The following is a 72,089-nucleotide window of genomic DNA, read 5'->3' on the forward strand; positions in this document are numbered from 1 at the left end:
ATAGGAATCCACTCAGTCAGGTGTTTCACATGAGGGTGATAATTTTTCTCATCCAGATTTCACCTATTTTCAAACTGGTCACTTGAATGGGCTGGAATAGGCAACCGAAAACTGCTCGGTTTGAAAGTGACTGTGTGAGTTGTGCTTTATACATCACTCTGCTATTTGACAACAGACAATTTGGGCATGGTGCAATCTGTTTGTTTGATCATTTTAATAGTTCACATCTACTAATTTTCACAGTCTTAAATGTAAAATAACCAATTCAAATCGCCTTTGAGGTTTGTTACTGAACTTACTTATCTCTTTGAACTCTTTCTAACTTCATTTTTACCCCAAGGGCCAACCAATGTAGTTTAATCTCAGACAGAATTGGCCGCCCAAATCAAATTAAGGAGCTTTTTTAACAAGAAGCTTTGGTCACGGGACCTTTAAAGTCTGCTATAGCACCAATATTTTTCTCTGTCATTTCACACAGGATATAAAGCAACAGTGCATGCTAATTAGTGCCCTTCCTGTATGTCTGTCTCTCTATTTATGCAGTTGTCATTAGCAGCATGCAGGTTAATTTTAGCAGTGTCATCTCTACATAGTAGTCCAGCTCCTGTAGGCTTAATCTCTCACAGTAAGACAGCCTGGCCGACTGACTACACAATGACCCTGAATGACGCAATGCCAACGTGTTCGCTCAGATAAACCTTGGCAAAACAGAGAAATGAGATGAAGATCTTGGCATATATGCTAGTAAAGGCAGCTGATTCTCATGGGTTTTAATACATGGTGAGAGTGAATTCCCATTATTTACACCTGGTTAAGGGAAATAGCAATACAACTAACTTTGCTCTGCTTATTTGTCTTAAATAGATGAAAAACTGCAGATTTCCACTACGAATGGAACAATAGTCCCACACCTAAGAAGTTAATGCACGTTCTTCATCATAACCTATAAAAAATGTAAAAAAAATCTCAGGGATGATTGCTTATATGTATACTCATACCTTTCAATATTGTTGTCATTCGTCATCCCCGAATCATCTGAAAAACAAAAATAAAATATTTTTATTTAAGAGAAACTGGTATAAATTGCATTATAGAGATTTCATAGATATCCACAAGTACAGTATGGCACATTTTAAAACAACGGCGAGTTCACCCATTCCTGAGACAAGTTTGAGTTTGTCTGATGAATAAATACAATTCATCACCAAATTTCAAATAATTTTGGCATTGAATCATTCCCTGGACCACTTAGCACCAGATGCATTCTCAAACTGAGTTTTAACAACACTGATTTCTCCTACTATCTCTAATCATTATACTGATTTGTCATATACGTCACATATATTTGTTCCCTATAAAGTAATCTGAGGTTAAGTGCCTTTATTCAGTGGCATGGTAGTGATAATTAATGAAATCATGTCATGGGATTTGAACATAAAAACATTAAATAAATTAATAATTGTTAAAATAAACAACCGATTTTTTTCTTCGAACATATACAACAATGAATTATTGGCATAGGAAGACACTTGTCAGCTTTGTTTACATCAGAAATAAAAGGTGCGCACTTGACTAAAAATACCATTAGCTGATAAATAAGAGGCTGATAGTGGGGTGTAAACTTAATGTTTGCCTCACGGAACATTCAGAAATGAAAATAAGGTCCACAGAGTCAATAGGTTACATAAACCCAGTCATATAATATAATGAATAGACATTATCAGTGAACGAGCCTTTCATGCAAATCAAAGTTTATTTGTGCGCTCAGGACAGCAACTCTGGTTGATGATGTCTGTGAGGAAACTTTTTATATGCTTTAAATAGCTCACCTGTTAGGTGGCATTCTGACTGTCTGCTCGAGATGAAAACACTTTACACGGGTCAGCGCAAAGCACAATGGGTTGTAAATAAGAACTGCGTAACATCCTTTCTCTGCCACGCCAAGTAGTCTATGCCAACCACACGCGCGCGCGCGCGCACACCTGTGTCGCAGCAGAAAACATTCCTCCTCCCTGCAACCCTCACCTTGCTTTTTCTTTCTTTCTCAGAATCACCTTTATATTTAACAATGGACAATATTTCTAAGGAAACAAGTCTAGGCATTTCCAGAGCATCTCAGTGAACATGACTGACAGCATGACTGGGGCATTAGGACAGACTGACTTAATGGTCTCAATACCAATACAAATGGCATGAAATACTTATAAATACACCAGTCTCGTATTTGACCACAAAAACAGTGAGATAAAAAAAGTTCATCAATCTGTCACACATAAAACAGCCTGTTTTTCCAGACGGTGGATTGTTTAGAATAATGTAACGCCCAATGTTAAGAACTGCACAACTTTACTAGATAGAAAACACTCCTACTAACCTGAACAAACGTGTCGTTAAGGTTATTCTGTGTGGTGGCCATGTCAAACGATGGATGGTACCGGCTTCAACTTCATTTTTAAATTATAACGCGTCTTGTTGCCGAGCACATCGAATTTTCCACAGCGCCACAGCGAGGCCCCGCCCCTCTCACACACCCCCGTTTTCTGATTGGCTGTCTGTCTAGAGCGCAGTGTGTCGTCAGCAGAATCACATGCTTTTGACGCATGTTTACAAACACTCGAGCGAATCACATGTCCTAGAGCCGTATTGACATGTTTCGAGACTGCAGGGCAATTAGGATGTTAAGCAGAGGCATTTTCCTTTGCTCTTCATTGTGGTGTGAGACGTGCCTTACGACAAATTTAAGTGTCCTGTCATCGAATGTGACCACACTATGCTGCAAGAAAAAGGCGTTTCCAATCTGTTGGTGAAAGTCTGATTGGGTGTAAACGTGGTGAACATGTTTTAATTTCAGATTTAAAGGTCATTTTGATATTGTTTTTCCTCATCTGATAGAAATAATACAAAACAAAGAGAGCCCCATTAGACCCTCATGACTATTTGACAAAACTGTCTGTGTATTTATTTTCAACGTTTAATTCAAAGGCATGTGGTGATCATCTTAACATTCACATTTCTATAATGTTCTATTGATATTAAGAGAGAAAGAGCCGTGATAGTATGTAAGTGAATGTATGAGTACAGTGCGCTGAACATAACTACATTGACATTTATAGATTTTCGGTTAATATTAAGATAGAAAGAGATGGGTCATAGTGGGACAACGACAATAGAATTTATCATAAAATACAGAGCGTGTGTACTTTTAATGTGAAATAAAATAAAATCAAACAATAAAATAAAAGACGAAGTTTTTCCAGCTGCATTTTGTTAGTATACAGTAGTAAAATAACATGACAAAATATAGGAACAGCGTATAGTCATTGTTATTACAGCAGAGGGCGAGATTTCTCCAAGAAAAACATCCAAGAAGCATACATGGATGAGTTAATGTTCTTAATCCATGACTCAAGTGTTATGATTGTTTACACTATGCTGGCTTGCACTTTATTCTGGGCCTAGTACACAATTTGAGAAGAGCTTTAGACTATACCCATTTTGTATAGGTTGCTCTAACTGTATTTCAGTTCTATGATATTTTTTTGCCTAATATGAATCCAGAGTTGTTGTTAAGATCTAGCTAGTTTATCAAAAATTACTTTATTAAAATACACAAACAAACCATACACATTTAATACTAAATCCAGTTTCATTATAGAGAAACAAACAGTTGTATGATTACAATAGAATGGAATGTTCAGAGTTGAGCTGAGATGACGCTTGATTTGGGAGTATTTAGGAGAACAGGAAATGAAATCACCTAAATGTGCATTGCATCATGTTGGAAAGAAAGAGACATGTTTTCCAGATTCTGCATAGTCTTTGTCAGACACTGTTGTCTTGAAGAGAGTTAACACAACCCACAGAGAACAATAGTCATATTGATTGTATTTTCATCTGCTGTCCTAATCCCTTTTATGAAACCAGTTTTTTTATGCAATGATGACATTTTCCTTTTATGTTTTTGATTATTTTTTGTATTCAGTACAATATTACCTTAGGGCCATATTCATTTAACCAGCAACCTAACATAAAATTCATTTATTTGATGTTAATAAGAGAAAGTATGTTAACATTAAAAAAAAAATGTTTAGAGTAAAAATGAAGGTGATGTGCAATTGAAAAAAAAATAAACAAAAACAAAAGATAAATAAATCTGAAACATGCAAAAAAGTAAAAATTAAAAATGAAATAAAATGTAATATATATGTGACCCTGGACCACAAAACCAGTCTTAAGTCGCTGGGGTATATTTTTAGCAATAGCCAAAAAAAAAAAAAACACTGTATGGGTCACAATTATCGACATATTTATTTATTTATAAGATATTTTGTAAATTCATACCGTAAATATATAAAAACGTATTTTTTATTATTTATATACATTGCTAAAAATTCATTTGGACAACCTCAAAGGTGATTTTTCTCAGTATTTAGAATTTTTTGCAACCATTAGATTCCAGATATTCAAATATTTGTCCGATCTTAATAAACCATATCAGTGGAAAGCTTGTTTTTTCAGCTTTCAGACAATGCATAAATCTCTATTTTAAAAAGCTGACACTTAAAACTGGTTTTAAGGTCCAGGGTCCCATAAATATAATATGAAATATATGTATGAAAACTTTTATTTTATTTTATTTGACAAACATCCACTTTAATAAGTACATCATACTGAGCTGTTCTATCAATACAGAAGCATTCTCCTTTAGTTCTTCTGACGAACTCTTATGCGTGTTCCCAACAACAGTTGCTGACCTTGCACATGTGGGAAAAGGTGATAGCATGCTTGACCTTCATAGCTGCAGTAAAATGTTATGATCCAGTAATATTCTTAAACCAGATGACTATCACACTGTCATATGGCTGGGTTATACAGGCCTGTTCACACCCAGGCTCACAAAAACCCCTTGTCACAGCCTCCTTGTATTGATCTCAATCAGGGATGGTGGGGGGAACTTCACGAGGCACTTATAGCTGCTGATTGTATACTAGAAATACATTAATGCTTGTGTAAGTGTGGCTTCCAGCATTGGTAGCTTGACACTATGGCTGTCCACATTGTGTATTGTGTTGTTTTTGTATATGCATAAATGTGTTAGAATCGTTAATAAAACGTCATACTTTTCACATGATGAAATAAAAACCCCTAGGCGTCAGAGAGGGTATATCTGTTGAGAGATCACTCTGGCTTGGACAGCTTGGTATGTGCTTATGTGTCTAGTTTAAAATGTATTATGGACACTCCCTTTAGGTCAGACTAAGGAGCAGCATGGCTGTGTCAAACTCTCACGCAAAGATGGATGGATATGTGCACACGCCTTACATGTGTAAGAGACGATATGCTTTGCACCACTTTGTCTTTGTGTATGTTTATGTCATGTCTGTTTTTACATAAATAAGCATTTTATTGCTCAGAGTTTGCTCTTTCATAGTTTAAAATAATATTTTGAGTTTAGTCCAAGTTAATGTCAACTGACAGCATTTGTGATGAATGAATTTATACTTGGCTCCCAACAAACAAACAAACAAATAAATAAATAAATACATACATACATACATACATTAAAAAAAACATAAATACAGTAAGTTTTAATTCATATTCATGCTGCCAATATATACATATTATGCCAATATATTTTTACAAATATAAATATATTTTTAAATATATATATAGTTTTTTCCCGTCAAGTTTCATAGAAATAAGCCTATCTTTGTTTCAGATTCAATTCAATTCAAGTCTATTTGTTTAGCGCTTTTTACAATACAAATCATTACAAAGCAACTTTACAGAAAATGATGTTTCTACAATATTTAGTAGTAGCTTATGGTGGTGACTGTCAGTTTGTGCACGTTTGACAGGATTTTTAGAAAAATGAATACAAGATGTAGTCAGCCAGACGATGAACATTATTAATATTATTAATTAATAATTATTATATGATGCAGTCACACTTGTAGCAATATTTGTTAGTTCTGTTTATTGATTCAGGGTCAGCATCATCTCTTCTCAGATATTCTGGATCCAGACTGGAGCTTGTGTAAATCCTAGTTACCACGGATGTAAATAAGAAACGAAAATAGAGACATCATTAGCTGCATCCAGATGTTCCCAAAGATACATGTAAGACTTCTACTGGGGAAGTACTCTATTGAATCTCAGTGTTGTCTTGCTCAGAAACAATTTCATACTGAAGAGTTTATTTCATAATTTTTTTTTTATATAGGCAAATCTGATTTTTGGATTGCTGCAATAATATTTTGTATTTTTCTCCTCCATCCAATGTTTTACAGTGAAATCTGGAGCTCATCCAGCACCTCCCTGTGACCCTCCCAGTAAGGACACTCTCTGACTACTGTCAGTCACGTATAGCTGTGGATTATGTGTCCTCTATACTATCTGTATGCATAGGACACTGATGACAGTCTGTGTGTATTAATAACTGTCTAGTTTGAGACTGGAGTTGCATGGACAATGGAATGAGGCAAGAACTAAGATGAAGAGATGGATTACTCTTAAAGGCTACACAGTCATGGATTTCCAGGCAAAATGAAGCCCTCTGGAGGGCCCTGCATCAATAAAAGGCACAACAGTCTATTTTGTTGCTTAACTGGCCTTGAATGACATGATGCTGATTTCCAGTCCTTTGCCAGTCAGGGATCAAAATTCAGTTGCTCGTCTTGCAACAGACATCTTTCCATCTTTAGGAAGTAAATGTGTCATTAAAAGTTTATATTAAATATATGTTATATGTTATATTGTGCTTTTGAAAGCAAAACACTCATTGTGGGGTTGCAGAGTTGGATGAAAACATGCATGAATCATATTCAGCATGGCTAATTCTTATATGGAATTTTTGTTTTGTTATGTACTTATTATATTGATTTTCCATATTATCAATAACATTATATTTTTTTCTTAAATCATATGTAAGTCACAATAAAACTATCTTGGAAAATGTTTTACCTATCTTTATTTACCTTTGTTACAAATTTTTATCCTTGCACCATACCAAGACTTTCAATCTTAGTCCTAAACAAAAAGCAATAATTGTTGCATTGTTATTATAATTTTGTGTGTGTGTGAAAGGATTTATACAGTACATGTTTGTAATCAAAATTACAACTGCCCCTCAGTTGTGCTGTCATTCCCATCATGACCAACAATATTGCTACTAATAAATTTTTTTCCTCCAAAGGTTACTGTGGTTACATGTTGATATAAGACATGTGATTTGGAAAGAAAAAAAAACACAGAATAATCAAAATAAATCTAAATAAATAAATTTAAATATTTCTTAAATACATATAGTGTGTAGATTTCTATTTAAATATGCACTGTACACATATCTTGTAAACGTTTATTTAGAATGCAGTTAAATAATACTAAAAATAATGCACTTTTCACCCTTCATCCGTCCTCTATCTTTCTCACCCTTCGTTCACCTTTCTCTTTCTGTGACAACAACAGACTCTCTTGGGATTCTCTAACCTCTCCTCTCTTGGCTGGTGTTACATTACATTCTTGTACTTCTCTGACTCGATCCCTCAGCAAGGCTATCTAACCATCGGAGTGAGGCTAGGGAAAACTCAACGAACTTCACAGCTGCGACAACACACGCCTTCACAGAGCTGACAAGAGAAAACACCCTGCAGACTTGGGTGGGAGTGTGGATATGTGTGTGTGTGTTTAATCTCTGACTCCTTGTGTCACATACTCTCACACACAGAACAAAACTACATTTTCTACTAGAAAAACAGACCTCCGGAGGGGCATTGATGAATATCAGTGAAAAGAGGTCTGGTCAAAAAAAGAACAATTGTATTACCATTTGTCTGTTTAGCTATTTTATTCTTGGAAGAAATGCCATCAAATATGAATATGGATAGATCAACAAACTGTACAGTCTGTAAACCCTTTATTTTACATCACACTTGCATTTTTATGTGTTGAACAAATGGTTCCTCGTTCGGTAATGCTGTAATAATACCCAAACCAGTAGGCCTAGTCTGTCTCGTATCTTTTGATGACCCCAACAGCCACCCACTCCCCACCATTTACCATTTAATGTGATTTTATTGGAATTTGCAGTTAACGCTTAGTGGAATGGAGGAAGTTGTTAATTGGTTGTTATTTTTAGGAAAGTGGAAACATTGACAGGATGGAGAAAATGTGATCTTAAGTCATTGGTTCTCAATTCCAATCCTGGCGACCCATAGCTCTGCATATTTTGCATGTTTCTCTTATTTAACACACCTGATTCTGATAACCAGCTGGTTAGAAGAGAGCCCTATGCATGAACTGTATTCCGACTGACAGGGTCCCTACAAGTCTTCATTGCTTCCTGCTCCTTTAACTTCAGAACATTCATTCACAGATCTGTGCTACACGGCCTGTGGCGTCTTCACACACGGACAAAACTTATACTAGAGAAGTGTCAAATGTGACATAATATACCTCTGTAAATAAATAAAATTTATATTCACATCTTGCACACTTTATTGCCCTTTGAATGGACCATATACGCTCCCTTCGATCTGGAACATACGTCTGAAGTAATATACAAAATGTGCGAAACAAGGGGTTGTTAGGACTGGAATTGAGGATCACAAGTCATGGTTTCAGTGAATGTCTTGAAGCATTTTTTTTTACCCTGCAGTTTTTTCCCTGTTGCTTTAAAGGGTTACTTCACCCAAAATTTTGTCACAAATCAGTTACCCCACATGTCGTTCCAAACCTGTAAAAGCTTAGTTTGTCTTCGGAACACAATTTAAGATATTTTGATGAAAACCGGTAGGTTTGTGACTGTCCCATAGACTGCCAAGTAAATGACACTGTCAAGGTCCAGAAAAGTATGAAAGACGTCATCAGAAAAGTCCATCTGCCATCAGTGGGTCAACCGTAAGGGCCGTTACATAGTCAACGTGAGAAACGCGAGCAAGCAACGTGAGCGACGCGCTACCTTTCAAAGTCTAAACAGTGGACGCAAGTGTCACGGGCGATGCATGTATGCAATTCACCGCTCACGCAACAGGGGGTAGTAGAGTCGGGTGATATTAGTAGAGTCAGGCCGCGTGATATTCAGATCACAATGGCAATTAAAGAGGAGTGTATTATTTGAATGTAATTGCGATGAACTATCGTATAAATGTGGATGAATACGTATAAGTTAGCATAATTTTTCCTCTTCGCCCGCCATTGTATTCAAACCTTCTTCTTCTGTAAACACAATATACTTGAATTAATGTACAATACTTGCAATGTCGCCCCCACTGACAACGCATAGTATTGCGTGCATTGGCGCGTCGCGTATCAAAAACTAGGACGACACATTTAGCTACGCACCGACGCATAATGGCAGGTGAAGCGTAATGATGCGTAGCCTCGGGGACGCTTATGCGTACAGATGCGTTGACTATGAAATGGCCCTAACTTTATGAAGCGACGAGAATACTTTTTGTACGCGAAGAAAAACTAAAACAATGACTTTATTCAACAATTAATTTTTTTTGTAATGTTAGTGTCTGTTTTTAGTCTGGATCCAGGTTTTTGAGAGCCTGGTATTGAACTCATCTCTAGAGTATTTTATAGATTTTTATGCTCGTTTAGAAAGTTTAGCATGAGCTTCATTTCCAGGAGATTATATTTGTAATATCATGATTATCCAATTTCCATTTCCTATTAGTAGCAGAACTCAGAAAGCATGGGACAGCAGTCAGTAAGACAAACACTGACTTGCTTTCTCTTAACACAAGTGCTATGATTGAACACCAGAATGTTAAAAAGTTGAATAGTTGTTCATATAGTTGTCATAGTTGAAATAAAGGACATGATATATACATTTAAAACATATAATTTTTCTGTTAGTTTATTTCAAGAGATACAGTAACCCTAGCACCAAAATCTGACCCGAATTTTCTCATTCTATTGGAATGAATTTATTATAACCAAAAGCGATGATCCAGGGTTTTATGGCTGCATCCAGTTACATAATGTCTTTGTCTTATGGCTTTTTTACTGTGTAGTAGCAAACGTAGATACAAAATAAAATGCACCCACCCAATAAATGTCTAATAATTAAGGCAGGTCATTCAGTCTATAAACACTACATCTAAATGTCAAGAATAAAAATATTACAAAAAGAGTATAATACTTGTTTACAATGTACGGTAAAGCTGTAACTTACTTCAGAAATGTCAGATAACATTTAAATGTCACCCTGAGCAACAGTGGACTTGTGCAACATATCTAATTGGTATGATTTTATGTTAAGTGTTGTTTGCAGCAATGAAATGGAGTTGATGCATTTATGCTTGAACAGAGTTTTCATATTCAGCAACTCCAGAAACAATTACTTTGTCATGTAGTGATATTAACAAAATTATACAAGACTATTAACTAGTCAAATCCTACTTTACACAAAGACGAACATATAAAACATTTCATACAGTCTAGAAACACACAAACAACCTGTCGCAAACAAAAACACAGCTCACGTCAATTGGATTCTAAAATGTTTCTTCATGGTGTGATGTGATTTACTCTCAGCTGAAAGCTGTGGACTTCTGGGACAGGAGCAAGGATCCTCCTGGCATTCCGTTCCAGCCCTGGCTGCTCTTATGGACGCCAGCAATGACTCATGGGAAAGTTCCCCACCCCACACTAGTGCTGTATTATACTGAAAGGGACTAAAATGATCTTTTTTTGCATCATATTTTGATTGAATTTATAACAATATGTTCTTGTTATAAATCACCACTGTCATAACTGGCACTTACAACTGCTTTCATAACATACAACAATCTTTCATCAAAGGTCTTTAGCATTGACACGTTTACATTTATTTTTTTAGATAGGAAGGAGGTTTACTTGACCAGTTATTTTATCCCATTTTTATATTTATTATTATTATTATTATCATATATTTAACTGCACCTCAAAAGTTGTTCCTTGTGAACATGCTGTGTCATATTTACATATAAATGTGGGAATTTCAGTCTTTTTCTCCCTTCCTACGGTCAAGGTCAATATGCAGTAGATTGAGCTGAGTTTAAGCACCCAGACCCTTTGTGGCAGGTCGGCTTGTTCACAGCTCAGTGTCTGCTGTTTTGGTAGTAGAGTGGCCGTTGGTGGCAGCAGGAGAAGTCTGGGCCTTCACTGCCTCTTGTGACTCTCCGTTAAGACTTGGCTTCTCCTGGGGCTCGGGTTGATTTAGCGGGGCCACAGACACAAGAGTGTTGCCTTGGCTCTCCTCGCCAGCCATGTAAGACTCCTCAGCCTGTGGAAAACAAAATACAAGCAAATATTTTCTTTTTCTTTTTCTTTTATTATTTAAATAGTTGTACTACATATTATTTTTTAAGTTTGCAAAGACAGTCAACCTCAGGGGTATCCCCAGAGCATAAAATGTATAACTCAGGAGACTTAATGGACTTTTTGTTAAATGTCAGCTTTAACTGAGATTGTTTCTTCTAAAATTGGGATGAATTACAATAGACACAAATGAGACAATTGTTGACTCGTAAGAGTGCACTAAACTACAAAAGTTGAGAATTTCATTTTTAGTCAGTGTTTTTGTATCAGCACTGATGAACAAGACCCTTGAACTAAGGTCATGGTGTTCTTTGAGCAGAATATGATAACTTCGGTAAAATCATTTTTGTTTGATGGAATATTTTTTTCTGATGCATCTTCAAAGCTAAAGCATTTATTGAGCAGCATATGGCTTATGAAATCCTGCTCTATGAATATAAGTATTGTTTTCATTGTAAGAGGTCTGCCGAGAGTGCACTTGGTTTCACTTTCATCATTTCACATCATTTAACAGAGAAGGAAAACCGCTTAGAATTATTGGCAGAGGAGATGAAACAGTGTTTCACCAGCATGTGTTGTGTGGTTCTGAGCTTTCGATGAGGCAAGTGCTGGAGGAACTGCGCTGCTCTGATATGCTGCCAATTGTTTCCTTCTTAATTATGAACGTGGCAATGTACTGTACAATGAACTTGCAATTAAAATGCGTGCATAAAATGGTAATTTGATTTGGAACACTTCATGGTGGAGAACAGAAGTGAATGAATGTGTAAATTTGCTTCAAAGGTTTGCAAAGTGTTGAGTTAGAACATGCAATCACATCCTCAAAAAATGATATATTAATGAATGGGATGTTTTTTTCTGGGGTTCAGTAAGTCTGAGACTCACCAGTTTCATGCCTTTGCTGTTGGTTTGGCAATGGTACTTGTAGTAGTATATGGCAATTATTAGGGCAGCAAGCAGCAACCCGGTCACCAGCAGAGGCACAAAAACAGCAGGAGAAGATCCAGAGGTGGGATCTTCTTCTTTGTATTCATTTGTCTGTAGAAAAACACGTAAACACCACGATGTTAACAAAAAGAGGGATTCAATATTGGGGGGTTTCAACAGCATTTTTCAACAGCATCAACAGAGTCATATTTTGTATGTTATCTGATTAAGTGATGTTGATTCAGTTTGGGTGTCTCCTAACAGCAAGCAGGAATTTTTGTCCTAGGTCTGTTTTGATCAAATAAAGCTGATTACAAATTAAGCCACTGGTATTGGTAGATATTGTATATTTAATTGTGTATGCTCATTTTACCTTTGCTTTCATCTAAAGCTCAATGAAAAGTAGTCTTTAGAAACACTGATGATTTAATAACGCTGTGAAATTGGAACTTGAGCAAATCTTAAAATGAATATCCATGTTTCATATTCTACATTATACTGGTATGAGACTATATCAGGGTTCGCCAAACTCGGTCTTGGAGGGCCAGTGTCCTGCAGAATTTAGCTCCAACCCTTACCAACACATCTGAAAAAGCTAATTAAGGTCTTAATTGGTATACTTGGGTGTGCGATAACATGATTTCTGATCGTGGATGATTAAAATGTCTCCACAATCTGCTTTTTTTTTAAAGAAATATCGTAGTATGCTAGAGTGCACAACCTATCAGTAGTAATTCTGGTGCCTCCATCTCTCTATACTCTACAACATGACTTACATCAAATGTTAACTCAACGGTAGAGTTACACTCACAGGACACTGCACTTATTCACAATCACAAAAGTTAGCTTTTCGTACACTTAAAGCGTGCACACAGTAAAAAGCCTGTCAAACAGCACCTGGCTACTGAACTAAGTTATCTTTAGCATCTACAGATAACCAGCTGGTTCGAAAAAAAGATGCTCCATGCATAAACTGTGTTCTGATTGACAGGGTCCTTACACAGCATTCAATGCTTCCTGCTCCCTGAGAATGGAAAATTCTTGAATTTTGAAATTTACTGCTCTGAACATTCATTCAATGATTTGTGCTATGCCATGGCCTGCAGCGTCTTCACACACAAACAAAATTTACTATAGAAGTGTGAAATGTGACATAATACACCTCTGTAATTAAATACAATTTAAATGAATGTATTGCACACTTTAATGCCTTTTTTTAAACAATGTTCTTGCAATTAGAGCTGGGCAATATGGCAAAAAAATAAGAAATAATCACAATTTTTTTCAGAACATTTGACTGATTCTTGATTTTTAACTAGTCAACTACAACATGATTCAAGTAATTTTTTTCTTTATTAACCCTAGTTAAAGAAATGTATTTTTCAAGTGCACCACGCTTGAACTTGTCAACATGATGGATTTGGAGAATGCCTATGGCTCTGGCCCACATCAGTTGATTGATTTTGCCCTCGACTTATTCTATGAGCTTACTGGTGTTATAGACATAATTCTAAGCTATTTTGCAAATTTGAAGATCTGAGCACGGAATAGTACAGGACTTCGGTTGCCTCCCCTCCGATGCTTCATGGACGACACCACAATCCTACTCCAGACAGCAGCTTGCACAGAGTGGCTCATCAGAGGCTGGAGGATCTGATGAGCTGGGCCAGATTGAGAATTAAAGGGTTACATCACCTGAAAATGAAAATTCGTCCACCCTCTTCTACTCACCCTCGAAGCATCCTAGGTGTATGTGACTTTGCTCTTTCAGAATAAACCAATAAAAGTTAGATTAAAAATTGTCCTTGCTCTTCCAAGCCTTTAAGTGGGGTAAGCGAGTGTTTGTTGTTGTCAACTGTTCAGAAGAAGTGAAATAAAGTGCATGCATCTGTAATAAAACATCCCTCACATGGCTCTGGGGGTGAATAAAGGCCCCCTGTAGTGAACCCCTGCGTTTTTGTAAGATAAATATCCAGATTTCAAATGTAATAAACACTTTTTTTCTCACTTTTTTTAGATGGCCAAGTTTCTAAGTCTCTCAATCTGGAAGGGTAGGCGAGTGGATACAATTTCTTTCCAAGTATCAGGGGAGAGAATTCCAGTGCACTCTGAGCAACCAATAAGAAGTTTTGGCAGAGAGTACTCAGCTGAGCTCACAGACAAGCATATGGCAACTACAGTAATAACTCACCTGAAGGATGGCCTTAAGAGAACTGACCAGAGCTACCTTTCTGGCAAGTACAAACTTTGGTGCTACCAGTTTACTCTTTACTAACATGTGATGTGGCCGCTGAAGATGCAGCAACAACAGTGGCAAAGCTGCCATTTATATCCGCAAGTGGCTTGGTCTGCCGCAATGTTTTTCCAATTCAGCACTGTTTGGAAGAAATGATCTTCAGCTTCCAATAACTAGGTACAGGCAGGCTCCAAGCGGGAGCAACCTTTGGAGAATTCCCCAAGCCAGGTTAAGTTTTATTAGTAGATCAACTTATGACACACTTCCTAGTCCTGTTAACCTGGCACAGAGGTTTAGGACTGAAGAAGTCTTATGGAATGCAGCTCAGGGAACCCTCCACCATATTTTGTGCGGGTGTAAAATTGCTTTGGCTCAGGGTCGCTACAGGTGGCGTCATGATCAGGTGCTACGAAAGATGGCAGAATACACAGAAAGAGCAAGGGTGTTGGTACCCACGAGGGATTAGAGCCTTAAGAGTCAGCCAGTCCAATTTCTAACAGCAGGTCAGGAAGAGCAGAAATGCTTTTCTAAGCACAGGACTTCAGTCCTGGCTAGTGGAAGTGACTGGTCATTACGAGTAGACAGGTGGCTGCAATTCCCCACTTCTATAGCGCAAACCAAATTGAGACCAGACCTTGTCCAAGATGAGCAAACAGGTGATGCTAGTGGAGCTGATAGTGCCTTGGGAGGATGCAGTTCAGGAGGGTTACGAGGGAAAAAAGTCACGATATGCAGAATGCTAGGGAGAGCAATGACTTACACAGTGGCGATAGGCTGCCATGGCCTTGTGACCCAGTCGACCAGCTTCCTGAGAGGGTTAAGAAGACTGTAAAAGACCTTGCTGAAAATGCAGAGAAATGAAAGAGGCAACAAATATTTTTTTGCCATATCACTGACCCTTACTTGAAACTTCAGGGCAGGTGTGTTGAAGCAAGTTGGAGCTTAATTCTGCATGACATCAGCCCTCCAGTATTGTGTTTGTTGACCCCTGCTCTATATTATACTTTATTTTATAATTAATTATTTTATTTAAAATTTATATGTCATTTATTGTTTTGTTAATATATGTAGCACACCCTATGCTTTCCTAATTTAAAAAGTTTGCACTCTTCCTGACATGCACACCTTACACCAAACTTACCTGTTGTACAAAGTTGTTACCCCTTCATATAGCAAACAAAAAGAAGAAGTGAACATGAAGGAGTCTTTGTGGGTTACCACCTCTCCCTGCCTTTCACAACACATGTGTGGGATATATTTCATCCTATGGAGCCATGATAGAATAACCAATGCCTATCATGATGAAAAATATATATACTGATCCTGTGCCTATTGCAGCTATCATCTCACCCAAGTACTTTCACCGGTTTCAGATCTCCCACCAGTGCTTCTGTCTAACCTCTTTCCTGGGTTCATAATCACATGCCAGCAGTAAGAGGAAGCCCTTATTCACTCCCACTCATTCATCTTTTGTGTAGAGGGATTATTTATAGCAAATTACAAAACAGGATCTCCCTAATCTGTGCTCACAGGCATCAACAGCTCAAACTGGCCAACTAAACAATATCCTCTCAGAAACAAAGCTTCCTTCCTTTTTAATATGAACGGCTGCAGATGACAGCAACTGAAAACATCTGAAGTCACTCTTGTCTATCGGTTTGGGGCGGCAAAGTAGAGGGTCTTGTAAAGTCTAGTAGAGATACTGAATAATGGAGTTTAGATTGTTTCTGATGATTTTTTTGGGGGTAAATACGAGATGGGTACATTTGTATGTTGCTGAAATAGCCTTACTATAACATGTAAATTTAAATATAAATTCAGTAACACAATATTACTTTGCAAAGAAATGTATTTTGTAAGTACAGCAATGGAATCAAATGTAAATATTTTAAACTTTTTTTGCATATATGCATATATAAAATTATATTTATAGTAGTCTCCTAGATTTTAGTACAAATAATGTATTAAAATCCATGTACTTTTCTTTCAATAATACCATTGAACTGCTATGGTACAATAGTATTTTTTAAAGTAAATAACAAACAGTAACAAATAACAAGACAATGGGTACTAAACCAAGAACTATGTTACCACTATGTAACCATCTGTTTTGGAGAAGTGCAATGGTAGTGCTATTGTATACTTGGAAGTAGATTGGAGTAGTAGTATGGAGGAATGGTATTACCTTCTGTCCCACCTTGAAACTTTCCAATTGTCCTGTTTGAGGTGTAGTCAGGTTGACTTGAGTATCAGTGAATAATTGAGGTGCTACAAACCAAAGAATCAAGAATTAGTGGTATCATCAACTAAAAACAAAAGAAATTTGTGGACAGTATTGAGGGCTCATACCAATTTTAGTAAAGTTATCAGAACTTGGCTGGCTTGTTGTTTCTTGAACAGCAGTTCCAGAAGTTGGTTGTGCTCCTGGATCTGCTATTGAACCATTTGATGGAGATTGTGTTGATGGAACTGCTGTTGTATTAGTTTCCGAAACGGTCGGAATTGTCAGGTCCTGTCCCCAACAACCTATATGGAAACACAGAAAATGTTCAACATGTCAAATAAGACAAGCTTTAGGTTGCACTTCCAACTCACCTTGGTGAATTATGTAGCTTCATATTACATAAATAATGAAGAACATGATAAATTTGCACAAAATTGCCTTCTTGTTTATTTTGTTTGAAAAATAGCTCAAAGCAGTAGTTTTTTTAATTCCAGTGTTAATTTCAGTTATATGTCCATTTTGCTGACATGAAATTCTCACTCTGATTCAAACTGGTAACTTGTCTTTTTGAACCATTCATTAAAAGAACTGACTCAAAAGAGTGTTTGTTTCAGGAATTAGGCTACACTAGTTGTGTTGTGTGTTACTAAAGCCCCTTTCACACTGCCATTCCGGCAAATACATGGGTAAAGTGTTCCGGCAATTGTTCCCGGGTCGCTAGATTTTGCACTTTCACACTGCCAGTGATGACCCGGTATATGTGTTTGCTTTCACACACAACCCGTAAAGATCCTGTAACGACACGTGACATCAGGGCATGACGTGTAATGTACGAGTCGAAAACATTAGGCACGTTATGCTTTCACTGAAACAAGCGAACGATCTCGGCGTCAGCGCGGAAAGTGAGTAACTAACTGATCTCTGCTTCATAGTTTGCACATATTTTTTCGTCGCGAACGTTGATCTTCCTTCAAAACAGTCGGTAAAAGAGTCGTGCGATAACGTGCGTCATCACTTTGACACGGAATTAGATCTGGCTTTTGTTCACACAGCGCTCGTCCCGGGTTGAATCTGGCAATGTTACTAGGTCCCCGACCCGGGTTCAATGCGGGAATCAATCACAGGACGTGGTTGCTTTCAAACAGAAGGCGACCCAGCAATGTTCCGGCAATATGACGGGTCCGACGTGCAGTGTGAAAGGGGCTTAATTGACTAAAAAGGATCAGTTCATTGGAGTCATTTATTCATAATGGGACTATACTGGTTGCGCAGTATGTTTTAAATTCACTAAAATAATTAGTTAATTAGAGTCTTTTTTATGTGGATCAGACTACACTGGTTTTGCTGTATGGTTTTTTATTTACTAAAGAGAATTTGTTCATGAAAGTAAATTGTTTGTGAATTGGATTGTACTGGTTGCATTGTGTGTTTGTTTTTCTGTGTAGAATGTGATGTTATGTTTTAGTATCATATTAAATTCAAAATTCACTTTCTCTGTTAAGATAAAATATATTTTAATTTGCCATAGACAGGTGCTATAACTTCTGCATACATAGCACTGATGCAGGCAAACTTCTTAATGATAATATAATATAAGATATAAGATAAATATAAGATAATTAACAAAATTATAATAAATATATTACTTAAAGTTTTGCAAAATGGTACAGTTTGGATTTAGCAAAGATTTTCATGACACCCATTCATTTTATATATCATGCAGTCAATAAGGGTTTGCAGTATTTGTGGAGAGTGTCAGATCCTCCTTACCCTGAGACTGCTGCTCAGTGTTTGCCAGCAACCCTCTATAAAAATGTGCTTTGTTTCACACAGCCACTCTGCATTATTAATAACTTAAGCAGGGGGGTAAATGCTCCTGAAACCGACTTAGCAAATAAACGTCACCCTCGAAAAGTCAAGACCTTTCTTTGTCTTTGTTGTACATTACCACACTCTTTAGTGAAGAATTATGTCTCAAGTTGTGGAATGCAGGAAGTGAGTGGCCGGGTGTAAAGTACGAATGCATTCATTTGCGCATTTGTTTTAGGTGTTGCATCCTCAACTAACTACGCCATAAACGACAGTCATTGAGTGCTTGCTAAAAATAATATTATAAGAAAAACTAATGAACTTTTCACTTTTGACAGACACATTCAAAATTAATAATAACACACAATAGATAGTGATTATTTTCCACACTAAAATCTTTTTTTTAAGGAAACGGGACAACTAAAAATTAATTCTTGTGATAACGCGCCATAAATACTGTACACAAATGCTCAATTAAGCTTAAGTAGTATTGAATCTGGAACAGTCATTTTAGTGGTTTTCAGCAAAGAGTAGAAAAGAGCAACTGAGCTCTAAATCTTGAACAGTATCTGGTGTCATTTAGGACACCGCACATTTTGCCATCAAACTTGTCATGCAGGCTTTAGAATGCCATCTGGAGCTCATGCTGGGTGGTCTTGTGTTTTCCTAGCTAGCAATACTAGAGTCTGATACTCTGATACTAATCATAAACTGATTCTGCATTTGTCTCAACAGGTATGACTATATCATGGCCGTTATATTTTATGGCAGCGGTGCTGGAACAACAAACCTCATTTTTTTTTTAGTTAACAACAAGAAATGACCATCTGTGTTTGGTCAAGCTGAAATCTCCTAATGATAGCTCATTTTCTGTTTGTGAATCTTAGCATTTTGTGATTTTATGGGTGCATGGCCACCATGATAGGCCTCACTCAAACTCACAGCTTGAAGCACCCCTCCCTCATTACAGAAACACCATGAATATCTTGTAAGCACTTCTATCGGGCTTGATACTGTGCATGGCGAGCCATATATTTTAATTGGCTGAACTGGGCATGCATTCTACAGCTCTTAAAAATTTTAATAAAACTAAGCGCTCATTTACACAAGCCAAAACCTGACATGTTTATTGATATAATAATTGTTAGGAAGAATGTTCTCTCTTCTCCTAATACCACATAAACAAAGCCAGTGTACATGAATGCCTTTGTATACTTCTGTATTTGTATGTTTCTACAAATGAGAAGCTGCACACTCTTTTTTTAATGTGTACGATGACGAATGTCTTTAATTGTGTACTAAACAAAATTCCTCTCCCAGCAACAGATGATCAAGCACACTAGCAATGTCCTGTTTGCACACTTTCTGCCCTAATTATTATAAGAAATTAGTGCATCGTAGTTTTGAAACTTGGGATTTGAAAGTAAATTAGCCAGATGTTATTTGCTAAAATACAAATGCAAAATAACCACAAGGTGTGTTTTATTGATATCTTACACTACAGTGAATCCATCATCCATCCATATAGCATTGAACACTGATAATTTGTGACAATTTGTGAGTAAGTCTTATAGACTAACCAATGAATTTCCATGTAAATGTTGTCCCTTAGTGACAGGGGACCTCTGATTAAACCTTGTGAACACAATTTTGTTTCCAAGCGGACTGATAAAAACCTTGTGTTGTGTGAAGTCGGCCAGTCAAATCTGCAAACACAAACAAATTTCTGGAAGAGTGATAGTACTCCACCTAACCGCTTTGGTGCATGTTTTTCATTCACCAATAGAACGGAAATATGACCAGAATCATTGTTTTCCTAAGGAAAGTGAAACAAATGTGCTCTCCAGATTGGTGAATCACTCTAATCCATTCCTTGGTGTTCTGGCACATCTGGGATGATGTAATGAGACAATCTCAGGCAAAGACTCTCAAAATCCCCCATGGTCTCAGCTGTACCTGAATGGATAGTAAGTAAGCTTAGCCAGACACGTTCTGACAGCTCTGATATAAACCTGAGTGTTAATTCCTCCTCCTTCTTCCAGAATCACTGGAAACATGAGAAATGCAAATACAATGCTTAAGGTTATTTTAAAGTAAGAACCTCATTAAATGGATAGTTCACCCATGAAATAAAAACTCTGTCATTTACTTTTTCAATTATGCAGATGATAGAATTTTCATTTTCGGGTCAACTGTTAACACTTGGTTTAAGGTTTTTAGGTTTAAGATTTTTATCTTTACGTAATTGTGCAGAGCTAGAGAACTCCAGATAACCCTTTTTAATTAGACTTTAAAGCATTTTAGGTCATTTTTTGATCCTTGTCTCTATAAATGTCCCATGGGTCTACTCATAAGACTAAAAACGATGTCACTGTAATTTTCCCAGACACATTTATTTCTGGGACTCTAACGGCATGTCTGCTTGTACTCTGATTTCTGGGTGGTATCCTCGACTCAATCCCCAGTACGAATGCAGCGACAAGCGATCTGCCTTTAACAGCTCTACCCCCATTAATGCTTAAATCACAAGCTTGTTGAACTCCTGGACAATCTCTCTGTCTTCCTAACAGAGCCCTCCTCTTGTTCTTCTGTCCTCACACAGATCTGTGATGTGATTATCAAGCGGGACAGAAGGCCATCTCAAGATCTCTTATCTCTGACCTACCTTTGGGTCGGCTTGAAAAAGGAGAAACCTAAATAAACAGCTTAGTGCAAGAAGAAAGAGTGTGATGATGGATGTAGGCAACTCAAAAGGGTCAGTAATCACTCTAATAATCACTAATGTATTGTCCAGCAGGGTGGAGTCCATCTCTCTCCATCTCCAGATGCACAGATGTCAAAGGAAGCATTCTCCTTCCAGTGTACTTTGTGTTAATCATCGGGCTTTGACGTCTGCAGCCGGTTTGGCTGAACAGCATCCTGGGACTCATCGCTTCTCCACCCAGGCCATAGAGACCATGTCTTGGTGATGAGAGTCAGCTGCAGCCCAGTCCCCTCTCTTAAGCAGGTCTCAGCTCTATATACTCACTTACATCATTCTGTCATCTATCATTCTATCTATCATTCTGTCATTTTTGTCATCAATTCATCCATCCATCCTTCCATCCATCGCTCTTTTGGGAGGGTAGTTTTAAGTTTTAAAACTTTCAAAGATGACTTGGCTTTTCTCATTTCACATTCCACTTTTTAGTAGTATTTGTTATCTTTTTCATTGGTTTATTTTAAAAAATCTTCCAGCGGAAGCCCCTGTGATTCACTGTTGGTGCAATCACAAAATGTTATTTTTCAAAAGGTCAAAGAAATTTAAGGGCACTTTTAACTGACACACTGCAAATCCAGTGGTCACTTTATCCACCCCAACTATGGGAGAACTATTTCCAATTGTGAGCATACTGATCCTGAGAGTTTACTTAGCAATGAGGCCACAGCCCGGTTGTTTTCTGACAAAACAAAAACGGGGTGAAGGAATTATTCAAATTAGTGTCAGGCGTGGAATGTTCCCCAAGCCAGACAGGATGTAGGTATATCAGATAGAAACTATAGACAGTGTGCTAATTATTCACACAGTACTCCCATTCCCGAGCCCTTTGGACTCATTTTGAAACGTATATGTAATTAACCTATTGGTAAGCCCCGCCCCCTTAGTTACTGTTGCTTCCTTGGACAAACGAACTGAGCTGCTCATGTCTCACAATGATAGCTGTCAGTGTGGAAACCTTGTCCCACAATGTGATTGCATAATTTGGACACAGCAGGGCCACCATTCAAGTGGGAATTAAATATTCTATGGAGGGTTATATAAAAGATTTTAAGAATAAATATGTTGGGTCACTCGAAGCAAGGGTTTACAGATCACAATGCAAGCGGGAGAAGTCTCGAGCATGCAGCGTGTGAAATAAAAGTAATGTACCAATAAATCACATCACTGGTACTTTGTGTGTTAGCTGGGGATGATTTGCATGAAGGTATGATATTCATTCTTTTCAGGAGCAGTTTCCATGTTTGATTTAAGGAACACTCCACTTTTTTGAAAGTAGGCTCATTTTCTAACTCCCTTAGAGGTAAACAGTTGAGTTTTACCATTTTTGAATCCATTCAGCTGATCTCTGGGTCTGGAGGTAGAACTTTTAGCATAGCTTAGCATAGATCATTGAATCTGATTAGACGGTAAGCATCTCCCTCAAAAATGACCAAAGAGTTTTTATATTTTTCCTATTAAAAACTTGAACATTCTGTAGTTACATAGTGTGATAAGACCGACAGAAAATGAAAAGTTGCGGTTTTCTAGGCCAATATGGCTAGGAACTTATACTCTCATTCCGGCATAATAATCAAGCAACTTTGCTGCCCTACCATGGGTGCAGCAGATGCAGTGATATTACGCAGAGCCTGAAAATCTTAGCAACTCTGCTATTGCTACAACTACACAAACTAGCTGGGACTATTATGAGGCACTGCGTAATATCACCGCCAGACCCGTAGATCGGCTGAATGGATTCAAAAACTGTAAAACTCAACTGTTTATCCCTGGAGGAGTTGGTGTTGTGTTCCTTTAACAGTCTATGTTAGTATTTTATATTCACCATGGTACCTGTTGTTACCATAACCCAAAAAATGGCATGTAATTATTACTTTGTGTTATTTTGTATATGTATAAATGACTGTGGTGGCTCATACTAAATTGTACGAACAAAAACTAGTTTGGGACTACTATTTAATAGCCTGTTCTTATAGGCTGTTTATTCATCATTATTAGTCATGTTCTTACAATCTATTTGTATTTTAAGTAAAGGGGGACAGTACTTGTGTGTGTGTGTGTGTGTGTGTGTGTGTGTGTCAACAATTTTTGAGAAATAACTTTGCTTTATTTTTTTTAAACAAACTAATTTATTTCACAAATCTCCTAAAAAAGTTGGTCATGAAAATAAGGGTCTCATGGCCAAACCAAATATTATTGGTTAACGAATGTTGCAGAATCTTGTGTTTTTAATACTTTAAACCTTGTTTTTTTTTTATAGAACACCTCCTACTGTCTGAAATAGGCATCTTCTTGTCACCCCCCTCTAACTGCCAGTTGCCTCCTCCTTTTGCAGCTTACTGTCAGCACCACAAGCATTGCGTGGCTGCAGATGTCCATGGACTATTTCCAAGCTCTTGTTCTGTGACATCATCATGCAGATCGATTCAGACAATGTAACTGGATCTCTCAATGTTTGATCCGCTGTCATGCTCAGCTTATACAATGCTTGGAGAAAAGGACACAACTGAAAGACGTGTAGGGGTGTTGGTCCGACTATATTTTTTCTTTCTGCCTTTTTTTTTTTTTTTTTTTTACTTCTCATCACACATAAGAATAACTGGGGTTGGGATTTGCCCCCTCTATCAGTTTCTGGCTAACCGTAACAAATTCCCTGTGCTCTGTAATGTGGTGGTTAAGGAGGAAAGACACAAGAAAGTCCTTGTGCTTTTGATGGCAAGCAAAGGCTACAATCTTATGTTTTCAATTAGGGAACATTAGGTAGAATTGCCCCAGTGTTGTGCTGCTTGCTGAACATTAATTACCCCGGCAATTACCCCACCGGTTCAAGAAGCTTAGCCAAGCCACATTAGCTCTGTTTATTCCTCAGGTAAAATGGCAAAAACTGCCATAGAAGTGCAAACTTATCCATTAAATTACATGCATATAACGAGTATTACAAAAACACAGAAATAATATAACTCAGTGTTTGAATGTAATAAGCAATTCATGAAAAAGCTCTGTAAAAAAAAAGGGTACAGTTATCTAATAATATGTATTTCATTTGATATAAGATAATATACATTTTAATAAAATATTTTATATATGTGTAATAACATTGACATTACTTACTGACTTATATTTGATTCATTTAGATTTTTGTTGGACCATTTATAAAGTTTTTTTTTTTTTACCTTAATCATGGAAAATACACAAATATATGACTACATAAAGCATGTTACATAAGTTTCTTATCAAAATGAACACATTTAAACTTGAAGGTTACAATGAAATTTTCTGAGGATATGAAACTTTGCCATCACTTTTCAAGTTGCTATTTGACGATGATGATGATGATCCAATTGGCAGACTGGGCCCAACTGGTGTCTTAGAGTTTCTACTCGTCACAGATTTTGTTCAACCACAGTCTAATTACACACTAATGTTTAGACTCAGGATTTTGGATAGTCGTATTACCAGAGCACAGTGTCAGAGTGAGAGCGGTTGGAAGCTGCATGCCAGCTGTGAGAGACACAATAACAGCAAAACTGCATTAGAGTGCCAGGGGAACTACAGAATAACAGACTAATAGAATAACAACAAACCCTGATACAGTATATATTGAGATTGTCTTGTTGTTCTCATTTAAGATGATGTACTAATTAAACATGACTGTTAGTTGTTATTTTACATTTGTTCATAATATGCTACATAATAGTTGCTCTGCGCAATATACTTAATTATAAGTGACTTGTAACATGTAGATTGCCATGATTACTGTTTGCTTAGATGAGCAATGTCACCTTTATTTATATAGCACTTTATACAATGCAGATTGTGTAAAAGCAACTTTACATTGAAAAATGTCTGCTGATAATGCAAGAAGACAATAGAAACAGTCAGGTTATCAGTTTAAGTCGGTTCATTGCTGATTCATTGATGTCATCGTCCAGCTCATTTCAGTTCTCTTACAGTAGTGTCTGTGCAGTCAAGTCAACAATGTTGCCAGAAATTGTGTCCCTAACTAATCAAGCCATAATGAGAAAATGAACTGCTTAGTTTTCCACCCTTTCAGTTTCAGTCAATATGCATCACTGAAAAGCCAGAGACCGAGCACACCCAAATCAGAGTGATGTAAGAAATCCTACAGCATTTGTGTACAGGCTCCACACCCCTGGGTTTTACCTCATTGGAGGATTTTACCTCACCGGATTGGTCTGGGACTAGACGAATGCCAGGCAATAGCTAATGGCCATGAGAAAATGGCAGCTTCTTGTTTTTATTGGCCAAAGTGTGCATCGCCACATTCATGAGCCAAGGAGAAGGTTCCAATACAAAGGTACACAGATATGAGGTCTATAAGCTTATCATTTATCTCCTTGCACCATAGTGACCCTTGCCATTTATCTTGTTTTTATCTTGCATGATGCACTTGCATGCTTGAATTTCCTCTTCCTGTGTGCATTATCTGTGTCTTTGTGTAGCTAAACTAATGAAAGTACGCATCTGCTGTCCACTAAATAGCTTTGCTTGTACTGTCCAATGCAATAAAAATACTTTACATATGAAATAATATTGCCTTTAAACATCATCTGTGTTGGGCAGTTCAGGAATTACCATGTGTTGGTTCAGATCAGAGTGGATGAATTGGCTTCTGTTGGTACAGTTGTTCTAGGGCTTGGATTTTATCCAGATATATAACTGTAATACACCACCATAGCAGTTTTAGGACCGAGAAAATATCTGCTGGGAGCTAAAGACATGTGGAGGTGTTTTCTCAGCCAGATTCAATAATATTCCTTGATGCTTGGGCAGCACCAACCGTTATCCTGGCACCTGTCCACTGAAATGCCACATTGCTTCCAGGGTGTATAATGGGTGAACTCACAACTTGGGAAAACGTGGTAACTGAAATTCAGGGTGGCTAATGTAACTATGGGGAGAATGTGAGATCAGCTAAACACATTTGCCAACAGACATAGTGAATCATCGTTCCTTGCCCTTTCCATCTATAGGTTGAGGAAGGTTGCACCTCTAAAAGAGCAGTACTTGTGTTGGGAGGTCACGGTCTCATTTAAACCATGGGTGGCCAGTTGGAATGCAGTACTTCTATGTTCTGAGTCTTTCCTTGGAGCCCTCATTCAAATACCATGTAATTTGACCCCTTTTAGCCACTTAGCTTTGGCTAATTTAATTCTGCAGTAACTGTAGAGTGTGGTTGCCTTTCCACATGGCTGAAACCACTGATCTGGTTATCATAATTTGAAAGTTTTTCATGTCATGTTTCATGTTATTTAAAACATATAGCAACAATATTGCTGACCGTCCATTGGCGAAGTCTCACAGGAGTGCCAATTGCACTATATTGTCAAGCATTTAACAGACTAGTGGGAATGGAAACGTATAGTGCTTTGCGGTCTCTTAGTAGGGATGGGAAGTGGCTTCATTTTAACAATGTCTTCTTGCAACCTCTGAAGTCTTAACAGCAGCATGGCTTTTACAGCCTAATGAATTCAGCTGGTTTACAGTTTCACATTACTCTTATTAAAATCTCGGAGCAGAACACTTGAGGATAACTATAGGAATGTATGGCAGATTCACTTAAGACTTCTCATTACACTAAAGCTTTGACTAACTATGCAAGTTTCTGTTCACTAACGAGAGATGGTGGGGGCTGCCTAATTCAATTTTTTGTTTATCTTAAAAACTGAATTATGTTACTGTTTGGGGATAGGTATGGAAGTCTCTTTTTTGTAGTTAAGATGACTTTTTCTTATAGAAAATTATTATTATTTTTTTTATAATGTTTTGGTTTTTCAATTTTAATAGCACTAGTTTCCTGGTAAATATTTGTTCGCTTCAGCTTGAGAAGCTGCTCCGTGTTCAAACCTTCCCACAATTAAACCTGCTCAACAGTGTTACTCTCACTTCTTGGGAAAAGGGAATAGGGTGTACAGCTCAGCCCTGAACGTGCCCACAAGGGCGTCACTAACAAACCAGCTTTTTTTTTACTCCTTTTTGAAATAACGGACATGCAGTAAACTCCCTGGAAGGAGAGTGCCTTTTACTGTTCATGTAAACATCCATCTATCTACCTCCAAGAGAACACAAACCAAGCGATGTGATCCACATCTTACCCTACAACAACTCCACACATACACTTGCTTTTCAAAAGGACAATTTCACCACAAGTAGTCACAGAAAACAGGATGAAGATGCTTAACAGACTCCTCAGACAGTTTCCAGGCTTTTCCAACCTCTTCAGTCCCTAAACACACATATACGCCCATGTTTCAGCCAGCTCCACCAAGACGGAGAACAGGATATAGACCGCAATTACGATCAACGGCATGTTTCCACTCCACTCCAAGCCAGAGCCCTTTGTTTGAGTTTTCCCGCTAACTTTTTAACTCCGTCTTCTCTGAGTAAACACTACAAACTTGCTGGCTGTCACATCAATCAAGGTGAGACTGTTTTAGAGTAAAATTGAATAAAGGCCACTTAAACCCGAAATACTAGCATTCAAAAACAGTGATGCTTTTATACAACTTCCAAATAAAATGTATCCACTTACTGAATGATTTCCTAAAAAAGTATGAGGAAAAACACATGCAATAAAAAAGCTTGACAATAGATGATACAGAATATCAACTAAGAACATAATAAGAGTGTGCAATCATAAAACGCTGCATGTAAGGCACAAAACTTAAAGTACAGTTTACAAAAGGCTTTGTATAAACTTACTGTGAAGCAAAAGAAAGCTGAACATTAAAGCCGGAGCCATCGTTTTGCAGAGCTCATTCATTCTTCGTACAGCCATTCTCATCTCTTTGAGCACGCTGAGGTGTGTGAGAGAGTGTGTGCAGGCGCTGGGGCAAGGCTGAGAGAGTTTAGGGGTTTCCTGTGCTTGAGACAGAAATGAGCTGGACACAGGATAAAGCATGGCTTGTGCTCCAGGGGGTTTATATATCTCCACTCCCCCCACATCTCTCTCTCTCTCTCTCTCTCTCTCTCTCTCTCCATCTTCTTGCAGGGAAGGACACTTCTATTTTCTTGTTTTCTAATATAAAAATGTTAAATATAAAATGTATTTTTTTGACATTTTATATAGTTTTATTTATTTATAAATCTTCAGAAATGTTGTGGTTGTATTGGTAGTTTTCTAAATATATTTGTATATGTCACATGATCCTACAGAAATCATTCTATTATGGGGATTTGGGGCTCAATTATTATTATTATTATCACTACATTAATAATGGTTCATATCATTGATGTGTTCTTAACAGTTTTTGCTGCTTAATGTTTTTTTTTTTATTTGAAAACTGCGATAAATTTTATTATAACAACTTTTATTTGTTATTCCATAATAATATTATGATGCTTCATTGTAGATATATAAATAATTTAAATGTAAAGAATTTCCTTAATTTGTACTCTATGACATTCATTCTGATTTTATATGTCATATTTGTGGCTTTATATGTCATGATTTCACTTTTTCCTCAGTATAACCCCATAACAATATGACCACAATAAGTATTTATTTTTTATGTGGTCTTTATGTGTTTTTTGGTGTTGCAGTACAAATCTAATTTTTCTGTATATTTGAGGGCTGGCTGAGTGTCTGTACCTGGGTCTAAACATTGTAAAACCCAGACAGATTAAATTAAGTTTGCATGTCTGATTTGCAATTAACAGTTCCCTTTTGTTATTTAAACTATACCAAATGTTTTATGTATTAAGAAAACTGTTCCTTCTTCTCACTTCTCTACAGACTTTATGCTGTGTTTAGCTGATCAGCTTGTGAATGCACATCACGTCACACATGCTGGATTTGTGTGTTCCTGGACCAAGTAATACAGTGAGTCATCTTTAACCCTCAATCATCCAAAAATACCAACACATTCACAGAGAAGGGAAGCGCAGAACAGAAGACAAACTGAAACAAGCCAACACGCACATGCACCAATACATTTAAACATGCGAACACCCTCATGCAAACACATATCCCCTGGACAAACAAACATTTTTCCTCAGTGCGACTGGGTGGGAATCATTCTCATGTATCTGTGTGTAGGTGCCGCACAGAGAACATCTGGAAACAGTGCTGTGTGAGCAGCTTTGTGTGTTCTTGGGGACTGCTCGCAAAATTACTTGTCAAACATTTCGACCAGATGGGGTAGGGAGTGGAGAACATGTGTCCTCCTCCCACGAGCATGATTTTTTTTTTGGTTTCCCTCTCATTTTGAAGTGAGGGGAGTTTGGGTGAACCTCACGCTGTAGCCCATTCCTGACCTCTCAGAGAAGAAACACACTCTCACACACACACCGCAACACTGATTTAGTTTTTCATGTTCTGTCTTTTTGGAAGTGAAACGATCGATAGGCTCAAGCATACAACATCCACCTGGTTTGTCCGGTTTCTGGCCAGCAGCAGTGGGTGGAGTGGGACCTCCTAACACCCCGGTGCGAGGAGAGTCTGAACGCATGGCCAAGACTCCACATATGGAGCCACACGTAACCTGAGCTGTTCGCGTTATGCAAAGAAGCCACTCCAGTTACAAATGGCCAACATGTCTCTTGAATGTATTACTGATGCACTAAATAAAAAGAACAAAGCTGTAAATGAATTCCTGTGGCTGTGGTTTTGTAACGCAAGATGCTCCAGGCTCTTAGCATGACCATAACTCACAGGAAAACTCATCTAGTTTCTGCTTTAGAGTGGATGATTTCTTTTTTTATTCTTAAGCTGACAAATGAAAAATGAACAAGCTTGCACTTTTAACAGCAGTGTAGTACGTAAGCAACTATTTAGTGTGTGCATTTATCAAAAATGAAGTTGTACTCATTACAATCCCGAGGAAACTTAAAAATGCAAATATCTCAATTGTTATTTAAAGACAGCTATGAGATTAAATCAAGGGCAAGATAAACTCTTAATATTGTTTTTTTTTTTCATCTGTCATCCAAGACATAATTTAAATATTACCACCTTATGTTATGGCCCTATACTTAACAGTTGCTTTATTTGTTTCTATTTTTTCAATACCAGTCAAAGGTTTGGAACAAATATATATATATATATATATATATATATATATATATATATATATATATATATATATATATATATATATATATATATATATATATATATATATATATATATATATTTTATGTGTTTGAAAGGTTTAATTAAGGCTGCATTTAATCAGAATTACTGAAGACTGGAGAATTGATGTTGAAAATTCAGCTTTGCCACCACATAAATATATTTTAAATTGTAAAAATGTTTCACAGTATTTACTGTATTTTTGATCAAATAAATGCAGCTTTGTTGATCTTAAGAGTCCCTTATTAAAAAGTGTATTATTCCAGTCTTTTGACCAGTAGTGTATTTTTCATCTGAGAAGAAAAATCAGAGAAAAAGTTGATGTATTAAAATATAACTGAGCTATGAAAGAACAACTTCTGAGCAATAAGATTGTCCTCACCTTTATCCCGGAGTACCTGACAAATTATGTTGTGGGATTATTAAATTTATTCTAAATAAACTACAAACATAAAATTCTATAGATTTATCTTGTCCTCACATTCTTTCTTGTAACTCCTCCCTCTCAATGACACACAGCTGACTGAGAGGCTCATTATGCAGCTCATTGTGCAGGCCTTTGTCTTCTCAGGTGTAAATCACAATGATATTCATGATAGTTGACGCCTACTTGCATATGACTTTTACCAACAAAAAGTGTCTTAGAAAATTTTTATCAATATATTGTTTTCTGTGAGTGAGTAAAGATATTTTGTATGTGTTTTATTGCCTTATTCAAGTGTTTAAAAAAAAATAGTTTTTCACTTTCCACGCATACATTTTTTTTTCTCAAAAACTAAATCAAGAACATACATACTGCTCACATATTATAGCCCAGTTTGTGCTGATTACAATGAGACTAGAATTGAGCCATTTAGATGTGTATGAGAAACTGAAAAAAAAGCACAAATGGCAGGGGATGACAAAACTTCTCCAGGCCCCAAAAATAGCATTAGATTCCCTTAGTATTTCCTCATGGGACTCGAACCAGCATCCTTCTATTCACCACTATATGGTGCACCACCCTTACATAAAAAACTGGATGGGGAGATAAATCTTAGTAGTATGCTCATTTCATGTTCGTGATATTTTTCTACTTTCTGTCCTTTCTTGCTTGTGGAATGTGTCATTTTGGTTTACATAACATGAAACATTTAAACATGCAGCATTCGTGCACATTCGCACCACTAAAAAGCACATTCAGGCACCTGATTTGAATTACCATTGGGAAGGCTAATCATCTTTTTCTTCCTTCTTTTTTGTCTCGGGGGTTTTGAGAAGAGATTGCCTCATAGCGTTTATGTTCTGCCTCCTTCCACGGCCATGCCTGTGAAAACACAGAAGGGAATGTTCCTTCACTCAGTGGCTCCTAAAGAGGACAAACAGACCCTTCCTGTGGCCGAGGGCCATGTCTTGAGCACCATTCAGGCATCATGAGGCACAGCGGGTGGTGGGTTAATGGTCAGACACTTGACCTTCCGTGACCTTGTTTATATGTCAGTCCATGCAGTGGCAAGCTGGGGGATGGTTTACACAAACTGCCACAATGTTACTAACATTTCACTGGATAACTTCCACATAGAGTGCTTAAGAAATGTGCTCATGCATATTAGTATTAGGGCTGGGTGTTAATAGGGCAGCTAAAATAATTGTAACTAAATATGATGACATTTGATAATACTCTGTTCCAAAGTTTGGGGTTCATAAAATGTTTTTGAAAGGAGTCTACAATGCTCACCAAAAACCTTTTAAAAATATATTTTATAGTAATTTTTTAGTAGACATTATTCCAGGCTTCAGTGTCACATAATCATTAGAATATGCTTATTCTATGCTCAATTATTATCTAGAATTATTTTTGCTATTATTATTATTATTATTTGCAATTATTTGATGAATATCAAATTCAAAAGAACAGAATATGTTGTTAATTTATGAATGTTATGTTATTCATATATTTGACCAACAACCAGCAAATTAAAAACTTTTAATGCAGGAAGTAAAATATAGTGATTAAATATGATTAAAATAATAAAAACTGTAAACTGTATATTTCTACTAATAGAATTTCACTAAATTAATACAAGAAAGAAGTTTCTCAATAACTTATTATTTAATAACAATTATTTACAGGTACCAAAATAACAAGACATAATAAAAATAGCAATATTTATCTACATATTTTTTTTGTATACACAGACACATTTTTGCCAAATTTTAAGAAATGCTGCAGTCAGATCTTAGATATATGAAAATTGACAGTCAGAAAATTTGAACTGATTCATGTTAAAATCCACAGTGTATCATATTATTATAATGATGTTATATCATTATGATTATTTTATTTAAATTAAATCATCATAAGTACTCGGTTTATGTTTCTAGGCGGAGATAACTGGGGCTGCGAGACTGTGGTTTGCATGCAGTGATGCTCCTGTTAAGCTGCTGTGCATTTCTCCAGTGTTCATAATTCACAATTGATTTGTCAGGGGAAGAGCGATCCAGTGTAGTGTACATATCAGAGGTGTCTAAACATTACTCCTAGATGGCCACTGTCTTGAAAAGTTGAGTTCTGATCCTAATAAAACACACCTGAACTTCAAACTTCCAGGCAAGTCTGTTGTAGCTGGTTGGAGGTATATTCTGCAGGACGTTGGCCCTCCAGGACTAGGATTGGACACTCTGCCCAATTTGAGCTTTATTTCATGTTCACAGCACAAATATTGTAGGATGAGTTACATACTGAAGTTTAATACTTATGATTAGAGGTTTGTACAAATTGAAGCATCAGTAACAAATAGTGCATGTGAAAGATCTTTAATCTTTAAAAGGCTGGGAAATAATTTGTGAAGCAAAATTGCAGATAAATGAGCACAGCTGAGCCCAAAGCTCCCAAATTGTTTTTAAATGGCAACATAACTTCCACCGGCCAACTTCCAACTGTCATGACAAAAGCTTCTGAAATCTATAAATACACTAAAACGACACATGCATAATGGCCTCTAAATTCCTCCTTTGTCTGTCCAAACAAAACGAAGGGCCTGTTCAAACAAGCAGTGATCAGACTGACCAGGACCAGGCCTGTGCTCACATCTGATGCCAAATGTGACATTGATATCTTCAATGGATACTTAAAAAAAATAAGGAAACAAACAAATGGCGAGCCAAAAAGAAACTCAGCGACAAGCAGCTGTTGAGTAAAATGTGGAACGATGGTAGATTACCGGAGCCACTGAATGTGTCTATCAAACACATTCAGGAGGTGAGAATTGAGCTCCCGTCTGAAAATAGGCAGATGCCGAGGAGCTCACAGGAATCTGGATTGCATTCCTGTAGAACGAATGTGACTGGAGTCACTTTCTCCAGGAAAAGCAGGAAACAATACAGGAAAACCTGTTCTCTACAGCGTGACAGCCAACGCTCCCTGCTTCCTTTCCAACTATTGCCTGCTTTCCTGTCTTTCTTTGGTATGTGTATATTTGTGAGTGTGAGTGTGTGTGGATATCTGACCCCCTGTCATCAAACTAAATGTGGACATCACTGTGGGAAATGACCCTCAAGATACTGGCCCAGGTCAGAGAAACTGTCTCACACTTATTCTATTGCACTGATGGCATCATTCTATTGTTCGGGGGATGGATGGATGGATTGACTTTTGGACATTTTTCAAAATATCTTCTTTTGTGTAACATGGAAGAAAGGAATTTATTGCATGTTTGAAATAACTCATGAGGATGAGTAAATTATGACAGAATTTTATTATTTTATAGATGAACTTTCCATTTAAGAGAGAATTCTGCATTCCTTTTTGAATTTCCAAGTGGTATTTTCCTCTGGTTAACTTAAAGACACATAGGAAAAGAGACAGACCCTGAAACAACATTCTGCAAACCAGAAATGGACAGAGAAAAAAAATCAGACTGGGATTCACGGAGGAAACCGATTTTAGTGGAAAGTGCCGTGGCGGACTGAGATATGGTTATTTTCTTTGAACTGCGTTTGTGACACATCTGTACCGGTTTTATTTCTGGACTCTTTTAAGATCAATCCAATGAGGGCATACAGATGGAATCCATTATAACTTCCTGCCAGATCCATCCCTGAATTGACTGAATTGTCTATCTTGGGGGCTTTTCATTTGTAGATGATTTACAACAAGGCAGCCTGATTTAAACAAATTTTAAAGGTGAAATATGTTTTGTTTTGTTATTTTAGGATTTTTTGATCCCTGTCCCAGTTTAAAGTGCAGTGTTGGCTTAAGAGACTTTATTCATGTGCTGAAATTAACCTGCATTGACCACTGTATTTCTGCATGGCTGCTTTATAAATATTTGTTGATTATACTTTATGAGGAGTCTTAGTATTTGTGCAAAATGCCAAATATAAAGGCTTCAGAGGTTCAGTTGGGTTTTCAAACATTTAGTCAAAAGCAGAGAGACACGTGCCTTAACGTAACTTTTTAATCTCTCTTGACAACAAAAACTTTTTATAATGATTGTAGTTGAAACTGATAACATGCCAGTTGTCACCAGCAACCAATAAATGATGCAATACAACTCAATAGACCACTTACAGCTGGTTGGTTTGACTCTAATCACTTTAAAGTTATGAGGGCTAAATTGTTCATGAAATGCAGTGAAAACTTCAGAACACCAAGCTCTGTGTTTCTTGCTCTCTTTCCAAATTCCCCTTCATTTGTTCTAAACTCCTCCATCATTTCTTCTCTCTTTTCTTTCTTTATAGCCTGTTGTCCAAGCTGAGCATGGGCAGATGTTTGACTTTAGCAGTTGTCTCAGGAGGGAGGGCTCTCCATGTGCTAATAAAACATCCTCACCACACCCAACAGAAAGCGTAACCCCAACAGTATGGGAAACAAAACACAACTCCCATTTAACGGAGTAAAAAAACAAGAATGTGAAAAAACACACAATTCACATCCTACACATGTGTCTGCTTTTGCACTCACATAGAGGTCTACAGTGGCTGTCAAAATCATGGACACTTAGGATACACTTAAAAATGCATAAAATGCACTTAAAGTCATTGCAGTAAAACCAAATAGTTTTTATTTGAAATAAACATCTCAGGTTAAGAATGTAACCATGGTTCCGAGTAGGGAACGAGACACTGCGTCCTCTAGGGGTCGCTATGGGGAACACCTCATCGTGACCCGTGTCTAAAGCATCATTGAAAAAACACCCACGAGTTGGCCGGTGACAGCCCTTGACGTCACTACTGGCTCGACTATGGATAAATAGATAAAAAAACACATCATTCACTTCTTCGTCTGAAGCTTGCGACCGAAGCATGGCAGGGAACTAGAGGACGCAGTGTCTCGTTCCCTACTCAGGGAACCATTGTTAAATTTGTAACCTGAGACGAATGATTTTTTTTTTTTGGGACAATTTGTTAAAATAAAGAATCCATTTAAAACTATTCTAACTATTCGAGCCGTTCATGCCAGACTGAGGAGAGAGGTGTTGTAATAATGTAAAATATGTGAAAAATAATGTTTTTCGAACAACCTAGTATGAGAGCATGTTCTATTACACCCCCAAAACAAAGCATAATAGGAACCCGTTTAAAAGAAAGATTTGTTCAAAATTAGATTGATTTGATTCTCAATTTCGACTCACTGATGAAATCTGGTCATAATGGTTTTTGAGGCAACAGCTCATCATCTAGTAAATACGTAATAAGATTTTTAATATAGTACACAAGTTGCATTGACTACTTTTATGGTACATTTACACATGAGAGATGGAAAAAACCTGTGCAATTAAAAAGACAAACGCATAACACAAAAGTCTGCCTAAACACAAATTAATAAATTTTTTTCTCATCATTGATGCCAGTTGTATCTGTACTAACGTGGGTTTGGGAGCCAAATACTTGATTTATCTGTCGTGTTCTGGCTCTGATGTGGGTTTAATCACAAGCTTCATTTCATCACATCATATTTCTCTCTCTCACTCACTTGCTCTAAGCTCGTTCTGTCTTAGCTGACTGAAGAGGACAGAACACACCACATGACCAGTCCTAATGGGTGCTCATTGGGTGGCTTGGCAGCTCTTAAAGTGATTTATTGTGATGTCTCTTTCAGACATCAATATAACCCTTAAAGTAAGACCTAAGGGATATATCAAGAAGAATAAAGCATAATTCCTAACCCTTTAAGAGCAGTCATTTCATAGCTTAATACTTCTCACCCAAACACACAGTGCTGTTTTTACTCATACAGATTTTATTCTTCGTCTACATGGTTTTCACTCCAATCTCTCTCATTCTCTCTCTCTCTCCGTATAGTCTGATACAATATATCAGACTGAGGCCTATCTGCAGAATTAGCATGAGACGAGAACTGAAAAAGAAAACAGGGATTCTGCATTGTAAATTCAATCATTTTTGTGTGAGCCTGGAATGGCATGCAGTTGTAAAGCATGTCTGGGTTTTGGAGTCTATTTTTACAGTAAATCTTTTGAAGCATGAAGTGTTATTAGTGTTGGAGAAAGCTGGAACAGAGTGGAATGGGTTTTGCCAGCAAAGGCTTGTGAGATCGATCCATCATGGAGGGCACGCACATGCTTCTCATTATATCTGCCATCATAATCATATCTAAACTGAGGTCATGCTGTTGGACTGTCATGTTTTCATTCGACGTATTTCTCACACAAGCATTTTGCATGTGATAGATACCTTGGAAAGCTTATTCAACACAGTAACCTGATAAATAATATCTGTATGAACTCATGAAAATGACTCATGAAGATAAAGTCTTCTATCTAACATTCTAATTACAGTGCTTGCAAGGCAAGGTAATCCTCAAACATTAGAATTTTCATCTTCTCTATAATTTTCTGCAGTTAATTCAGCTTGAACACACACGCTTTCAAATTCAGACTTTTTCTTTTAGGAACTTTCAAAGAAATAAAGAAATCTCTTAGAATGTTCAACATTGATATAAATCAACAGTAATGAGGTCACTGAAATAGTTGCATAATGAATTTGTGATCAGTGAGTCTTCTTGCATTTATTTGCATATTAAATCGTGTCTGTTTTCTTTTTCCTCGCATCTTTATGGCAGATTCCTTCTGTTTTGTCTGAGATATGTATGGTTTATGTTTAGTCCAGTGTTAATTCACCTTCTGCCACTCGATGGCAACATAAGACCAGTAAAACCTACTTTCACAGCAGACAGCGATGCTGTTCCATGTTGCAGTCCTGCCCTCTAATGGTCAAACATACAATCTTCTGTGGACATCGCAATTATCATGCACATCATATTTCATAAGACAGCAAAGTCTAGTAAAAGCAAAGGCTGCTGGGAAAACATTAAACAGATTGTTTCTTTGATCCCCAAACATTCGTCATCTTCAAATGCATCACTGAGCTGCATCTGCCAATGTAATGCATTCAGTAAAAATTTATAAACCTACCTACTACTAAACCATTGTATTCAAAAAGTGGTCGTTTTAAATGGATTTTGAAATGCATGAGACCTGACTGAAAGTGTTGAGCAACACTGAGAAACTAAAACCTGTATAGCTACTGAAATTATCTCTGTCTGTATGCTAAACGATTATTTTAGTAAAAAAGAAATGTACAAAGTATTTATAGTCTTGTTGCAGGTGTGTGTGTGTGTGTGTGTGAGAGAGAGAGTGTATTGTTTGCCTCTAATGTATTTGCTCTGGGCTTGAGCACAGACTCGCAGGTTCTATGCATCAAATATTTATCTCACAGTAACTCTTATGTCTTAAATAATTCTCAAAGAACTCTGGCAAAAGCAAGCCCTTACAACCCCAGACACGCTTCAACCAATAGATTCAAGGAACTACAGAGAGAGAGAGAGGGAGAGAGAGAAAGAAAACTATTGGGGAAAACCCAAAACTGACACGAAGTGAGAGATGTATAGAAATTGTTTAGTTTAACTTTAAAATCATGTCTTTATCTAAACTAAACTGACGTGCAGTACAAGCATCAGCTTCAGCACTTCTTTTATATGGTTTTGGTAAAGTTAATAAACTTGTAAATTTTTCGTGTTTAACAGATTGACCCGTATGATTTTCTGTGGAACATAAAAACAGATATTTTGCAGAATGTTCACATTTCAGATAAAGGCAACAACAAATAACAAAGGACTGTCAAACTCCCCCCAAAAGAAAATAAAAATTCTATATAATGTGTGTTTTTGTTTAATGTTATTTATTATTATTATTATTATTTTTTTTTGCATGAATAAGGTTCAATTAATTTCTCTCTGCTGTAGATTTCAAAATCTTAATTCAGATTAGTAAGGCATGTTAATAGCATATTCAATTTTGAAAGATACATAATGACAATTATTTTGGGGGGTGAACTTAAACACTTTATTCTTTTAACACTTTTATTTCCCTCCACAGAACCATAAGAATGACTGATAAAATCCTAGATCTAAAATTTCTCCATGGCTATACTATTTATTTAAGCAGAAGCGTGACTACAGAAGGCCTAATTATTTTGTAATGCAGTTTCATTGTTGTTGAAATTATAGTTTAACATTACTTAATCGAGACTGGACTGTACTTTAGCGAAATTTAATTCACTTCATCCGTACATCTATTGGAACGTGACAACTGAACTAAAAGTGCGCGAACAGAACAGGTGCCGTTGAGTATATAATTGTGGCGGTAAAGGAGAATAACAAACATTATTTATTTGGAATTTGTTGAGGAGAAAAACAAAAGCCTTTCTGTTAAATGTAAACAGGCCTGGTTCAGGCCAGCCCTGAAATTTAAGCTCAGAACTTTAAAAGTTTCTATTTACGAAATGTTTTTGCAGTGTTGAACAATGTAGCCAATCACAGACCCATCGTTTGATTTATTGAATGCAATAGCCAATCAGAGGTCTTTAAGTTAGTCTTGACTGCTAAAAAAACGCACGTTTTTGTTTCAGTGCTGAGTAGTGCACGCTCGGGAATAATCTCATTATGACAAAGTTTAGAAAATATAAATAATAGATTCAGTGCAGTGTAGACCTTTGTGAGATTGGGATTACCTGAAATGAGAGGCTTTTTACTGGTTATAACAATTCTGAACTTCTAATTGGAGCTTTAAGGACTCGTGTCAATACAGTTTTCATGTTTATATTGAAATAAATTAACATTGTGCATGCATTTACTTATTGTAGGCTATATGTTTATGGCTTATTGTGACTCACTTACTGAGGAATAAAAGCTGCAGTCAGTTAACTAAGAAAATTGAGCTTCGACTGACCTTAAGTCATGTCACATGTAACAAGACTTTGCAGTTTTACGGATCAAATAGAATACTGGCTTGACTTTGATTGCATGTTCCAGTAAACATTCTGCTGCTAATCTTTAATTTTTTTTTTTTTTTTTCAAAATTCTTTCTTTGCATGACTCTTTCCAACTACATGTCAGAATCTGAGTGATCACAGTGGCAAACGTGGGAAGAAATGCCATGTATCAACATCAAAAACCTGTATTAGTTTGTGTTAAAGTGCAGCAAGAATCACTGTATTTCTTAACATATTCTTCTCAGTTTTTTCTTTGCATTACTCTTTTATGTCTTTTCATAAACACTTTTTGTGAATATGTTCTTGTCTTTTCCAAGTCTTTTACTTGGTTTGAGCCATCACATCAATTGGCAAAAATGGTAAGAAATGTTGTGTGACAACAGACCTGTATTAACATGTTAAAATGCAACATACTGTATATCTTTTATTCTGCAAATCAATGTATTTTGGAAGATATTCTTCTGTTTCATTCTTTGCATGCCTATTTCTAACTACATGGCATGGTTTTAGCCATCACAGTGGTTAGTACAGTAAGAAAGATCATGTGATAACAAAACAATTAACTTGTGTTAAACTGCATCTGTTTTATTTTTATTATTATTCTGGAAATTCAGTTTATTTTCTGAACATGTTCTTCTGTCCCTTTTTGTTGTTGTTGCATGACCTAACCATTTCCATGCCTTTTTTTAAACCATCACAAGTGTGAATATGGTAAGACAGATCATGTGACAACACAAAAAAATTTGAATTAATGTGTTAAACTGCAACATATTATTATTTTTTATTCTAGAAAATCACTGTATTTCTGAGCATGTTTTTGTCAATTTCTTTCTTCGCGTGACTCTTTCTCAACTACATGACATGGTTTGAACCGTCAGTTGTAAACATGGTAAGAAATGTAATCTAACAACATCAGAAACATATTCCAAGTTGTGTTGCAATGTAGCATGAATCTATATTCTGGGAAATCACAGTATTTCTGAATATGTTCATTTGTTTCTTTCTTTGCATGACTCTTTCCAACAACATGCCGTGGTTTGAGCCACCACAATAGTGAAAAATGGTAAGATAACAGCAATACTGGAATATATTAAAGGACATTTTAAAAGATTTAAATCACTGAATCACTGGTTCAGAACAATTGATTTGCAAAAGTTTAAAAAAAGCTTCAGAAAGCAATGTTTCAAAAGCATGCAACACTGGTGTACTCTGTCGTATTTTGCATTTTTATGGTTTTCAAATAACGACGGACTTAGGGACCCATCACTGATGAATTATCGAGAAGTGTGAGGGGGTGTTAGGTGTTTTAATTAGCAACTGACCCTAAGAGATTCATAGGTAGCAAACATCTGCATACTGTATGTTAATGAACATGCCATCAGGACACTCTTGGCATGCATATGCCCAACTATGTCTAAAGTCAAAGTGTGAGTGTAACAATGAGACTGAATTTGGTTAACAAGCTCTCAAATGAATGCAGCATTTAGATGTGTCCATCAGCAATATATATTGACATGACTCGACTGCTCAACCCAGATGGTGTGGGAGCGTGAGGGGCCACTGAGGGCCATTGAAGTACTCGGCATTTGTTTACTACACTCTTCCTACCGCTGTCAGGGGAAAAAATGAGAAACACTCAAAACATAACATCAGAACACTTGAGCTTAGTGAGCCGTGTAGTTCAGTGATACTGGAAGAATTACAAGTGTAACGAGACAGGGAGAACATTGGAGGAATGTAGAACCAAGAAAAAGTCTGCTTTACTGCTTTATTCTCAACATTTCTGACAGAAACGAGTGTATAATACTGTATGTTGACATTCTGAACAGTGACTCACAGAGTAGAATCATGCCAAGAATAATGCTTGTGTAGAGCCTTATGAAGTCTGTTTTATCTTTTCTCAAATTCCATGGTTTCATTCTCCAGTTTTCCATAGTTTTAATGGTTGATTTAAATTTAAAAAAGTCAAAAAGTCTTTAAAGTCATAAAACTTTTAACAATTTACTAATTTATCAGAATGTTAACACTTACAGTGCCGTATGAAATGTTTTATTCTTTATCTATTTTTTTTGTGAATTTCTAAAAACTGGTACTAATCAAATAAATCCAAACTTTAGCAATTAATTGTAATTGTGTACAATTTTAACAATTCCTGCCATTTCTGGTAAAGTTTTACTGGTTGCACTTTATTTTACAGTACGTGTACTAACGTGTACTAATAGTGTACTTACAGTGTATTTATCTAAGAAAGTTCTGGTAACACAAGGTAACTACATGGGGTAGGGTTAGGTTTAGGGGTAGGTTCAGGGTTAGTACCTAGTTATTACATAGTTATTGTAATGACTATAATAAGTACATAGTATGTACATGAGGAACAGGACTGTAAAATAAAGTGCTACCGTTTTACTGTTTATATTCAAATATAGATGGAAATTTGTGTGATATTCCTTTAAAATAAAAAAAAAGGCATTATTATTATAATTATTATTATTTTTTACTACTACTACTACTGTGTAAAATACATTTTATTACTATATACTTTCTTATTCTTTATAACTGCAAATTTGGCATTGAGAGAGAAAGAGATAGAAAGAAAGGAAAGTGACAGATAGATCAGGTGAACAGGCCATCACTCTATAAATAACTCTACTAGGAGGGTGATTTCACCCTGACGTTTTCTCTCCTCCACCAATTTTCCTTTAAATCAGTCTTAAGACATGCCACTCTTTCTGCACACCTCATTCCTCCAATAACACAGAGCCGTGCTGACCTCTATCTTTGTTCCTCCTGTACTCTTTGAATCTCATGCTCTTTCATTCAGAACCTTACATGTTTTCACAGTCTTATTATTGTGCTCTTTTCTTCCATTCTCTTCCTCTTAAAGTTATCATTTCATCATTCGTTCATTAATCCCTGATTGCCCTCCTGTTCTCATCAGTATTAGCCACACTGCTCATTCTGCTTTGTCTCTCCTGCCTTCACACGTTCAGCTCTTACATCCCCTCATCATTTCCTCCCACTCTCTCTCTCTGACAGGTACCCCTGTGTGGACAGATCTTTGAGGCTTAAGTTCTGTAACTATCCTCGGGGGATGTGGTGACTAGCCGCTGTCAGAGAAGCCAGGATTAGGCTGTCTGCTAGAGGCCTGCGGATGACAGCAGTGCACCCCCCCCCCCTTTGGCATGGCTGGAGGACCCCCATAAAGTTGAACTGTAGATAAAACCAAATTACTGATCAAAGCTTCTGGATTTTGTTGTGGGTACATTACAGTTACTTTGAAATAAACATAATTTTAATGTGTATTCTATGCCACTGGCTCTCTAGTGGTCTGTGAAGGCATGCAAATGGTCTGTATATTTTTAAAAAAACAAAAAACAAAGGTAAATTGTAAAAACAAAACTGTATATAGACAAAAAAATCAACTTTTTGAATTAACAATAAAATAACATATTAATCTGCTAATTGCATTTTAATATGCTAAAACTATCGCTTATCACCTATCTCTCAAGTGAACACTCTCTACAATCTGAATTAGGAGTGTCAATGGTCCACTTGAGAGATAGGTGATTGTAATGCACTTATAAGTCTGCGATCCGCCATAATGCAAGAAGAAGAAGAATGCCTCATGCGCTTGTTGCTGTGAAGTGCATTCACAAGAGTTCTAACAGTTCGGACATTGTGTGAATCAGAGGTAAAAAAAAAAAAAAAAAAACTTTATTAATAATTGTCAGTTTCTTACACATAACGATCATTTTCTGTCTTTACTAGGGCCGGGACTTTGACGCGTTAATTGAGATTAATTAATTACACAAAAAATAACGCGTTAACTAAGATTAATCAATTACAGAAAAAAAATTCCCGCATTTGTAATAACGTATTTTTGCACCGCGGAACGTTTCTCACTGGATGAGTTTCGGCGGGACCGATTATACTGGAGCACCAACTAGTGTTCGCATATCACCGCAGCACACATCGAGCCTCAAGTATCACCTCAACGCAAAACATATAGCAGCTAGCGTGGACTTTACACTTTATGTTGAACTATGTATTATTTTGTTGGTGCAACAGTTTATGTTGAACTCTTTATTGTTTTGGCCAAGGTTATTGAGAGTTGGACTTAGTATGTTATGGCCTCTGAAGCAACAGAGAGATGTTTTCTAATAGTCAGGGTTTCCAATGTTCTGAATGTAATTGACAGTATTGTGTTTTACTTAAAAAACACTTTACAGAAGGTTCCAGCACCTATAAGCTTCTTGAATTTCTGAAATGTATTATTTCTAAATTGTTTCTAAATATGCTATTGCTACACTTCATGGCAAAAATTGCACTGGTCTGCTAGACTTGGTTGAACAAAAATAAACAATATTTTGTTGCTTAAGCTTATGTATTCAGTCATTATTCAATGGTATACTATAAATCCATGTGAACAAAAAATTTACTTCTCACTGTTCTCAGCAGTGTTGTAGTCGAGACCAGCTCATTCGAGTCCGAGTCCAGATCGAGTCCAGAGAGGGTCGAGTCCGAGTCAAGACCGAGTTCAGAAAGGGTCGAGTCCGAGTCAAGACCGAGTTCAGAAAGGGTCGAGTCCGAGTCAAGACCGAGTTCAGAAAGGGTCAAGTCCGAGTCAAGACCGAGACCAGAGAGATTGGGTCTGAGACAAGACCTAAAGAAATCTTCAAGAGTATGTCAAATGTTTGGTGGAAACAATAAAGGTTAAAAGTGCCACATAGTATATGGTGTAAAGGTAATTTTATTAGTATTATGGAGTGTTACTTGTCAATATTAAGTGCTCATTTTCACATAACATCGTTGTACCACTATACACATCCATATAACCTTTCTAGTACACATAACATTACTGTACGACTCTATATTGTAATTCTACATAACACTTCTAGTACAAGTAACATTACTGTACCACTATACCTGTAAATGTTCAACTGTAACAGCTTTTACATAACTTTTAACCTTGAAGCTTAACTAATGACTGATAATATCCTTACAATGTCTTGGATTATGTGCACTTTAGATGTTGTGAAGATTACAGATGGGCATAATTTTTTTTTTTTTTTATAAATAAGTGAGGAGACCATCCTGCTACCCAACCAAGCACGATGTGGTCTCATGATCAATCCAACCAGACTTAAAACTCTCTCTACTGGCGCAGAGGAAGTGGGGACTGACAAAAGTTACCATTTCATCACTTTCTGTAACAGCAACGGATAATCTAATGCTAATTTCACTGGATGGTGGGTTTTAATGCAGGGTAAAATACACACTAGTCAAAGTTTTTTTAGTTACGGAGGGCATACACACAAGAGCCGACTGACTATCCAAAAAAATGTCATGCAAAAGTGTGTATGTGCCAGGGGAAGAAAGCTGGTTGAAATGCCATATAAGTTCAATGCCTTCTGTCAGACATTTTTTTTGGGGGGGGGGGTTAGTGTTGAGACAGTCAGTCTGTGTCTGTATTCATTATATAATTTAATTAAACAATATTTGTTTTTTTTCTGTGACCATTTTGTCCTACTTTGTAAAAATAACACAGTTGAGAGCATGGGCGTAGGTTTAGGGGGGGACGCTAGGTACTAGTCCCTATCAATATTTTGAGATGACAAATTTGTCCCCACCAATATTTAGCAAGCTCCTTTGAACTGCTATTTGGATCTTTGCGCTGCTATTTGGATCGATTCTAACGGCCAGGACAACGACAGTACAAGAAACGCCATAATTTGATTGGCGGCGGGGTATCTGACAGGCTACACGCGCGGGCCGGGACTACTTTTGTGCTTGCACTAGCAGCGAGCGGGTGGTTTGTGTGCACGCGCATGTTGACGACACCGACGGTAAGTTACAAGGGCTGTCTCTCTGCCACATACAAAGGCCAGAGTAAAAACATTTTAATATTCCGGGTTTTTTTTTGCCCCCTTTTGTACTTTTTAGATGCCACCCAAGAAGAAGAAAGGGGACATAAAAAGCTTTTTCATAAAGCAGAGTCGGCAAAATAACTAGCTAGCCACAAAAATAAACTAGCAGTAGTGACTGACCAGGCTTTCAAATGCATATTCTGTGGAAAATAGTATTAACTGGCGATAGTATTACCCAGGATGATAGAATGCTACTTTAGCAAGTAACTGAATGTCAATTAGCCTGTAAATTACCTTAAATTAGAATCTTGCAGTCAACATAAACGTGAGTCTACTGGAGGGTAAATAGTGTTTATAATAGAAAAACGTTATTATATTTATTTATTTAGATTGTGTCCTTGTGGCAGAGTATTTGTTGTTAGTGTAAATACTAATGTACATAATAATTTATCTTAATAAAACGTTTAGTTGTTCAACATTACACAGTCTCAGATTTTTATTTTTTTGAGAGTGCATTTTTGAGATTATACAGTTATACTAAATCACCATTAAATCACTAGCATCTTACAACTAAATAATTATTATGGGGGTGTCCCCACCAAAGCTGAGACCAAACCTACGCCCATGGTTGAGAGAAATAATGTAGCAATGTGGCTTTCTGGAAAGCGGGATCACTACAGGCGGATGGCAGGAGGGTAACTTAGGCCGGTGACACACTGGCTGCGTGGCGTCTCTGCTGCGTGCTAGAAGCGTGGTGGCTGCTTCGCGTTTTCTGTGTCTTTACACACCAGAAGCGTGTCTGACGACTCGGCGCTGGCACGCTGCTGTATGTGACATAAAGGGAGGCTGCCGAAAAACCAGGCTCTTGTCTTCATGACAACAATATCAAATTTTTTTTTTTTTTTTTTTTTTTTTTTTACACACCTACTGATAGGACACCGTCAACAGTATTGACGGCAAAATAGAGTATGTTTGACAGGTGCAATGTTTGAAAATCGATCATTATTAATTTATTTTTTAAATTACATTTATATCTGAATTTATGCCAACCTATAGACTTTCAAATATCAAAATATCATGAATTAATATGTATTTGTGTACAAAATGACATATAAACACATTTTCCTAGTATATTTTGCCTGGAAACGCTTCCAACATGCACGCGTGTCGCGTGAAAAATAGGCGTCGGTTCTATTTCTAGCATGCACGGGTTTTCCGCGCGTCTCACGCAGGCACTCTGCAAGATCTAACCTGTTAACATGGGAGCCGAATTAAAAACAGACACGCCACGCAGCTGAGACGCTTGCGCCACACATCCATTGTGTCGCTGGCCTAACGTCTCACGTCAAAAGAAAATCACCAGTCATTGGATGTCTCAAACATACATCAATTTAAATAAACATTAACATACAGTAATAATCATGAAATATTTTGATTGGGACTCGAGTGGACTCGGGCATAAGTCCGATTCCTAATATGTTTGAGTCCGAGTCAATACCGAGTCAAAATGCACACGAGTCCATGACAAGACCGAGACCATTAAAATACGGTCTCGAGACCGAGTCCGAGACCGAGTCCGAGTCTCGAGTACTCAACACTGGTTCTCAGGTCAAATATTTATCTGCGATTAAAATGCGATTAATTTCGATTAATTAATTACAAAGCCTCTAATTAATTAGATTAATTTTTTTAATCGAGTCCCGGCCCTAGTCTTTACACATATATGTATCGTCACAAGCCGCAGGGTTTAACATGGATTTGTCTTTGCATGTTTCTTTATACTTTCATAGATTCTGTTACCATTTTCCATGCATTGTACGGCTGAGAGACTTCAGCGACAACAGCTAAAAATCCTAATTTGTGTTCTAGTTAAGAAACAAAGTCACCTATATCTTGGATGCCCTGGGGGTAAGCAGATAAAGATCTAATTTTCATTTTTAGGTGAACTATCCCTTTAAACAAGAACCTCTTTTGACAAACATTCTTAACTTGGTATTGAAAGCTTCTTACATTCCCACATAAAAACACATCGATAAGCCATCAGCATTCACAGTGAAGCATCACGGCACTCCATTGCTTTGAGCAGCACCTCAATGGCGATTAAAGGTCTCGGCAGAGCACATGCTAAAATATTTATGACTGGCTGTTACGTGGTTGATGGTGGCCCTTTGAGCCACTTGGACTGTATGGGACCTTTATCTATTTGACCAGCTAATTAGCGACAACCCTCTCTATGCTAGCTAATATTGACTAGTTGCATAAGCATCAATGACAGATAAATTTGTTTAGCAAGCTACTGCATCACTCTGCAGCCCTGCAGGTAATAAGAAACAGAGCCAAACCACACATCCCCATTTTCTTCAGCAAGCCCAGTGAAGTCCCTGCTGAAAAACACTGCATAGCTGCTATCCAGCATCTGTTGTGTTGTGGTTGCTAGTTTTTCTAGCATGGACTGCTGCTATGCTGGGGTCTCAACCAGGCTTCTTAAAGAAAGAGTTCACCCAATTCTGTCATCATTTACATCACTTACATTTCATTTTTAAATAAAACTGATTTTTTAAATAAAGTTGATATAAATATGAGATGAAAAAAAAATGTGAAATGTTGCCTTGGCAATAACTGAAATAGATATAAGTTGAAGAACTAAAATTACTAAAACTAAAATATAATTTAATAAAATGTATTGAAGCTATTTAGAATGATAAAAAAGTAATAATGTCAAAAACATAAAATTACAAAAACGCTTGGATTAGAGCAATTTAAAAATGTTGCCTTTGCAATTAACAAATTCAAGTTGAAGAACTAAAATGACTAAAACTGAAACGTAAATACAAATGAATTAAATCTATATACTGTTGAAATCAACAACAACAAACTGTAATAAAAATGACATAAGCACATAATAAAATTACAAAAACTGACCTAAAATTAAAATAAGTGAAAATATAGAAATAAAAGCTGTTGTAATAGAATGTGAATAGATAAAACTAAAATAACAGACCAAATACACAATTAACTTCAGTTGAACACAAATCTCAGTTTTTGTAAAATTGTACATACATTGACAGCTCAATGTCTTTATAATTCCATTATAAAATATGATTATAAAATTGATTTAATTGATTTAGTGATATGTAATGTTAATATAATTTTTTTTTTTTTGAAAGCATGTTACAGCACACATTTCTTTGTTACTGAGCCACAGTTGCACACGTGTTTTTTCTAAGTTTTGGAGCTTGAACATCCTAGTAAAGCTAAACGATTGCTAACCAACAATGACATTTCCTGCCATCACACATACATTTCCTATACATGTATTTGATGTTTTCATCTGAATGAATTTTGAGCGTTTACTCAACCACAGTATGCCACTAAATCACTACCTTTCAGATGTTACGACAACATTCAGCTGTTTATGATGTACGTCTCATGGGACAGGGTCACCTTAGTGGTCAACAGCGAACATACTTTGTGTTTTAAAACAGTGAATCAAGGTTGCAGTGAATAAAGTTACAAAACACATTGCCTCAGGCTGTATTTGTTGGTTTCCTTGCGTGAACCAGACATCTGTATTGATTAAAAACGGGCACATCCACCTCAGCCTCCTCTGGGGGCATTTTACATGGCCATCCAATCAGAAACCATTGGGCCATTACCATTGTAATGTAATTTGTCTGAGTGTGGCGTGAGAGAAATGTCCAGCGAGGGATAATGGGCACGTGAGAAGACAAACTGCAGCGCTGGGCTGTTTAAGCTCCATTGGTTTCCTTGTTATGCAGCCAGTCTGAATGTGAGTGCTCATTGATGGCAGGGTTTAAATTGCATCCCTAGATTAACCCCAAATAAGTGGGATGAATGTGTGGCCATTTTTCACCTCGGGCTGACAAAAGCGACTCGAGTAGAACCACCATTTTTAACCAGTAAATTTTATTTATATATAACAACAGTACAAAGTGAATCCTTGGCTTGCAAAATAGGTGTGCTTCATATTTACAATAGGTACACAGTAATATAATAAAACCAAACGAAACAAAAGCAATTAAAAAAACAAGACCGACTTTTTTTCTTTTTAAATACTTTAACTCTCTTACAATTTTCACAACACTTAAAAAACAAGAAGAACAGACAACCATAAGTGTTATTATTATCATCGTCATCATCGAGGTCATTATTATTTCTATGTACTATGTTACAGAAGTCCAGTGTCTACAAAGAGAGATTCATTTATAGCTTTGCGTGATTAAAAATGGAAGGATATTCACCTCAAACTGACTACAAAAGCCTTTCTCGCTCTCGCTTTTGTTTCCTACGATTAGTAATATGAAGAGAATATGAACATTTCACTTGTTCGTAGCATGCTATTCCATCACAGAGCAAAACATGAGCTAAAAACAATAAAAGTGCACTAAATTGATTCCAAGACTGTAGATTTGTGCCAAATATATAAGATTAGCAGCAGTTGTGACCGCCACAGATGACTGCTGATATTTCAGAAAGCTGCCTAGCACTGTCAAATTTTACTCTGCTCTGCAGAATAGCGCAATAAAAATTATAATTAACTTTTTTCTCTTTTTTTGAGGGATCAAATATCTTCAAATAGACATTAATAAGTATTGAGCTACTGAAATCTCTCTCAACAAAGTGCAATTTCCTGTGCCACATCATTTCGAACAAAACGTTAGGACCAGAATATATTTTGTTCTTAGATTAATTATTTTTTTTTTATGCAGGAGAGACGTCCCTCCTCGACTAATGTGGCAGCAAACAAGGTTCACATTAAAACTGAATTGCATCCTGGGAAAACCTCAGGTGCTGCGGAAGGTCTCTTGCCCTTATAGAGATGGGATGAGCTCTGATAAACGGAAAACAGGGAAGACTATGGATAACCAAAAGTAGGAAGCTTTGTCATGTACCCTAATGTCACTAACATGCGACATGTCATGGAAATTCATATATGTTATGAATATACAGTGTGTGTTAGTTAGAGAAATGTGCGTTTGTTCAGAAATAGTGGAATTACTATAGGTCGTCCCTAACTTCAAGTAATAGTTCATCACAAAATAGAAAATCTCTTACTTTCTTCCAGTGAACACAAGAGGAGAACATCCAAACATTCTCAAATCAATATACATTTACTTGACAAGTAAAATTATGTAAGATAAGAAGTTTTTAGAAATGTTTTTAAAATCGAGTTTTTGCTTGAAATAAAAAATATTAGCGATAATTTTGACACTGACGCTATTTACTTTAAACTTTGTTACCTCTCCTAGTTTTTTTTTTCATGTAATAGCTCTGAATTATTCTTTTTATTTAAATCTTTTCAATGAATGTGATTCAATTTCCAAAACCAGACTAAACGATTCATTCACAATATGCACTGTCTCTTTTAAGACTTTATTTTAGTTTATTACTTTCCCACATCAAATCATAAATAAGCTTTCCTTTGATGTATGGTTTGTTAGGATAGGACACTATTTTTTGTCCGAGATACAACTATTTGAAAATCTGGAATCTGAGGGTGCAAAAAAATCTAAATACTGAGACGGAGTTGTCTAAATGACGTTCTCAGCAATTTATAATTAGGTTTTGATATATTTTTGGTAGGAAATTTACAAAATATATTCATGGAACACAATCTTTACTTAATATCCTAATGATTTTGGCCATAAAAGAAAAATCTATAATTTTGACCAATACAATGTTTTTTTTTTTTTTGGCTATTGCTTAAAATATACCCCAGCTTTTGTGGTCCAGGGTCACATATATATAACATTTTATTTTTATTTTTTACTTTTTTGCACTTTTATGATGCTGTTTTCCATCCTTTGTGAAACATAAAACCGCCATTCACCATTCATTGCAACTGTATGTCAAAGATCGACCAAAATAATTCAAACCTTTCAAAATTTCTCCTTTTGTGTTTCATGGAAGAAAGTAAGTCGAACATGTTTTGGATGAGGACGAGTAAACGCTGATAGAATCTTCTGGGTGAACTATTCCTTTAACAGATTCATTCATTATCTTTCATGCGGCTCTTCTTTTGTAATCTCCTGCACTGGATCCTATTTTTGATGTGTATTTTTTTATCTCCTGATCACACTGTGCACACGACTAGTTGAGATCAAAGGCGAGCTTCAAAGCAGCAGAAGGAATCTGAAGCTAAAGGGGTCTGTCTCTCTCTCTCTCTCTCCATCTCTTTCCTATGCTTCTCGAATACTCCAGCAGACACCACCCAGCACCCGTCTGAGCGAGGGCATGCTTCTTCCACCCTTCTTTATCGTCACGCTAGCTCTCTTTATCTGATTAGTCACAAACACAGCTAACAAAGACAGAGAAAAATGACACATCGCTGATTAAATTAACTAGAAATAACAGATTCAATGTTCTAAGGCCACAGGGGGAAAAGAAAACAAGCGCCATTTGAGCCGTGTCAGTCTATGTCTTCACATCCGATACTGCATTTTACCGTATAAACTGAGCTGAGGAGTCTCTCCCTGATACCTCTATGAACCTAAGATGACTCTGACCTGAACGACCTTGTCTATTTTGGTTCGGATGATCATCAAAAACAGCTCTACCTGCCATCATGCATTATAAATGAAAGCTATGTCGTCTTTTGTTCATGCGTTCTGTTGACATACTTCATGTCAGGCAGGGGAATAAAAGAAATAGGGAAAAAAAAGAGATCGGAAAAAACTCACTCAAGCTATTAAGATCCCAGACACAAAGTATTTTACAAATACTTTATATTTACAGATACCGTTCCAAAGTTTTCGTACCTGAATTTGCAAGTGGTAAGAACGAAACTTAAAAAAAACAACAGATGTTTTTTACAGTATACAGGGTCCGTTCCCTTAATAAAGCATCAACCGACAAGTGTGTAAATAAGTGATCTTTTGGCACTTAATCCTGACGGGTGTGTACAGAAAGGAAGTGACAAGGTATATTACATCATCGGCGTCCCTTCGAGTCATCCACAACTCATGTGACCTCTTGGCACTTGAACATAGGCGTAAATGGGAAAGGAGACATTATTATTATTTTTTTTATATATGAGGTACTGTATAATGCATGCAGACTACACACACATTGGACCATACATAATAATTAATACTCTCTGGTAAGATGATGTCAAGCGAGTCCATTTTCGTTTGAAAGGGAAGGTGGGGTTTCTCCACGCATGATTTGAGCTGAATGTGCTACTCGTCGCCGCTTTCATATCTGAATCTCAGCAGCACTATTATGGAGAGGGATTTTCAGTTCTTTAGGACGACGTGCCGTGGAGATCAGCTCAACTGACTCCTATTTTAGAAAAGCAACAAAAACGCTAGGACAAAATAGAGTAAAGTTTGTACATTCACATATGCTTACATGTAGAAACCAGGACGTATGCACATAGAGAGACCATAAAGTGGGTTTCGTCCAGTTTGACACTGGTTTCTGGTCGACTGTAGAGAGCTAGGTACATGCTGGCTGAATTTTGGCCCACTTTTGGTGGAGTTTCATTATCTCCCGGACAATGTTGATGCCTTTTGGTCTCGAAAGTCTAAGTTTGTAGCCTGTGCTGGTAGCAGCCGCTGCTTTCCAAGAAAAGAAAGAGAATTGAACTTTCTCCACACCAACGATGAGGAATTACAATAGCCGACTAAACAAAAAAAAACTCAAAAAGCACTCATGTATAAAAATAAAATTTGGAAGTAAAAGCCATCAACTGGACGGTAATGGCGAGGCAGTAGATGTCCGTTTCCTTCTTTCAAATCCTCCTGAAATGGTTTTAGCAAGCACATTTTTGAGGAAGTATTAGTGTCTTACATCCATCATGTTAATCAGTGCTAGGCACATTGAACCAGATGAACTAAAAAAGAAAGCCAACCAACCAGATAAACAAAAAATGTGCCAGGAAGCTGCTCCTCCCACAATGTTTTTTCCCTTGGAAAAAATAAAAACACAACTCCATAGTTTCCACTCCTGATCCCATCCTCAAGACAAAAGCCTTGTGACCTGCAAAAAGTTGTCCATTGGTCTTAAAGGTGACCTCTTCACAAAATTGTAGAAAAATTGTCTCTAGCCAGTGTTGCTCTCTTTTGTGTGTAGAGGCTTTGGATGATGGTTTTACTGATTAAAGGTCTTTCATCCTTCGTTCCAGATTTAACTCTCTCTCAGCTCTCCAGTGACATGGCAGCGATGAGCTGCTCCACTTTGTAGGCCAGTCGTTGTTTCTTCGCCGTCTCGTCCTGTTCCAGTGCAGCAGTGATCTAGGAAAAGAACACAGGAAGCTGTTAATCACTGTATAGCGTTAAGACAGATCTCAGATGGGCGGGCAGATTTTGTATACTCTGAAGAATATGTGAAAAAATCAAAACATTTATATATCATTTGATGTGATCCCAGGACAGAAGGGGAACATGGTCACAAAAATGGGAAGACTCTATAGCAGAGGGGAAAAAATATACAAATAACTAAATATATATATATATATATATATATATATATATTAGGGGTGTAACGGTTCACAAAATTCACGGTTCGGTTCGGTTCAATACACTGATGTCACGGTTCGGTTCGGTACGGTTCGGTACGTTTTAGATACAGCAAAAAGAAAAAATTGGCAGATAAATTTCCTTGATTTTTTTAAAAATGTTTTATTTATTAAAACTAACAAAGTATGTGTTTTTTTTTACATTGAACAATGATGGAGCTATTCTTTACCCATCTTCTATGGTGTTTTCTTAGCAGCATACTGTATAAAACAAAAATAGCTCCTTATAAATTTTTTTTTAAAAATTAAATGTAATATTGTTGTAGTGGTTATGAACAAATACAAAGATGTAACTCTTTTTATATGGAACTCTATAACTCTTTATATTTAGTGTGTTTTTACTCAATTGGTTCTCTATTTGGGCTTATGTTTTTTGGAACAAAGCAGGAATTACGGTCTGTCTGAAATGGGCTCGTGAAGGAATATTGTAATGGGGCTCAATTACATTAAGCATGTTCTTAAAACCTGCGTTTTCCACTACAGAGTAAGGTCTCATATCCGCGGCTATAACGTAAATGCACCATTCGCTGCGGTGATGTCCGTATACGGAGACCGGGACGTCACCTGTAGGAGAAAAAAAAGCAATCCGTGGCGACGGTTTTGCAATCCGTCCCCTCAGTTTATAAACCGTACTCACGAATTCATAAACTGTTCACTCGATTTAACAAATCGTGCCCACGGATTAACAAACCGTGCCCACGAATTTCCAATCCGTGCACTTAGATTTTGTAAACCGTACCCTCGGTTTTTGAATCCGTACCCACGAATTCATAATCCGTGCGCACGCTTTCGCAATCCGTTCCCTCGGATTTGTAAACCGTACTCACGGATTCATGCAGCAAACTCCTACGTGTTAACATACAGTTTTATTGAATATTATTATGTGGAATAGGTTTACAGCAAAGTGTCTTAAGTGATTCTCTATCAAGTGTAGTACGAGGTGGAATACAAAGATTTAATAAGAAAGATGCGCATTAAAATCTTGTTCAATTGCTGATAATCTATAATAGCACTTGATTATTATTGTGCAATAAACCTGGCATTGTGACTGACTCTGGAGTAATTTTTTCCTCTTTTGTAAGTTATTTTGGATAAAAGATTCTTATGCATAACCTGTTTAATAATATATAATAATGATACAAATAAAAATAAAGTTATTTTTTATAATTTTAATTTGTAGGCTAAATAAATGAGTACAAGACAGTAAAAATATTTGTCATAAAATAATTTGTGAATTGCTTTATTTTTAAATAACCTTTGGACAGTTTTGGAAATGCTTGTGTACAATTCTTTCTTAACATGAAGACTTATTTTTGTGATTTTATTATACTAAGCTCCACCCACCTCACCCCACCTGCCGGAGTTAGATGCATGTTTCACTGTTAAGTGTAAAATGCGTGTCAGTTTTCAAATCCGAGGGAACGGATTGCGAAAGCGTGCGCACGGATTATGAATTCGTGGGTACGGATTCAAAAACCGAGGGTACGGTTTACACAATCTAAACGCACGGACTGGGAATTCGTGGGCACGGTTTGTTAATCCTGGGTACGATTTGTTAAACCGAGTGAACAGTTTATTAATTCATGAGCACGGTTTATAAACTGAGGGGACGGATTGCAAAACCGTCGCCACGGATTGATGTTTTTTCTCTCCTACAGGTGACGTGCGGGGCTCCGTACCGAGCCTTCAGCGTGTACTGAGTGAGCGAGCGCCTGACTGAGTAGCCTAACATAAACATATAAGTTGGTGTTTTTTTTTCTTCGGGGGTGTCAGGGGGAATTGCCTGTTACGTCGTTTGGGTTATTGGGCTACCTTGTTGAACGCATAACATTATATTTCACACACCTTTTTTATTTTCAAAATTTAATTAATTAGTCCAACGAACCGTTCGGTACATAATGCGTACCGCGTACCGAACCGAAAGCCTCGTACCGAACGGTTCAATACGAATACGCGTATCGTTACACCCCTAATATATATATATATATATATATATATATATATATATATATATATATATAAATAAATAATTTAAAAAAAATTATATAAAATAAAAATGACTGAAGTTAAATCATCAATTTTATAATTAAAAACTATAAAGCATTTAATGTGATCCACATGACAAAAACATTAAAAACATAATATATTAAAATATATCTAGTTTAAAACATGAGTGAAATAAAACAAATACTAATTACTCAAAGGTACATTAAGGGTGCTTAGATAATAATTCAATATGATGTCTATTAAATAAAATAAATTTAAAATAAGTTATTTACATTTTTTTCTAGAACATAAGAATGAAATGTATTGAAAAAAGTAGAAATAGGAAAGTCTCTCGGCAGATAATGAGTATGTTATATTAACACCTGCAAACTGTCGAGAACTGATTTGAAACAACAAAGTAGAATTGGGTTCAATATGACCAAAGCAGATGTTTCAACTAAAACACGAAACTGTTTCAGACATACTCTATATCTAATTATCACCGACCAGTTACTGCTCACTGTGATAGGAGACTTGGACTAATTTTCAGCATCTGAGAGAAAAACTGCCAGAGACTTAATTTCATGAATATTTCATTAAAAAGGAAAGTATAACTTGAGTCTGACCCAAACCGCAGAGTGCCAGCTCTCATTTCCATCTTTCTTTTTTAAGCATAGCAGTCAAAAATGTCGAGTCACATTAAAAGAGGGCAGGCAGACAGGATCGACCCCTCTCTGTGCCCATGACATAATCTCTGACTGCGGTGTCAGAGGAACACGGCAGGAAATGGCATCGTGGCTTCTGTCTGCCATTCATTTGCACATCAAACAGTGAAAATAATGGGAAACTAGATCGATACAGGCACATCTAGCAAGCCAAGATGGGGCTTCATTAATGATAGCTTTTTTAAAACGATGGACGTGAGAGCACTGGAGGGTGGATGTATGTAGAAATCTCCTCTTGCAACTCCAAAATAATGATTGATTGTAAACAAAGAGTATGTGGTACATTAATCACAAACTCAAAGTGATCCACTGCTTCCAACTGACATGTTTATCCAAACTATACAAGTACTGCTATGGTGAAACCTAATTCGGATTATCCACACTTCTCCAGAAATATTTTGTAGAATGTTCACTCTGCACTTATTTAAACATACATCAAAAGCATAAAAAGTGACTGTACAGTGACTATCAAGCAGTTTTATTTTAGTATTATTTATATACTTTACTATTGTAATTTTTTATGTTGAACAAGCTTTTATTTTTAGGCTTTGAGATTATTTTAATTCTTTTTTTTTTTTTTTTTTTTTTAAACTGTGATAAAATGTGATCTGGCTCTTTAAATGCCTTGCTCAAAGGCACAATATCTTAATCTCTAAGAAATCTGCAACCTTTTTGATAAACTTTAGGATCTTTAATATATGCAATACCACCCAATACATCCAAACCAACCTCAGATTTAAGTTTCATCTCTCTGAAAATAAGGAATTACATTAGTCAATTTACCATTAAACTCAGAAGCATTTACATGTAAATAACAAATCTGGAAGCCATCAATTGGATCGTGAAGCACTAGATGTCTGTTTTATCTTCACTCAGCATCCCTGTATTCCCAGTACACCTGCCACTGGAGCCAAGTTGGGCCCACACCTGCTTGTTTCGCCCCTGTGGCTGTAGCTATGGGGCAGGTCATCACTCCAGCAGTCGCTGCGAGCTTGCGTTAGAGGTTCACAGCATGAGCATGTATTCAAGGAGGAGCGCGTGCACTGAATTTTTCATGCATTTCAGCACAGCTGCAGGAGCACTCTTCACATCATTGTGTCTGATTCAGTCGCCTTTATTTTAAGAGGAGCGCATATTCTCTCTCTCTGTCTAGCGCTCTCTCTCTCCCTCTCTCATCAGGTTAAGTGCTCCAGAGCACTGACAGAGGTAATTATTTTCAGTTGTCCTATTCGTATTGTATAATGAATCTGAATTACTGCATGCAGGTACGGAGTGTCCCGCCGCACACATTTGGCTGGGTGAACAAAACAATGTTCTCCTCTTAGCATTGTGCTTGCATTTTCTTTTTTGGAGTTCGGCAGGGAAAATAAACAAAAGCAGGTGGCTTGATGGTCTATACTAGTGCTTTCCAAACATTGTTTCCTCCCACAAGGCTCAATTTATTGACAGCAAAAAAAGTTCATTTTAACTATACTATATTGGATATTGAATATAGTAATTTTATCTTAAAACATTTAGAAAAGTAAAGTATCTGCATCTTGAATGGTTATTGTTTTAATGTCCTCATACATACATACATACACACACACACACATACATACATACACACATACATACATACATACACACACACATATATATATATATATATATATATATATATATATATATATATATATATATATATATATATATGTATTTATACACTTGAATTGCAGATTAATAATAATACATACATTAATATCTACATGAAAGATAAAATATTTGGAACTCAAATCAACATTTTATGTCCATGTATTATATATACTGCATTATATATATATTTACTATTTATTGATTTATATAAGTAGCTGTATATTTACACCATTATTGTGACATCCCCCCAGGTTATATTAATTTTAGATTATAATAATTTTATATGATGGACTATTATATAGTTTTTAGTGTATATTCTAGTACTTAGTGTATTTTTTATTCATATAATTTGCTATTTATAGTCACATTCTATTTTCTGTCCTTAAAACAGTCAAAAATAAAATAAATAAAAAGAACGTCAATTGTGACACCTCTACAATTTGTTACAATTTTTAAATATAAATTGACTGATTTAATCTACAAATCAAACTTGAAATCTTTCTAAGTACCCACTGGAATCTGAAGTATGCCTGGTATAAACATACTCCTGCATTGGTAATCACTGCTCTATTTGTAGAAAGACAGACCCTGTGTGAAAAAGAATGAATGGGACACACACAAAAAAGAGGGATTGAGAGTTCGCGGGAATGTGAGGACAAGAGAAAACAGACTATCAACCAAAGAAACTATATTTACATGAGAGCGAGAGGAGAGGCTGCAGGCTCTCCATGCTGCCCTAAATGCTGTGTAAAGTAAAGGTCAGACTAATGGGTCCTCTGAGTGGAGCTGCCATTACGCTCGGAACATCTCCATCGTGGGCCCTACTCTAGCTCTCTTTGTGTCAGAGTGGCTGTCAGTGATCTAGCTGTGTGTAATCTTTCTCATCACAAGCCCATTCATTCTCGCTCTCTGTCTGTACCCACACTGTGCATAAGTGTGTGTGTGTGTGTGTGTGTGTGTGTGTGTCTCTGTAGCTTGCAGCTGCTGGCTTTAGAGACTGGTGAAAGATGACATCATTCTATGAAACTCTATTTCATGAGTACATTTTGTTTCAAAGTGTTATTCCACAAGAATGGTTGTATTGTTTTAGCAAAAAATGTATATGATTGAGGATATATAAATACTTACATATAAAAGTATAGACATTAACTGATTATTTTTTTGTGGTTTACTATCAGGGTTTATTAACCAATCATCATCTGTCAGCTAAACTTCAGTAAAACAATAAAGTTACAATATAGTACACTAAAATGAAAAAAATTAATTACATTTAGTTTAATTTAATCCAAATTTTATCCAAAGCGACTTACAGTGCATTCAGGCTATCAATTTTTACCTAATTTTAACCTTTCAATTGGGAGTCAGACTCTCTAACCATTAGGCCACGACTTCCCCTTAGCCTAGAAACACAAAATATAAATATATCTTTTATAATTTACTTTTTGTGGCTATTATCAGGTATTTTAGGCAGTGGAGCCGGAAGAGTCAGGAAGTCAGTCTTCATTAATATAATGCTAGAAATCAATAAGGATGTTTTGAAAATGAGGGTTGACAGCTCGTTTTGAAATTTCGGCTCACCTCTTCGCTGTACTTGCTAATGTAGGAGTAAATCTCGTTGAGGGCACTGAGCATGTTAAACTCATTGGAGTGCAGTCGTGCCTGTTCTGCCAAATACGCATTCATGTCCTGATCAGAGATGGCTGGAAGCCTGCTGATGTCAGCGTAGTACCTGTGGAGACAGCCATGATAGTCAATACCCTAAATCAACTTTGTTTGAGCGCTTGTTTGTATTACTCAATTATTAACGTTGTATGAAGGAAGAGAGAACTATGAGGTTTAGTTTGTTACAATACTACAAAATACTAGTAAAAACAGAAATAAGAAATTAAAATATTGTTTATACAATTACATTTTTTACCTTTCTACCCAGTTCTTGTAGTTGGGGATATCTTTAGCATAAAGCAGCTTATTAGAGGGCGAGTCTTTGCCCAATCTGTGTTCAGATGTGGAACACGAGTCCATGAAGGTTTGAGCCACCACAGACAAACACGCGTCCGTGATGCTGCTCTTGTGGATGTCAAAAACAAACTGGGGATTCTTGATCACATTCACCCAGAAGCGAAGAGGAAGGCTGTGGGGGATTGATAGACACACAAACACAGAAAAAGAATGGTTGCATTGGTTTGTATTTCAGATACCGGGTAAAAACATCATTTTCATTCCTGAGGTTAGATAGTGCGTATGAATGTGTCGTCTCACCAGTTGCTTTTCCAGGTGTGACGGACGTCGGTGTCATGGATGCTGTGCTTGTCCGCTTGTTCATCCAGGAAGTCAAACATGTATTTAATAGCTAAAGGAAGCGCGCTGCCTCTGTGCACCGTGCTGAAAAGAGTCTCGAACAGGTCATCCACAAATTTCTGTAGTGTTCCCTAATTGACAAAAGAAGGACAGACTGTTGTGTGTTGACAGTTGACAGACTGTTGTCGTGTGTGTGTGTGTGAGTGTGTGTGTGTATAAAATGTTTTATTTTTACAATTAACCACTAAAACTAGAGCTGGCACCTTAGTAGCTAGCAAGCGGGTGAGGTAGATCTCAGACACCATCTTGCTGCCGCGGTCGCCCTCCTTTTGGTCTCCGTGCTCATGGTTCTTCACCAGGTGCCAGACTTTGACTCCGCTCTCCAGGTCCGGGGTGATCATAGGAGCACGGGAGCGCAGGCTGTCTGGACTGCCTGTGTACCGGAATGTCGAGTCTGTGGGAACCGAGAGAGAGAGATAAAGAAAGAGGATTATGAAGTTCCTACATCTCCATTGTTCCATGTTGTCATTCGTTGGGATGAACAGAAAGAGCATGGCCCTCTCACATTTCATTTACTCTGTCTAACTCTCCTCCTCTCTCTATCTCTCTCTCTCTCTGTCTGTAGAGAGAGTATTGTTCGAAACTGAGCGAGATGAGTTGACGCTCTCTGGCCTCTTCTTCAAAGGCTTCATAATTGGCTGGTCCTGATTCATTGTGCTGCAGACATGCTTTAAACGCCTGCATCGAAGGACCTAATCAATGCATCTAAAGATTTCTAATGAGTTAAGCTCCCCGCTCATCCATCTTATCTCCTTTTCCCTTCCATCTTCGCGTGTTAAGTAATCAGTCTCTTGCTCACTTTTCCAATTAGATGTGTGGCTTTTTTTTCCGCAGTGGTTGAGTGCTCTCTTGGGAGGTTGGACTGGCTTCTCACAATGGTGCAATATATTCTTTCACGTCCTTTCAGAGTCTCTCTCTCAGTTTCTTTCCTCATCACCTGGCTTCAAAAGGAATGTGAAACAGCAAAGCAAGGCAAATAATCCTGGCTATTTGGAGACAGAAGTGGAATTCTGAGCAGATCAGCATCACAAGGGAGATGGCCAAGAGAACTGGTAGTGTTAGCAGAAGGGGGTACAGGAAGAAGTGGATTGTAGTTTCAATCCACCTTAAGCTACTGCCAATTTACAGCCCTTTTGGCCGTTGCCACAATATTGGCATTGAGGGATTACTGCTAGAGTGTATATGTGTCTGTATACTCTACAGAAAACTGGACTTGTTGTAGCCATTTAAGAAAGTGTATTTTCTTTTATATTATTTATGTTTAAATATTATTGGTTTGTGTTTTGTTTAGTTAAATTAGCTAATTAAGAAAATTGTACCCGTCATAAGGGGTGATAAATCGAATCACAGTACGCCGGAAGAAGAATAGAATTGTAGAATTATTTTCTTTGGAACGAATTTCGTTTGGTATATTTGTATCTTAATATAAATACATTTTTTGTTGGTCTGTTACTTGTCTAAATAAATGGGAAGAATGAGCAAACGTTTCATGAAATCAAGTGCTTTCAGGACAAGGCCCGCTACCATGCTTCCGCGGCCAAAACATAACTAACTAGCCCTAGACACCACTTTTGTTGAATTTACAAAACTCACGGCGAAAATATGTTTTGCAAATGTGCAGTCCGAATTGAATATGATAATGAGATAGAGGATGATGCTAAAAGATAGTTTTTCTGTTGCGTTTCCTTTGCTGGCCGCATGCAAAAATCATCCAGCACATCCAGTGAAGTCTAATTCACAAACAAATGATTCCTGTGATTTGGCTCTTTAGTCAAAAAATATTGTGTTCCAATACAGTAAACTATTCCAGCACATAAGAAAATAATGCTTTGGTAAGTAATAATTTTGACACACATATAATTTTGACAAATAAGTCATAATTAAATCATTAAATGTTGAAATTAAGAGAGTCATACCAAGTCATACTTATATGTCAAAAATATAGTACTAATTATGAGATAAAAAATAAAATAAAATAAAAAATAAAATAAAATAAAATAAAATAGGGTATTTTAATTAATAGTGTTAGGGTTGTAATAGGGTTGCCTTTTCAATGTGTATGTTGCCCTACTCAGCCAGTCAGAGGTGTGTGAGCAGTGTGTTATTTGGGGCCAGGGGGTGCTGGCATGCTAAATTGAGCCAAGCTGCTAAGTGTTGAGCATTAAATTGACATGAATCAATCAGCGGGTGCCTGTGCACAGCTGTGCCCGCTGTGCCATGGCATGATTGATGGGCACTGGGGCTCTGCCAGATGAGATAGCTGCTTTTTATGCAGTACACACAAGAGCAGGTTGTAAAAACAGCCAAAAACAGTGTTGTGCTACCTCATTCCTATTTGATGAGTTCCCTAAAATATACAATAAGCCTTTTGCAATAAAATAGATCAAAGTGTCAAATGTGACCCTAAAAACTCTTAACTACCAAATTCAGGGGGAGAACACAAAAAGACTGAGGTCTGTTGGTTAACGAGAGCATGGCTGAGAAATAAAGATAGCTTTATAGAGTATTTCTCAGGTTGCTTGTTGCGTCTTTGGATATTTGGAGTGCTCCCTGAACTTTAAATGTCATTATATTTACAGATAAGAGACAATAATTAAACTCTTTCATTATACCGCAAATGCGTGAGACACATACTCAAGCTTTGATTAACAGAATCATGTAATACGCCGATGCAGGCTAAATTTCATGTGGATCTAGTGAACTGACACCAGGTGAGATGTGTGTGTGCGTAGTTTGGCAGGGTTGCTAGGTGACAACGCACAAGGGGCTCCATTTCATCAGTCGCCCTGGTTTTTGGCTGCGTGTCATTCAAGTTTTTTGCCCATGTGAACTATTTAAGTAATTAACAATCAGAGAGTGGCATGCAGCTCAGTGTGATGGTAAATGAGAACGGGCCAGATGGGGAGCCCTGTGGCACTCCCTTATAGCAACGCTATGGGGAAGCAGCTAATGTGTCCATTACGGGAAGTATCCAAACTCAGCTGAGTAATCAGCATTACTGTACTTCACACTAACTGCTAACACCGCTCTCTCTTCCTCTTACCCTTCCTGACATGGTCTCTCGCTCTCATTCTCTGGTGCCCAGAAGGCTCCCTATGGACTGCAAAGCAAAACTGCATCCGTGGCTTGTGCTCACAATCGTAATTAAAAGCAAATCTTCAGCTGAGTTTTACCTCAAAGACCTTTGTATTGTGAAACAATGAACAAACTTCAAACTTCTAATTAGCTAAACAGCCACCATCATTATCATCTGACAAATATACTCACCATATCTACTGATAGAAGTCCGAGAGATGCTAGTTGTGGGTGGAATGTTGTAGGAGGACGTCTGCTTGGGCACCAAAGCAACCACACAGCGGTCTGATACCTGTACAAGAAATACAGTGCTAAAGTAAAGCTTCTTTCCTTTGCCTGTAATCCTTATTTCACAGTTTTCGGTTTCAAGACCTCTTATTATCAAGAAACGTTCAAGATAGTGAAGCAAAACTAATGTTGGTTTATTCTGCTTTTGAGGAGTTTATGTTGCTTCAGAATTAAATAAATTTTTACTGAACAGATTCTCAGTATCTATTGCTTTACAAAAACGGTGTGAAATTGTTACGTTTCTCCACAGTCCTGAAATAAAGCGACATTAAAGTGCTTCAAAAAGATCTGTTCTAGTTATAAATGTATAAGGGGTGTTCACGCTGCATGTGTTCCTTTTCTTGGGTAAAAGCGAGAGTTTCGCTTCTCCTGTTTCTCACAGAAAAAGGATTGTGATCAGAAAAGAAACCCATATTTACATATGACAGTATATGAGATCTCCTTCACTGGGACGCTCATCACTCTACAGCACCCATAGATGTTGGAAGGAGTCAAAGAGAGAGAGGGGGATGCTCATTGAAAAGTAATGGCATCGTTCTGCCTGTTGTGCCTTGTACACTCCAGAAAGATAAGTACAGAGCTGAATGAGTACAAAATATAGCTGTAAGCTGCAATATGAGCGGTCCAAGAATAAGAGAAAGGAAAAAGGATATTAAATGCACATGTATCACCAAGGTTTGGACACATGAATGCAAGGTTGAGGTAACTTAAACTGAACTGATATGTTAAAAATAATAATAACTATAAATTAAACAAATATTTTTTTTATAATAAAAATAAAAGTAAATATAAAAACAATAATAAAAATCTTACTTAATTTTTTAAATCTTATTTAAAAATAATCAGTCATATAAAAATAACCTGTACTATAAGCTTTTAATAATCGATAACAATATCAATAAATAATCAACACCGTAATCAACATGGCTCCAGCTGTATTCGTGGACAAAGATTAGAGATTAGCTAAGATTTAGAATGGAGGGTAATTTAAAAATACAAACACAAAGGCAGGCCAATAGGAAGAGTTTGACAGGTGAGGGAATGTAATGTTTTAGTCATTTAGAGGATGAGAAAGTAGAAAAGAAAAGATGAGGTTATGTAGTCCAGGACTCTCCATTTTTCTCTGTCTGCTCTGGAGTGCTCACGCTCCGTCTGATCATCTGAATACATCTGAACTGTCAAGGGCTGCAGAGGAAATTAGTTCTACTCTTGTGCTGATTCAGCACAAGAAAGCAACTTCCTGAAAGCAAGCTGGCAAAATCCTGGCCGATTCTCATACTATATCTGGTGCTTATTTTGATCTCTATGTTTAGAGCACATTGTAAAAAAGCAAGGTGTGCTCTGATTGGCCAGCTATCCAGTGTGTTGTGATTAGCCTAATGCCTCAGGCGTGTGATGGATATGTAATGCTCCTTAACATACTGTGATGCCCTCTCCCAGCAGGACGAGACTCAGTCCAGCTGCTCTGCTCGTGCACATCCAATCATCGGTTCTCTTTGGCAGTTCAGTCAATGTACTGTTAAGCCCAATTTATACTTCTGTGTCAAACTATGTGTAGTACGGCATAGCCGCTAAACACACAGCGACTCCACAACATGGCGGAGGCAACAGTGAGAATAAAAGTTATGCCTTCTTTATTTGGGCGATATTATGCAAATCTTCCCACATTGTGACGTAGACATCTGGGGCATGTTAGAACGAGCCGTTTTAGGAGAGCGTGGTTGACTCTTAACTTTTATAAAGAATATCTCTTTGGATTTGAGACTTTAATCTTTGCAACTTTACAGATGTTCTTTATGCACCAAGTGCTTGTAACACTCCAAAGAGAAAGGAAAAAACTTAAAATCGCATCATATGACCCCGTTAATGTTGAAAATATGCTGATTTAATGTTGAAAACAGGTGTGCTGCTTTTTTGTTTAAACCGTGATACATTATTCAGGTTTCTTTGATGAAAATTATGTTCAAAAGAACAGCATTTTTTAAATAAATAAAAAAATCCATCCATCCATCCACCCCCCCACACCCTTCATCTATCAATACATTTCCATACACCACCTACTAGTCATATATGATTATGATAATGATTTTATTCATTTTCTACCGAAAATAGATCAAAAACCTCATCTATAATCCAAATGTCTCTCAGATACTAGTGAACTAGATCAAGTGCCTGAGCCTTAAAATCTCCTGTCAACATAAAACATCACATTTTGAGTCCATTTCATTTCAGAAAACCTCTCTGTCCAACATAATGGAGACAATAAGCACCTTCTGAGCTCCTGTGAAGGCTGAGGGTAGTTAGGAGTCTTCACTCACCTCCCTATACTCTCGCGGCCGATGATGGTGTTACTTTAGCCCCTGTACGCCCCCACAAGCACCAGCCCTATTAGTGTAGGTTTCTCCTCAGCTGACCCTAGTAGACCTAGTGACTGGAGAGACACTTGAAAGAGTCCAGGACTGTGGACGAATCACCTCAGAGAGGTGGCCAAGTGGGATGACACTCTCAAACATCTTTTTTTATAGTTCACTTTCTATCTCCATGGGTTGTAGAACTGGTAAGCATTAAACATTAGTCATTGGAGAAAAAACAGAACATTATTTGGGGTAAATGGGTTTATAACTTATTTTTGGCACCTACAGTAGCCTCCCGCTCAATGTACTGTACAATCTACTGTTCTTCTCTCACAGTAGGTCTCTAAGGTTGAGGAGGCAGCCGTATGGAGCCTAAATGATGGAGGGGAGATACATTCGCCCTTGAGGGTTAGTCCTCAGCAGGCAAGCAGGCGGTCCGCCAGTGGGTGTGAAAGTGATAAAGGGTTAGGCTTTCCTCATGATAACGTTTGCATCATGCAGACAACTGACCCCTTTTCACCATGTATCTCTGATCCCCCTGTCTTCATCTTATGGTGATCCGCAAGCTAACATGCCTTTAACTCAGTGGGGAAGGATGAGGTGATGTGTCCACCATTCTGCCTCCTCTTTGAAATACGGCAGGCTTGGTCACGCTAGCATTAAAAGCATGAAACGCCTTTGCCACATGATAAACACAGCAGAATGATGAGCATTTAATAGCATAAACGGATGAAAGCATCATAATACAGATGTTAAATTCATTTAGATGTAAAATAAGATGCCTGAAATCCAAGGGAATTCAACTATATAACTGGTCAAATATACACTATAATGTACATCTACATTGCATGTCTAGTATAAGTGATGACAGACAGTTAACAGACAGACTTGTATGTCAGACTGTAAGTCCTTGAGCTTTGTCAGCACTCGAAAAGACAGCTTAACCCATGGCAGTCAGGACATAGGATACAGGATACAGTACTTTGGGATTACTGTGAGTGTCAAAAATCGCTCTGGCTGTGCTTACAACAATGCTGTAGAAACATTTGTGGACGCTCTGATGTACATCAAATGCTTATCTTGTATTTAAAGTGCTTGCAAAGCAAACAAGCTTGTTGATCTTACTAAGTAACTATAATATAAACATTATAAAATATATAATAATATAATATAAGTATAAACATTACCCAATGTAAGTATAATCAGGAAAATTGATTTAAAGATTTAAAAGTGAACTGGGACTATTATACTATTATTTATTATATCATTAGATTATTATTCCTATAACGCCAATGCACATCAGCAGCTCACCAGGAACACCAACAATCTCAGACACCTTGGTCCACGCAACATTTTTTATTTTTTTTATAAAACACGTCATAGATTATTGGGAAACCATTCACAGCAATAATCCTCCACTTTGCTTGGGAACTAATGTGGTCGGAACCAAAGTTTACGGGGCTGCGTTCACTGGAATTCTCTCAAGCGGTGGACTTCTACGTTCCGATTCGTTCCCAACGAACCGCGTCATAGCTCATTACCATAAAGTTAACCTGGTTTCAACTCCCCTCGACACTCTCAACGTCCAAGTTGCACGGCGCCACACCGGCTCACATTAAAAATGAATGACTTCCGGCCATTTTGACGCTCTCGATGGTGGCGGTGTGAACGCACAGTTAAACAGGACTGCTGGTGAATCCAACCTTGTCTGTTTTGATGGTTTTAGAAAGGTTTTGGGCACTTGTCAGAAGGTCAGGTTCAGGTAGACCAGCTTAACTCCACCTTAAACAAGTTAAGTCTCCAAATCTAGTTTAGGTTTAGGTAACTAGTGGAGTTTACATAGTTTTGCAGACTACTAGTCAAAGTGCCTTATTGAATGGACTGTGCTATATAAATATTGCAGTTACATTCCCTGTGAGGGATAATAATTACACACATTAACAGAGAGCTGTTTGTTTAATTTGTTAATGCCAGTATCTTTCATGCTGCTCCCACTATTTAAATTGGAAATTTGAGGAGTACGGTGGCCCCTAAGGGACAGGCTGCCAGTCCTCTGTAATGTCATTCAGCCTACGCAAGGTCAAGAGACATACTGATTTCAAGTACGAGTGGATGAGCGTGAAAGAAGAAAGAGAGCGAGCGAGTGGGAGAAGCAGCAGAGCCTAGAGAAAAACGACCACGCTAGCGTTCAGACTGATGAAAACTCTTTTTAGACTAGTGCTCTAATCAGCGCTGTGCAATCAAATGAGCAATCAGCGAAGAACACGGTGACCACAGGTTTATGAAGCAACAGCATGAAACGTCAGTGAGACGCAGCTGCTGATTATACTGTCTGCTCTCTTAAAATATGCCCTTACTCTATTGAAGAACTCTGCGAATGGCTGAGATTAGCATTTCAGGAGAGGTGAGGGTGCTTGTGTGGAGGGCTCAGGAGTCATGTATTTTAATGCAGTGTTCTCTACAGCTCCCTGCCTTCAGTTTTCTCTGTCCTTTCTCTAAACTCGAAACAGCAAGCGTTTATATAGCAAATAGTGAGCTTACAGCTCCCCAAGCAAGATACCTTGTGATTTACTTTGAATCTTTAAATATGAATATGAATATCTCATCTCTTAGATGTTGCTCTTTCATAGAGACTTTAAAAGTCGCCATTTGGTATCCATCTCATTACTGTCTCAGAGAAACAAATTATATTTATGTATGTAGGGTTTCATGAATACAAAAGTCACCTTTATAGTTTTCAAGCAATGGAACATATAATATATATATATTTTTTTTAAAAACATTGTAAAACCATACCAATATATATAGGTAAAGGTAGTGCTCAACACTCTGGACTTAAAAAGAGGCTAAATGTGCAGTGGACATATTCTCTCTCTCTCTCTCTCTCTCTCTCTCTCTCTCTCTCTCTCTCTCTCTCAATAAGTGCTATTACTGTGTTATCAGGTAACTGCTCTGACGTGTGCTGTCTCTGTGTGGTGTCTGAAGTAAAGACAAGGTAAAGGCTGTAATTAATCCACTAAAGTTAAAGGACAAAATCTCTCTCTCACACACAGACACACACGAACACTTTTCCAGCTACACACTACAGAATTTTCAGTGTGATTGTCCTCTATTACACTGTCCTGTGTAGTGTGATTCAGAGAGAGATCAGCTGTCACTCGCACACCACAGCGAGACATTCTGGAGCACTGTGAGATAAAGGAAATGTTTTTTGCTATCGTTGTTGTTGTATTGAGTTTAATTGTTGTTTCATGTCCTGGATATACACAGGATTACTTTTTGTAGCATGTTGTCCTTCTTGCTGCATTTTTTTTTAATTATACCTGATGTTTTCAAAGTACTATAATTTACAGTTTTCTAGCATGATAAGTTTGTAATTCTATTATATTGCTTTAAAGAAGTCTATATATATATATATATATATATATATATATATATATATATATATATATATATATAAAATACTGATTAAAACACAAATTTTTGCTATTTTTGCACTGGGGAGATGTTTACATAGCACATTATATTCTTTTTTTCTATCAATAGAGCAAAGAAAACCCATGAAACGTCCATTTAATGTTTACTCGTTTAGACAGAAGAGGGCACCATGAGATTATGTACGAGCGTGTGTGTCCTCTTTTGTACCTGATAGTGCATGAGAGTATTGAGCCTCTTCCAATCATTTTCAATCTTAGTGGTGATGTCTTCATCCTGCAGGACCACTCGGGCCATTCGTCCCTGACGCCACTCTGAAAAATCAACATTTGCCATTAAAACAGACACGGTGAACCTCCCCCAGCTCAGAGCAGATTGATTTGATTCAAATCTCTCAATGTGTCTTTTCACCTGGGTGAGAATGTGTGTGTACACGCGGTAGGGTATAATTAAATGCTAAAGAGTGAGCTGATAGGATATAGACGGGCTCAGAGTGAGAGTGATCATTGATTTTCTCCTCTGTTGAATGGGGTTTATTAGTTTACGTGGTTGCCAAATGCACAGATGATGCCTGCAGAAACCTACCCCCAACACACACACACACACACACACACACACACACACACACACGCAAAAGCAATGCCAGTTCTGCAGTTACAGAGAGAACATCATCATGGAGGAGATTGCTCTGGCCAAGGTGCTGGAAGGATGATTTGCACTGCTGAAAGGGGCCTTTTGTGCAGTGTGTGTGTGTGTGTGAGATGGGTGTTTGTGTGCCAGAAATGAAATGTGGAGTCAGTCTGTCAGCGCCGTCTGTCAGCTTTTACCTGGGTCACACACACACACACACACCTGCTTGTGTGCATGCAAAAAGTGTACATTACTATCACTGTTTATGCATTACAGACAACATCAAATCAAACTAAAAGAAGTTTACATTTCTTAAAAAAATGTGAGGTCATTATAATAATTTTTATGAGTTAGTAATTGAATCGTTCAGTTAACTGTTTTGCTCAAAAGGTCAAATTAAATCAGGAATGAAACAATGAGTATCTTTGTTCAGGAACACTGATTCATTCAGGAATTAAACTGTTTTTTATGGGTGAATCGCTGGATCAATACAATATAGTGTCTAAAACGTTAGTTACTCACTACTAATTCCTTACATAAGCAATATCAGACTTGTGTGCACATGTTAAACTCACCCAGGTCCATGTCCACAGCTTTGGGTCTCTGAGAATATGGCATGTTCTTATACATTGCATCCAGAATCTTTTCTTTGACCTGCGTGATGGTGTCACAGTTCAGAACCTTGACCGGGATCTCTGGGCTGTTCTCGTTCTCTGGGTTGACGCAGTTTAAGATCTGGAAGTGAAAAAAAGAAGAATGAAGATGACGAGATGTTGGGCTGTGGTCTGTGAAGCCATAGGTGCGGAGTGTGGCTCTGGAAAAGGCCATTTCCTGGCCCGAGAAATCTAATTTCACACCCTCTGCAGGACCCCAATCTCAGACGTAGCAGGGTATGAGAGACTAATGAACACTACCATCCCTCGGCCAGATTGTCTGCTTTCAAACACACACACATAGTAACAGAACTAAAATACTGTACGTGAGAGTTTATTAGCTACTCTGTTTATTAGTGTGGCTATGAGGTTGTGTGATGCTGACCAGAGTCTTGTAGTCAATCTGTTGCCGGATGAGTTTGTCCTCACTGAGGGAGTATCTGGCCTCTCCGGTGATGGCGTCTATAGGGCCTTTTTCCATCTGCTGTTTTATAGCACAGTACAGCATGAAGAGAGGCTCACCTGCACACTCCTGTAGACACAAACACCAACACACATTTTTATTATTATTACTTTATCACTACTTATAAACTGACTGGTCTAAGTCTGTGGAATATAACACTAGCATAATACTATTTCTGCAGTATATAGTATGTACACTACAATTCATTCTTTTTAAAGAAATGAATAATATTGAGTAATGATACATTCAACTGATAAAAAAATGAGAGTAAAGACATTTACAATGTTACAGGATTTCTATTTCATAATTTTCTAGTTCATATTTTCAAAGATGTCATTTAGAGAATTAAATAGGAACATAATGAAGTCATGTGACCAGTCAATTAACATCATGTGTTTCAACAATGTATGTAGCAAACTACCATTTAAAATGTTTATTATTGCATGATGT

The 72,089-nt window shown here is 37.2% G+C and overlaps 2 protein-coding genes across 2 annotated transcripts in view; both read right to left on the reverse strand.

The window, feature by feature from the left end:
- Positions 1–9,834: 9,834 nt before the first annotated feature.
- LOC113098276 (uncharacterized) lies at positions 9,835–28,173 on the reverse strand. The gene is made up of 5 exons (XM_026263290.1): positions 27,988–28,173; positions 16,823–16,999; positions 16,659–16,741; positions 12,196–12,348; positions 9,835–11,275 (listed from the first exon to the last, which is right to left on the reverse strand). The coding sequence occupies exons 1-5, from the start codon at positions 28,067–28,069 to the stop codon at positions 11,084–11,086; spliced, it is 687 nt and encodes a 228-aa protein (XP_026119075.1). The 5' UTR covers positions 28,070–28,173; the 3' UTR covers positions 9,835–11,083.
- A 23,410-nt stretch (positions 28,174–51,583) lies between these two features.
- Positions 51,584–72,089, reverse strand: part of LOC113098277 (plexin-A2-like) — a 25,631-nt gene continuing 5,125 nt past the window's right edge. Inside the window, exons 3-11 of the mRNA XM_026263291.1 lie at positions 71,562–71,708; positions 71,099–71,258; positions 70,104–70,207; positions 64,009–64,108; positions 60,945–61,135; positions 60,643–60,812; positions 60,302–60,514; positions 59,962–60,112; positions 51,584–53,753 (exon numbers count right to left, since the gene is read on the reverse strand). Coding sequence (XP_026119076.1) covers positions 53,658–53,753; positions 59,962–60,112; positions 60,302–60,514; positions 60,643–60,812; positions 60,945–61,135; positions 64,009–64,108; positions 70,104–70,207; positions 71,099–71,258; positions 71,562–71,708 — 1,332 coding nt within the window. The 3' untranslated portion in view covers positions 51,584–53,657. The remainder of the gene's footprint in view (positions 53,754–59,961; positions 60,113–60,301; positions 60,515–60,642; positions 60,813–60,944; positions 61,136–64,008; positions 64,109–70,103; positions 70,208–71,098; positions 71,259–71,561; positions 71,709–72,089) is intronic.

The sequence above is a fragment of the Carassius auratus genome, unplaced genomic scaffold (genome assembly GCF_003368295.1).
Source record: "Carassius auratus strain Wakin unplaced genomic scaffold, ASM336829v1 scaf_tig00216481, whole genome shotgun sequence".
Lineage (NCBI taxonomy): Eukaryota > Metazoa > Chordata > Actinopteri > Cypriniformes > Cyprinidae > Carassius > Carassius auratus.

Bases quoted from the DNA above. Each gene is read 5' to 3' on its own strand.
- LOC113098276 (XM_026263290.1), bottom strand. From the start codon at position 28,069: ATGAGAATGGCTGTACGAAGAATGAATGAGCTCTGCAAAACGATGGCT. The intron at 16,742-16,822 runs GTATGAGCCCTC...TTTGGTTTGTAG, and splicing joins TGATAACTTTACTAAAATTG to CACCTCAATTATTCACTGAT. The intron at 11,276-12,195 runs GTGAGTCTCAGA...TGTTTTCCACAG, and splicing joins ACAGCAAAGGCATGAAACTG to GCTGAGGAGTCTTACATGGC.